At 32.0% G+C, this 72089-nt stretch overlaps 1 protein-coding gene, 1 long non-coding RNA gene and 3 pseudogenes across 6 annotated transcripts in view; 4 read left to right on the top strand and 1 right to left on the bottom strand.

Annotated features, from left to right (window-relative positions):
- LOC117926366 overlaps positions 1–2737 on the top strand; it is a 3130-nt gene extending 393 nt beyond the window's left edge. Inside the window, exons 2-3 of the long non-coding RNA XR_004653119.1 lie at positions 2406–2478; positions 2566–2737. This is a non-coding gene — a long non-coding RNA (uncharacterized LOC117926366). The remainder of the gene's footprint in view (positions 1–2405; positions 2479–2565) is intronic.
- A 19265-nt stretch (positions 2738–22002) lies between these two features.
- LOC117926358 lies at positions 22003–31331 on the top strand (annotated as a pseudogene).
- A 2737-nt stretch (positions 31332–34068) lies between these two features.
- LOC117926361 lies at positions 34069–41313 on the bottom strand (annotated as a pseudogene).
- LOC117926365 (mitogen-activated protein kinase kinase kinase 1-like) lies at positions 41271–48134 on the top strand. 5 transcript variants are annotated; one of them, XR_004653118.1, is made up of 7 exons: positions 41271–41338; positions 41560–41618; positions 41800–41862; positions 45103–45260; positions 46533–46589; positions 46678–46737; positions 47878–48134. XR_004653118.1 is itself a non-coding variant. In XM_034845455.1 (7 exons), exons 4-7 carry the CDS (start codon positions 45633–45635, stop codon positions 48025–48027), a joined length of 360 nt encoding a protein of 119 aa, XP_034701346.1. In that variant the 5' UTR covers positions 41501–41634; positions 41800–41862; positions 45103–45260; positions 45574–45632; the 3' UTR covers positions 48028–48134. The 5 variants fall into 5 exon arrangements, 2 of the variants coding, with proteins under 2 accessions (XP_034701346.1, XP_034701347.1); XM_034845455.1 differs by lacking the exon at positions 41271–41338 and adding an exon at positions 45574–45725 and having other exon boundaries at positions 41501–41634; XR_004653116.1 differs by lacking the exon at positions 41271–41338 and having other exon boundaries at positions 41501–41634.
- Positions 48135–55701: 7567 nt separating this feature from the next.
- LOC117925937 lies at positions 55702–57133 on the top strand (annotated as a pseudogene).
- The last annotated feature ends 14956 nt before the right edge of the window (positions 57134–72089 follow it).

Below are 72089 nucleotides of genomic sequence, written 5' to 3'. Positions count from 1 at the left end.
GGAGAGTGTAGTTGTTTCCATTTGCTAATTAGAGTTATTGATGATTTTATATTTTGTTTTACAGTGTTATGATGCCAGAAATAGGCCAGATTTAGCTGAGAATGGAAAAGGGAACACACACACACACACACACACACACACAGTGGACATATGTTCACCTCTGATGACACATTTATACTTTCTCTGACATGATAATTGTACTTGCCCTCTTTCAGAAAAAAACAAAAGAGGAAAAAAGGAGTTGAGGGCATGGATGTTAATCATCATCATTTTGACATAACTGTAATGAGATCAATTTCTATTCAAAGCCTTTTGAGAATATCTTGAAGTTGTTCTGTGGACTTAACATTTTGAGTGATAATTAAGTATAGAGCATAGTATATCCTAATAAGCTATTCCTCTCCTAAAATATACCGTTTTTTATATTTCAAGTTGTGATTTGGTTTATCCTATAACAACTTCATTTGTGAAATAACTACAAGGAACCCCTTCTCCATCTCTATTTGAGTTGCATCATGCAGTTAGCTGCATTAAACATCAATTTGTATTATGTCAATGTTGGGTCTTGCTTGCATCCACATCTACCTTTTTACTTTCCTAGGTGGCTGCATTTTATTTCCCTTCAATGAGTGAATTATAAGAGGAAGAAGCACTTTCTCTCTCATTTAGTCTATCTGTCCCTCTCTCTGCAAAGAATCTCATCTCCATTTGACTCATTCTCAATCTCCCTTCATAGGAACTTTTGAACCTTGAAATGGAATTGAAAATTGTTTGATATCTCTCTCTCTCTCCCATTCTCCCTGCCCTTATTTCTCACTCTCCCTTGGCCCCTTTCTTTCCCTATTTACTCATTTTCAACCTCCCTTCATAGGAAATTCTGAAATTTGAAATGGAATTCCTTTCCTGCTCTCACTATGCCCTTTGCTTCCCCAATTCACTTATAGATTCATTCTTAATCTCCCTTCATAGGAACTCTTGAAATGTCAAATGGAGTAAAAAAATTTTGGATCTCTCCCTCTATCCTGCATGCTTCCTCAGCCCCCTCCCTCTTCCTTTGCCACTACCTTCTATTGACTCATTCTCAATCCCCCTTCATAGGTGTTTTTGAACCTTGAAATGGAATTGAAATTTTTTGGATCTTTCCCTCCCCTTCTTGCTCCCCCTCTCTTCCTCTTCCCTCATTGACCTGTTCTCAATCTCTTTTCAAGGGAACTTTTGAACCTTGAAATGGAATTAACAAATTTCTTGGCTCTCTTCCTCTCCCCATTCCCTCCGTTTCCTTCCCCAACTAGCTTAATTTTAATCTCCCTTCATGTTTTGAACCATGAAAAGCAACTCCTCTATCTCTTTTTCCCCTTCCCTCCACCCCCTCATTTCCTTATTGATTCATTCCCAATCTTCCCTATAAGGAACTTTTGAACCTTGAAATGGAATTTAAAAATTTTGGATCTCTCCTCCCCTTTGTCCTAACCTTTTTTTCCTCTCTCCCTATTGACTCATTCTCAGTCTTCCTTAATAGGAACTCTGGAAACTTGAAATGAAATTAACAAACTTTTTTCTCTGTCTTCCCCATCATCCTCTCTTCCTTTGATTAGCTCAATTTGATCTATGTTCATGTTTTGAATCATGAAAAGAAGCTTATTCCTCTTCTCCCCCAGCTTTCCTTCTCTTTCTTTTCCCTTTCCTTCCATTCCTGGCTGCTTTGATCATAATCTCACTTCATGAGAAATTTGGAACCATGCCGAGCAATTTCTCTCTGTGCGGCTATGCCTTCCCCCTTTCCACCGCAACTCTCTGTCCATTCCTCCTAGTGCAACTGACTCCACCCAATCTTCTTGTATGGAAACTTTTGAATGATTAAATGTTTCTCTCTCACTCTCTCCTGTCTTATCCTTGCATAATGTAAACATAGTATTACCTCACTTCCTTGCTTCCATCCTGCAGTGATTGACTCAATCTCAATCTTCCTTCATGAGAACTTTTGAACACTTACATCTCTCTCTCTCTCTCTCTCTCTCTCTCTCTCCCTCATGTTGTCCTTGAATAAGTAAACATAGTACTTATGGAGGGAAATACAAGTTCTAAATCTATGTTGTTTCCACCATAGTCGACTACAAATCTCCAATCAAGTTCGCTAAATGACTGTCATACAACCAAAGGAGCAAGTGTTGTGTCAATAGTGTGGCTTAGAATAGCAAATATCTATTGGGTGAGGTGTAACTGCAATGCTTTTGTGCAATAATCACAAGGATAGAACTATGGATTTGTGTGTGTGTGTGTGTATGTATGTTGGGGGGTGGAGAATATGAAAGGAAGATTTGAAAGCACAATTTTCTGAGTATTTTTCTTAATTATAGATATTTTTTTTTTGTTCTAAGAGTAATCTTTTCTCTTTCATTTTCAAGGGATATCAAATGTGCTAATATATTGGTGGATGTACATGGATCTGTGAAAATTACAGATTTTGGATTGGCAAAGGTTGTTTCCTTCAGTAGAGCTACAATCTTCATTGTTTCTAATTGCTGAATGATATAACATAATATTTCTGGTTGTTTATCTTCTTAGGCAACCAAATTGAATGATGTAAAATCTTGTAGAGGGACACCATTCTGGATGGCCCCAGAGGTTTGCTTCCTTCCTTTTGATATCTTCATTTTTATGAACAATTCATGTTCTGAATTGGATTGAGAACTATATTTACTCAACTGTCTTTCAGCATGCTTGTGATGCAGTCCCTAGAACCATCTTTAGTAAGTGATTTATGCAGAAAAAGAAGTGATATAACTCAACTAAATTATGGAGTAGTTCAGTTGTTTCTTGGAAAATCTGTTTCTATCAATTAATTGATTAGTTTTTATTTTTTTTGAACTGTTGCTCGGAGCTAAGGGAGACTTAGCTGATGTCATCTCTTATTTGCATTTTTCTATCAATGCATTTAGATTTGCCATCATGTATGAGGTGTTAATAATTCCACACAACTAGCTACCAATGCACTCGCGTTAGTAGATGTATGGAACTACAGAATTCTCATATTAGTCTGAATTGGTGATTCCTTTTCTGAGAAGTGGAAGCCTTGGCTTCATTATTTGTTATGGGAAAATCAGTCTAATACAAAAAGATTAATAAAAGGATTATGCAGTTAGGTCCTAGTTAATTTACTCCATTGCCATCCTTATAACCAATCTTATTTACAATGTTTTTTTTATTTTTTTATTTTTTAGATTTTAATTTAATATTTTTTTGTTTCTTTTAAAAAAAAAATGTAATTCTTAATTTTTATATTTTGTGATAGATAATATGTTTTTTTCGCTTTTTTCTTTTCCCTTTTTTTTGGGTTCTTATTGGTACTCTGAACCTTGAAGCTCTCACATCCTCCCCATCTAATCCCTTGAGGCCTTGCCACCTGATTAGGCCCCTTAAGATCAACCAATGAGGTAATTGGTCCCACCAAGCCTATAATCAATCTTTTTATTGCTTCCTACATTTTGCAATCTTTTATCAAATTTGTTCTGAAGTTGGAGAGCTATCAGTTTTAGTCATGGAAAACATATATTCATATTAAAGTGTAAAAAATTTACTAACAAGTGAGGCAAGCATTAGGAAAATTATTCATCTCTAAAGGGGGAGGTTAACTCTCATCAAGAGCACTTTATTTAGCATTCCTATTTATTTTATGTCTTTGTTCCATATTCCGAGGATAGTCAGATTGAGGTTGGAGAAAATTGAGAGGGATTTCCTATGGTGAGGATGAGGATTGGAGAAAAAGATACATCTTGGGAAATGGTCCATTATGTGTTTGGAGAAAAGCAAAGGCAGGTTAGGGGCTCAACATCTCTATATTAAATAAGGCGCTTTTGTGCAAATGGAGTTGGTGGTATGCCATTGAAAGAGGTGCCTTTTAGACATGATTGATTAGTGGCAAATATGGAGAGGAAGTGGGTGGGTGGTGTTTTGGTGAAGTTAGAGTTGGGTATGGAGTCGGGCTTTGGAAATCCATTAGGAAGAAATGAAACACTTTCTTAGGTTTTTTTTTCCTTTTGTAGCGGGTAATAGGAGGAGGATGATGTTTTGGATGGATAAGTAGGGATGAACCGTTGTGTGTTTCCTTCCCTTCTTTATATACCTTAGGTGTTGCAAAAGAGGCTTGGGTGGCAAATCTTTGGGTTCAACATGAGGAGAGAGGTCATTGAAACCCTTGTTTCTCATGTTCTTTGAATGATTGGGAAGTGGATGAAGTTGAGGATTTATTTTTCAAGTTGCAAGGAAAAGCAATTGATAGAGAGGGGGAAGATAAGTTGGTGTGAATGAACTTGTACAATAATAAGTTCTCTGTGAGTCATTTATATGTCGATTTGGAATTGGGGGGGTTGTGTTATTTCCAAGGTGGGTAGTTTGGAATTCATGGGTCCCTTCGAAAGTTGACTTTTTTGCATATAAGAAGATTTGGGGAAAAGTTTTGGCTTTAAATCAGCTTCAAAAAAGAGGGTAGTCTTTGGTCAACAGGTGTTTTCTTTGCAAAGAAGAAGAATCCATTGATCACATCCTCCTTTGTTTTTCTCTAGTTAGGATTCTTGGGCAATTGCTGTTTGATCTCTTTTGTATTCATTGGGTGCAAGTTGCTACAGTAAAGGCAACCCTTTTAGGGTGACACGGTTCTTTTGTGGGCAGAAGGAGGAAAAAAGTTTGGAGAGCAACTCCTTTATATCTATTTTGGATGGTTTGAAAGGAAAGAAATCTTAGTCGTTTGAGAATAAGGAGCATTCAACTCAGTTTTTGAAGACAGTTTTTTTTAAGAAATTTGTTTTCTTGGGTAAAGTTGTAAATAGAGATTGATTATACGTCTTTACTTGATTTTATTGAGTAGCTGGGTTCTAGTAAAGGGAAGGGGTTGTTTTTTCATTTCTTTTTTTTTCTTTTATTTTTTTGGGGGTTTTTTCTCATTTTTGTTTTTTCTTTTATTTCTCCTCCACTTTCTTTCTTGCCTTCGTCTTTCTTTTAACTCACTTCCTCTACAACCCAACAAATATGGCAGCAACCATACACAGGAAGAGAAATTTGATGCTTGGAAAAGGAGTTGGTAGTAAGGATGTGCTCAAGTCCCTTGGGTTGGGTCAGCACTTATTCTAAGCTCAAGTTCATTTTCTCAAGTCCAACCTTAAGGGTATGTTCGGTTGTTGGAAAATACAAAGAAAAGGAAAAAAAATATTAAGAAAAATGTTTTATTTTATTTTATTTTATTTTTATATTTGGTTTTCATATGAAAATTATGTAAAAAAAAAAATCAAATATAATTAAAACTAGCTAAAAATTTATGTGTTTTCTAAGTATTTAAGTTTTATATCAATTACTTAAATTAAGTTAAATAAACTTGAAGTAGCAAATAAAAAATAAATTTTAAAAATAAGTTATTGATTTTAAATTTATTTTTTATTTGCTTTCACTTTTTCTTTTTCCTTTTTCTTTTTTTATTTTTCTTCGTATTTTTGCTCAAATTTTTCAAAAACCAAATATGACCTAAGCTGATTCTTGATCCAATGAGTAATATTCAAGCCTTTGTTTTATCTCATGTTTGACTTGCAATAATAAATATAAATTGAGGTTAGTTATATTGATAAGATTAATAATTATTGTATAAAATTAACATTCATTTAATTATATCTTTTACTTTTCAATCCACATTTAACACATGAAAACTATTGAAAAAAACATAGGATATGAATAACAGGATCATGGCTACAAAGAATGAAGGTGATAAGAAGAATATGATAAAAAAAATACAAATATTATAAATGTAATTATAAAGTTTGTGATTAAAATATGAAAAAATGGGATAGAAGTACGAAAAAAGTAATTATGTTACAAAATAGATCATTAGGACAAAAACAATATGACTATGAAAAATATCAATAAGGTATAAAGATTATGAACAAGTATAAAACATGTATGTTGAATACTATAAATGTAGGTAAGATACGAACAAACATGACTAAAATATAAAAAATGTAATCATGCATGAAAAATATGGCAAAATTTATGCACACTGTGATATCAATACACCTATGTTTACATGTTGATCCAACAGTACACATAATACATGCATTATTAATACATATTTAGAAGATGATTTAGTGTGAATTGAATTAAACTTCGAGTAATAGTAAATTATTAAATTATTATTAAACTTAATTTCAACTATAAAAGAAACAAATTCTTAGGAATAAAATTAAATATTATTTTGAATTATTTAAGAGGAATATATAGCATATGCCATATCATATTTTAACTTAATTTTAATTATTATTAGACTACCGTGTTGCTTATTTACACAATTATATTTAATTTTTATTTATTTGTTTAGAATATTTATTTGTTTATATATATATATATAATTTTTGAAAAAAAAAACTTATTATAAAAATAGTTGAAAAACAATTAGAAAGAATTTAGAAATTATTTAGGAGTGAGAAATCTTGAAAATGTGCAATAGAAAAAGAAAAAAAAAGAACTCACTTTGTGATGTTCGAATTTGAAAGTCTAAACAATGAGATGTCTGATATTGGAAGATTGGACACAGTAAAAATGTCTAAAGGTAAAATGATTAGTAGAACAAGAAATAATTTCAAACACCTATAATAGTGTCTAAACGTATAGTTTTAAACACTTTAAGTATGCTCATAAGTTTAGGTTGGACATTTATAAAACATCCCATCATGCAACACAAACAATATTCACAACACCTCTTTATTCCAACTCCAAAAGTACAAAAGGAAATATAAAAGATATCATAAAAAGCATATCTTTGCGCTTTTACCATTATTAGAGATGATTATTTGCTTGTCTAATATTAGTAAGAAACATAACTTTCTTGATAAATTATGTTAGGATTATAGAGAGATTAGAAGAAGAGAAGTGAAGAAAGAAGAAGATGGTGGTTTGAGAATTTCATCAAAGGGTGTTTTTATCCTAAAAATATGTATTATTTGGGTGGATTTAAAGATCAATTTGGTGGATGCAAATATAGATTATGGGATTTTTTTTACAAAAAAAAAAGTATTCATCAATAAAAAGATTGAAATATCCTTGCAAATCAATATGCATCCATATTCTTCCTTTCCTTTATCAATTTCTTTTCTTCCAATCTCCCCACAACCTTAATAAATTAAAATAATTTTTTTTAAATAAATGGTTTAAATTTTTTAAAATTTAAAAATACATAATTTTATTCAAATCCAAAACTTTTAATAAATTAAAAATAAAAATAAACTTTTTAAAAAACAAATTTAAGCTTTTAAATTAACTTCTGATTTGACCTTTCAAGGTCAACACTCCCACATCATTATTTTCTTTAGACTTTTTTTTTTTCCACTTTTTCATATGTTTCTCATGTCTAATTATGTCTAAATTAATTCTAAATATTTTCTAATTATTTAAAAAAAAATTATATAAGTAATAAAATCTAAAATTTTTCATGTAAAACAAACTTAATATTATTGTATGGATTTTATAAAAATATATTGAAATTAACTTTCAACTTATATCAAACAACTTTTTATGATAAAGAAGCTTAGGTTTGGAGAGGATAAAAAAAAAAATGGAAAAGGATAATTCAAAAATAATTAAATGGATTAATAGGATTTATATTTTGAGGTGGATAGGTAAGTATAGTGGATATGTAGATAGTTTTATTAGATGTTTGGTGCCCCTGTTTTTAAGTATTCTGGCCTACAACCCTAAAACCCAAAGTAATTCTCACCACAAAAAAAAAAAAAAAAAAATTGTTTTTTAATCTTCAACTTTACAAACTCTCATTTTGAACATGCACTTTTTAATTAATTAATTTTTTCTACTTTAGAACTCACTCATCTTCCTAAACACAAAAATTCTTTATATTTACACAACAATTTAACTTCAACATCTTTTTTTTAATAATTCTTTTTCATATAATATTCCTTACTAACAAAAACTAATTATAATTAAATGACTCTAATTTGATATATATAAATATTAAGATACAAATTCCTATAAACTTACACTTTAACCACTTGAGTCCAACAAGTGTTTGATTTACAAAATTTATAGTTCGTAAAGATGTTAAACTCCTTTAAAAAGTATCAAATGGTAATAAATAAGAATTAGAGAAAAACCATTCAAACAAAGAGATTTCATCTATAATACAAAGTAAAATCCAAAATAGAAATGTGAAGAAAAAAATTATCATTGACTCTTAACTCTTGCCAAACCAATCCCACTAACATCCAATGCTAAATTGTCTAACAAATGGGAATTTAAAACATAAAAGAGAATCATTGACTCTTGACTCTCTACCATCCAATGCTGAATTGTCTAACAAATGGAAATTGAAAGCATAGAAGAGAATCATTGACTCTTGACTCTTGCCAAATCAATCCTACTACCATCTAACAAATGAGAATTGAAAGCATAGAAGAGAATCATTGACTCTACTTACCCCATTATCTTAAAAGTGTTGCCCCTCCCCTTCTTTCATGAAGTTTCTTAGAAATTTCAAACTTCTTTATCATATAAAGTATAAAAAAGAATCATTCTTATAACCATTCACATGTGTTTCAAGAAAAATGAAGTTATTTTGCCCCCAAGAACTACAGAAATAAAATTTGTTAAGAATTTTAAAATATAAAAATAAATTTTTTAAATAAGAGTATTTTATATAATTTTTTTTTCATATTTTCTAAAATTAAATATCCAAATTTTAATTATATGAAAAGATGGAGATGCTCCAAAAAAGAAAAATAATGTCTTGCAATTAGATAACTACTTGAAAATAATCCGAATACTTCTTAATCCACTTATGGTTAACATTCCATTAAAATTATATAAATTTTATTTAAATCTGCTTGCATTTATTTATTTAAAATTATTCAAAGCATCTCAATACATTATTCATTTTTATTTTGAAAAAAAAAAAATTGTATCACGTTTCTAGAAAAGAATTATTAATATATATTGATTTTCTTATAAATAATTTTTATTAAATTTAAAACTTATTTTTACTTAAACTTTAAATGGATTTGTATGCTCGTGTTTTTTTCTTCTAATTAAATGAGTTCATTTTTATAATATGGGAATGCCTACTTGAACTCGATATTTTATTTACTTCCTTTTTTTAAACTTTATTTTAGTAAATGCATCCTTGATCAACAATTTGATGATTTTCTTAAAATCAAATAGTGAAGATAAAATTTTGATAATTAAAAAAGAAATGACTTGCTACATCACTCATATGAAATATTAATTTATTTTTTGAAGTATTTTGGCATTATATTCAATTTATCATAATAAGATTGTTTTTTACTCAATAATTTATGTAGAATAATAAATAAATCTAGGAGCACTTTATTAAAAATCAGTTTTAATAGAAAAATATAAGTTGGATATCCATTTTAATTAAAATAAAATTATAATTTGATTTAACTGGAAAATTAAATTTTTGCTAGTTAATTTAATTTTAATTTGTAATTCATGTTGAGAAAACAAATACTATGTTTAGTTAAGAAAAACACCCAAAAAGGGGGTGAATTGAGTTTTTAAAATCTTTTCAATCACAACAAAATTAAACAAAATATAAGCAAAGTAAAGAGATAGAGTTTAGAGAATTCAAATTTGGGTTTATAGTAGTTCGGCACTTCCTTGCCTATGTCCACTCTCCTCAACCTCCTAACCGAGTGAAGGTTCCACTAACTTGAAACTTCAACCAAGCTTCCAATCTTCTTACACTTGGATTCCGGCTCCAATGGGCTCTTACACAACCTCTTCAAGATTCAACCCTCTTGAAGGCTTTAACATTCAGATTGTTACAAAATATAATCACTCAACTTAGCTTAAAGATGACTCAAATACAAGACAAAACTAGGATGACAAGAAGAGTGCACTAAAGGATATGCAAGTGGTGATTTAATGCACTTATGAAAGAAATGAGAGCTTTTTGATCAAGAACAGATAGGTGGGCTTTGAATGCAAGTGTTCTCTTGTCAATAAATGAAGTGGAGCTCTCAATTTATAAGTTTCTAAGCTCGGGAGTCAAAATCAGCAAAAGGCAACCTCGTCTAGTCGAGCTAGGGGTCGATCGGTTCACTAGCCGTTGGAACATTTAATGCATGACAGGTTACTGTTGCCTCAACCGGACCTCGACCGGTCCTCGATCAGTAAGGGAATCACCTCGACCGGGAAGAGAAGGCTACTGGGAGAGAGAAAAGGTTTTTGACCTTCCTCAACCGGTTGACCGGTTGGCCATAGCCTCGACCGGTTGAGCCTTTTTGGCCCTGAAAAACCTATTTTTTGATTCATTTCTTTTCTAACACTTAGGCAAGGTCTTTAGGTAAATTATTAAGCCAATTTTGAAACAATTTGCCTAAGGTAAATTAGTTAAAAACTGAGGTTTTAATGAAGTCGATGTTTTAAAGAATAAACTGAGTTTTCTAAGATGCATGAAAACGTATGAAAATCCTAAGTGCACTCATGCATTCATTTTACATTAGTTTCCTATGATCTCAAGTCTTCCAAGCGTCTCGATCTTGTATCCATTTGGTCATTTGATGAATTTTCGAGTTTATACCTAAGATTCTTAAACATTAAACCAATTAGTTACTTAACCATGGTTTGTTATCATCAAAACCCGATTAGGAGAACCCTTGGGCTAACAATCTCCCCATTTTTTATGATGACAAACCTTGGTTATCTAGGAGAGAAAGAAATCTCCCCCTCAAACCAATCATGGATCGATCAAACGATAAGCAATGTAAAACACGAAGAATCAATGGATAAAAATATCATATCATATATATATATATAGAAACCTCACATGTACAATAAGATAAATATGACAATGATAACAATGACATGCATGAGAGTCTCCTAGATCTTATAGATCCTAGATCCTATAAATATCTCCCCATTTGGCAACATAAAAAAGAAACGAAGGGGGATGTCTAGATAGTCTCAAGGCTGAGGGGCTGGAGGAGGAAACACAGAGCGGAGATATGCCATCATCTTCTCATGCTGACTCGCCTGACGGCTCTCAATACGATCCATGCGCTGCTCGAGATGGTCGAAGATAGCCTGCTGCTAATCCATACGCTCCTCTATGTGCTCAAATCGCTGCTGGAAGTGATTAAACCGAGAAGTGACTCCAGTCTGATACTGATCGAGATGCTCCTCCATAGAGTAGAAGCGGGAGTCATGGACTAGGGCAAGCTCCTCCATACGAGTCCCAAGAGAGCTGATCTGCGCGGAGAGATCCATCCAAGGCGCATGATCAGGAACATGAGGTGCCTGAGATGGTAGCTCGGTAAATGATGGCTGAGATGAAGGGCCTGTTGTGAAAGACGAATCAGTCATCATAGGCTCGGAGAAGGTAGCCTCAACATGAATGCCCTCTGACTAATGTGGAGGCAGAATGTCAAGCTCGGGCCCTCTCTGCTCAAAGTCCCTCTGAGGGTCCAACCCATCCTCTATCTCTCTGATCTCGGCCTCCTCCTCTACTCCGGGGTGTATCTGATCATGTCCTCGGCCTGTCGCTAGGCTTTCCTAACCGTCGCTCGGCTTTCCTAACTCAAGAGCCATCGGGTGCCTTCTCGAACTTCATGCGCCCCAAAGACTGCTCATCATTCATGTCATAGCTGGTGGGGGCCTCGAAATCTCTCTCTCTACTCAAGTCGACCCCGACATCCTTGAAAACATGGGTAAGGAAGTGACCGTAGGGGAGTACTCGTGTCGAGCTCTCAACACAGGAGATCATATGCATCATCATAAGGTATCCAACATGAATCCGTCTCTCGGTGAAGATCGAGTCCACAATAAAAGCCTCGAGGTAGGAGACCTCGTCTCGATGTCCTCCACGTGGCAAGAAAATAGAACAGATCATGTGGTGAAGGACTCGGCTAGTCACTGTCAAGCTGTGAGCCGATGGTTTGCCCATCCCCTGGGGATCGGCAAGTTCGCACAACCTCTGAATAGCCTCTCTAGGCTCGAATCCCGGCACAGTGGGCCACGCCTTGGCCTCATAAACACAAAGTCCAACCGAAGGGATGTCGAGAATGCGACAGATGCTCTCGGGACTCAATCGGATCTCAACTCTCTCATAGTAGATAATATGGGTCCTCCAAGCCCGTAAGTCGCCCTAGAATAGAAAGCCCGCACCAGAGTCGAGAAGACCGACTCAGAGATCGTCACTATGAGTAGCCATCCCATCTGTCTGAATAGCCCTTCAAACCCGAAGTGCTGAAGTTGGGAGAAATTGACACTTCTCCCTAGAACGACTTTCCTCTGAGCAAATTTTTACTTGTAGCGCTGATAGTCTTCATTTGAATTGAAGAGTGCCATGTCAAACCTCGCCTTTCGATGAGCCTCCGTCTGCTTGGGCTGAGATGGCTCACCAGGGCGCTTGCCCTGAGCCCTGGAGGTGCCCGTCTCTCTCCTTGGTGCCATCCAATGAAACGAAAGAGGAGAAGAAGGAGTCCAAAGAGAGAATGAAAGCAAAGAGGAAGAAGCAACCACTAACCCGAAACCCTAGACGCCCGAAGATGGAGCTGAATAGCCTTGAGACGCGCGGTACAGAGAGGAAACGCTCTCAAAAGGTGAAACCCTGGGTTTCAAACCAAAACCCTAGCTCAAATCCGTCCCAAAAACGAGTCCAAGCCTTCAATTAAACCAAAAACCAACCCAAAATCGCCTTTGGAAGTAGGGATGTGAAGGGGCGGCAAGCTCTGGAGGAGGAAATGTGAGAAATGAAGCATGCGGGGGGAGTTTTAAATTCTCAGCCCCGACTTACCGGTCGACCGGTCAACGGTCATGGTCAACGGTCAATTTTTCCAATTTTTCTTGCATTTTCTTGTCTCGTGATCCTCCCCTTGCCCTTTTCAGTTGAAATCCCCAATTTTTTATGTCCAATGCCATGGGAATTTTGATTTTTGGTCAAAATTTGACCTCTTTCCTATGATTATTTCTATATGATGCATATGATATGAATTTCACGCAATCATATGGTATATTCAAGAACAATATCAACAAGAATTCATCAAGCAATCATTTGATCATAAAGAAATCACCCCTAGTTGTCTTCTAATATCAACAAATTGCTCTTCATTTAGGGGTTTTGTAAAAATATCGGCAAGTTGATCTTTTGTGCTTACAAATTCAAGTGTAATGTCGCCCTTTTGTGCATGGTCTCTAAGAAAATGATGTCTTATCTCTATATGCTTAGTCCTAGAGTGTTGTACCAGATTTTTTGAAATATTTATGGCACTAGTGTTATCACATTTTATAGGAACATGCTCAAAAATCAAATTGAAATCACTAAGTGTTTGTTTCATCCAAAGGATTTGTGCACAACATAAACCGGCTACTATGTATTCGACTTCTGCCGTAGACAAAGCTACCGAATTTTGCTTCTTACTATGCCATGAAACAAGTGAGTGTCCTAGGAAATGACAAGTGCCACTAGTGTTTTTCCTCTCAACTTTACAACTGGCAAAGTCGGCATCTGAGTATCCAATTAATTCATAGTTATCAACCTTAGGATACCATAGGCCTATGTCCATAGTTCTTTTTAAATATCTAAGAATTCGTTTTACAACACTTAAATGAGATTCCTTAGGACAAGATTGAAATCTAGCACACAAGCATACACTATACATGATGTCGGGTCTACTAGCGGTCAAGTATAGCAAAGAACCTATCATGCCTCTATACATAGTTGAGTTGACGGGCTTACCTTTCTCATCCATGTCAAGCTTGATGGATGAACTCATTGGAGTCTTCATTGTTTTGGCTTCCTCCATATTGAACCTTTTGAGGAGATCCCTTATATACTTGGCTTGATTGATGAAGGTTCCTTCCTTTAGTTGCTTGATTTGAAGTCCAAGAAAGAAGTTGAGTTCTCCCATCATGCTCATTTCGAACTCACTATGCATGCATTTAGAGAATTCTTCACAAAAAGAGACATTAGTAGCTCCAAAAATGATATCATCAACGTATATTTGCACTAAGAGCATGTCATTATCTTTGGTTTTTATGAAAAGAGTTGTGTCAATTTTTCCCATTTTAAAACCCTTTTTCAAAAGAAATTTACTCAATCTTTCATACCATGCTCTAGGTGCTTGTTTCAAACCATAAAGTACCTTTTTAAGTCTAAAAACATGATTAGGAAAGTTAAAACTTTGAAAACCGGGTGGTTGTTCAACATATACCCCTTCATTTATACAGCCATTTAAGAAAGCACTTTTCACATCCGTTTGATATAAAACAAAGTCTTTAAAACATGCAAAGGCAAGTAGCATCCTAATGGCTTCCAATCTAGCCACGGGAGCAAAGGTTTCTTCATAATCTATCCATTCTTCTTGATTAAAACCTTGGGCTACCAATCTTGCTTTATTCCTTGTAATTATGTCATTTTCATCCATTTTGTTTCTAAAGACCCATCTAGTTCCAATAACACTTTGATTTTGAGGTCTTGACACTAATTCCCATACTTCACTTCTTTCAAATTGGTTTAACTCTTCTTGCATGGCAATCATCCAATTTTCATCAACTAGAGCATCTTTTATATTTTTAGGTTCAATTTGAGAGATAAAAGCAAGATAATTGCAAATATTTCTAAGAGATGATCTAGTTCTTACCCCACTAGATGGATTACCTATAATTTGATCTTGTGGGTGGTTGATGACAAACTTCCAATCTTTAGGGAGGTCTTGGCTTGATTCACCTTGCACTTGTTGAGGAGGAGGTAGTGCCAAAGGTGATTCCTCTTTCTTGGGATCCTCTACAACTTCTTCTTGTTGCCTTCTATCTTCAATTTGTAACTTTCCCATGGAGGTCTCCAAGCCTAAATCATCATCAAAGCTCTCTCTTTCTTGGAGAGAATTGTTAGATTCATAAAAAATAACATGGATGGACTCCTTAACAACCATGGTTCTTTTGTTAAAAACTCTAAAGGCTTTACTTGAAGTTGAGTAACCAAGAAAAATTCCAACATCCGATTTTGCATCAAATTTTCCAAGATTGTCTTTGGTGTTTAATATAAAGCATTTGCACCCAAAGACTTTGAAATAGCTAATGTTGGGTTTCTTGTTTTTCCAAAGCTCATAGGGAGTTTTCTTAAGAATAGGCCTTAATAAAATTCTATTTAAAACATAACAAGAAGTATTAACCGATTCAGCCCAAAAGTATTTTGGTAAATTGTTTTCATTTAACATGGTTCTAGCAATTTCTTGAAGAGTTCTATTTTTCCTTTCAACTACCCCATTTTGTTGAGGAGTTCTAGGAGCCGAAAAGTTGTGGTTAATACCATGCTCATTGCAATAGTCTTCAAAATCAATATTTTCAAATTCTCTCCCATGATCACTTCTTATACACGTAATTGTAAAACCTTTTTCATTTTGAACCTTGTTGCAAAACTTTGAAAACTCATAAAAGGCTTCATTCTTTTGACTTAAAAATAAGACCCAAGTGTATCTAGAGAAGTCATCCACAATAACAAAAACATAAGATTTTCCTCCAAGGCTTAGTGTCCTAGAGGGACCAAATAAATCCATATGCAACAATTCAAGAGGCCTAGTGGTTGAAATGAAATTTTTGCTTTTAAAAGAGTTTTTGATTTGCTTTCCCATTTGACAAGCTTCACAAACTTTGTCTTTTTGAAAATTTATTTTGGGAAGGCCTCTAACAAGTTCATCTTTGTTGAGTTGGGAAATGAGGTCCATGTTAGCATGTCCCAATCTCCTATGCCACAACCAACTTTGATCATGCATGCTTGAAAAAGCATCTATCATGGCCATCATATTTTGAAATATTTATTGCATAAACATTATCACATCTATGGCCCATGAAGATGGTTTTATCATTTTGAATATCTTTGATGATGCAATGAGATGCTTCAAAAATCACTTTAAAACCTTTGTCACAAAGTTGACTTATGCTTAAAAGATTATGTTTTAAACCATCAACTAATAAAACACTTTCAATAAGAGAGGATGTGTCATTACTAATGTTGCCTTGACCAATGATCCTTCCTTTTGAATTGTCTCCAAAGGTAACGTATCCTCACTTTCTTTTTGCAAGGAAAGCGAACTTGGATTCATCCTCGGTCATGTGCCTTGAGCATCCACTATCTAAGAACCACTTATCCTTCTTTGATCCCTACAAAATAAAATTCAAGTTGATTTAGGTACCCATATCTTTTTGGGTCATTGAGGGTTAGTGACTTTGGATTTCTCAACACAAACCTTTTTAGCTTTAGCATTATAATTCTTTTGAGTACCATTTCTTAAGGGACATGTACTACTAATGTGCCCTCCTCTTCCACAAAAGTTGCAAGTGGTGGAAGGACTTGCACTTGTGGATTCTTTTACAAAGTAGTTTTTTAAAATACTTTTGATTTTTTGATGATTTGAATCCTAACCTTTGTTTGTCAAAGACACATTTTTAGCTAGCTAAGATCATTTCAAAATATTTTTGTCCACAAGAGAAAATTGAAAGAGAGGAGGTTAACCATTCATTTTTCTTTTTCAAAATCTCATTTTCACTCCTCAAAATCTCATTTTCCTTTTTAAGATGAGTTTTAGATAATTCATCAATTGAAAACTTTTCTTTCATTTCTTCAAGTTCCTTTTCAAAATCTTGAATTTTCTTTTTAAGAGAATTATTTTTCAAACTAAGTTTTTCAAAATCCTCATATAATTCTTCAAAAACATCATGCATATCTTCATCACTAAAGTTAGAGTTTACCTCATCAAGATCATCTATTGCCATGAAGCACATGTTTGCCACTTCCTTCTCATTTTCTTCTTCGGAGGATTCTTCACTTTCACTCCAAGTGGCCATCATTGCCTTCTTCATTCTTTTCTTGGCTTCATTCTTGTAGAGAGGACAATCATATTTGATGTGTCCCGGTTTTTTGCACTTGAAGCATGTCAATTCTCTTTTCTCTTCCCATTTCTCCTTGTCACCATGGGATGAAGATTCCTTTTTAGAAGGATCCCTTCTAGAGGTGAATTTCCTTCCTCTAAACCTTTCACCTCTCATGTATTTATTGAGCTTTCTTGTGATGAGGGCTAGATCATCATCTTCATCACTTGGCTTTTCTTCTTCAACATCTTCTTCTTCCTTGGTTGTAGCTTTAAGGGCTATGCTCTTCTTCTTTTTGTCTTCACCCTCTTGTAGCTTCTTTGTCAAATTAATCTCATATGTCATTAATAACCCTATGAGCTTTTCCATAGGTAGCTTAGTCAAGTCTTTTGCTTCTTGAATTGCGGTGACCTTGGTGTGCCACTTTGATGGGAGAGACCTCAATATCTTCATCACCTTCTCGGATTCCTTGTAGGTTTTTCCCAAAGCTTCAAGACCATTGACAATGTCGGTGAACCTAGTAATCATCTCAACAATAGTATCAGTTTCTTTCATTGAAAACAATTCATAATTATGAATAAGTAAATTGATTTTTGACTCTTTCACTTGATTAGTTCCTTCATGAGTTATTTCAAGCAACCTCCAAATTTCTTTAGCCGATTTGCATTGACATATTCTATTATATTCATTTCTATCCATAGCACATTGCAAAGTAAAAACGACTTTAGCATTTAATTGAAAGTTTCTTCTATCAAGCTCATTCCATTCTTGCTTGGGTTTTGGAACCAAAACTCCATCCACTAGTTTAGTGGGAAAAGTTGGGTCATCTTCAATGACATCTCATACATCTAAATCAGTAGATTGCAAATATCAAGTCATTCTTGTTTTCCAATAGAGATAGTTGGTTCCAGTAAAGAATGGAGCTCTATATTTTGAAAAAATTTCAGCTTGGGATGAGCTTGATGGAATAGCCATTTCCTCTTAGATGATTAAGTCTTGAAAGAAGAGGTCTAACTCTGATACCAATTGAGAAAACAAAGGTTATGTTTAGTTAAGAAAAACACCCAAAAGGGGGAGTGAATTGGGTTTTTAAAATCTTTTCAATCACAATAAAATTAAACAAAATATAAACAAAGTAAAGAGATAGAGTTTAGAGAATTCAAACTCGGGTTTATAGTGGTTCAACACTTCCTAACCGAGTGAAGGTTCTACTAACTTGAAACTTCAACCAAGCTTCCAATCTTCTTACACTTGGATTCCGGCTCCAATGGGCTCTTACACAACCTCTTCAAGATTCAACCCTCTTGAAGGCTTTAACATTCAGATTGTTACAAAATATAATCACTCAACCTAGCTTAAAGATGACTCAAATATAAGACAAAACTAGGATGACAAGAAGAGTGCATTAAAGGATATGCAAGTGGTGATTTAATGCACTTATACAAGAAATGAGAGCTTTTTGATCAAGAACGGGTAGGTGGGCTTTGAATGCAAGTGTTCTCTTGTCAGTAAATGAAGTGAAGCTCTCAATTTATAGGTTTCTAAGCTCGGGAGTCAAAATCAGCAAAAGACAACCTCGTCCGGTCGAGCTAAGGGTTGACCGGTTCACTAGCCGTTGGAGCATTTAATGCATGATAGGTTACCATTGCCTCAACCGGACCTCGACCGGTAAGGGAATCACCTCGACCGGGAAGAGAAGGCTACTGGGAGAGAGAGAAGGTTTTTGACCTTTCTCAACCGGTTGACCGGTTGGCCATAGCCTCGACCAGTTGAGCCTTTTTGGCCCTGAAAAACCTATTTTTTGATTCATTTCTTTTCTAACACTTAGGCAAGGTCTTTAGGTAAATTATTAAGTCAATTTTGAAACATTTTGCCTAAGATAAATTAGTTAAAAACTCGGGTTTTAATGAAGTCGACGTTTTAAAGAATAAACCGAGTTTTCTAAGATGCATGAAAACGTATGAAAATCCTAAGTACACTCATGCATTCATTTTACATTAGTTTCATATGATCTCAAGTCTTCCAAGGGTCTCGATCTTGTATCCATTTGGTCCTTTGATGAATTTTCGAGTTTATACCTGAGATTCTTAAACATTAAACCAATTAGTTACTTAACCATGGTTTGTTATCATCAAAACCCGATTAGGAGAACCCTTGGGCTAACACATGTTAATAGGGAAAAGAAGATAGGTTTCATGTCTTTTTAATTGAAAAAAATGATGATTTGGTTGTAATTTGTGAATTTATTATAATTTTTAAAAAGAAAATAGTATTCTATTAGTTAAATCAGTTTTTTTATGAAAACTTAATTTTTGGAATATAATGATAATTGTTAACCTAATCTTATAGGTGCAAAATTTAAAAATCTTGTAAAAAATAAACAAAAAGATAAGAAAATATGCAAACAAAATTCTATGCATTAGAAATTTCATAGGGTACAATTCTTTGAAGTAATACTCGTTACAAAATAATATTTTCCTTTTATTTGATCACTTTCATCATAATCCAATGGAGAATATGTTTTCACTTGCGTTTGTTTTTATACTAAACTTTTATATAAAGCTTTATGTCATGTGCTCATGCGGACAACTCTTCAAAGGTGTAGAGTCGTTTGCCTTGGAGGATATATAGAAGCTCTCAATGCATACCTTATATTCTCATCTCCACTACCATATATTATATAATATATCCATGCTTTCAAGGCTTAAAGAATGTCAAGAGTTGATGTAGTCGGTCATAGACTCATCTTTCTACTGTTTGGTATTTGTGGACTCCATTATGCTTATCGTTGGTTGGGAAAAATAATTGTCTTCCTACTTCATTTGATCCCAATTGTCAATAGACTCAGGCTCAAGATTCATGTACCAATCAAAAGCACACATTTGGAGGGAATACACAAATTGTTTGACTAAGAGGTCATCCTCATGCTAGCACTGTTGCATGTTTGGATGAATTAGGCATTGCATTGCTTTGGAATTCCTTTCCATCAAATTATTGAAAGTTTAAAGGTTAATAACCCATAAGTATTTCTAAGTTATTAATCCTCATAGTCTAAGGTTTAAAGTACATGAATATACTTCATAATAGTCCATCGTACTATGATTTGATGGTGTTAGGTATCATGTTTTAAATTACTCATTTTAATTGGAAATCTATTAATTTTTCAATGAAAATAATTTTAATTTGGCTTGAAGTTATTTGTCACTTATATATAGATATATGTGCATACACAAGTTTTTTTTTAAATATTTATTATTTGAATTTTATTTTATTCATGATTTCTTTAAAATATTATTTGTTGGAATTAATTGCTACGTTGTTATTCTTCCAAAAATAATTTTTTTGCTTAAAAAATACATTTCTTCTTATATTAAATTCGCTACTTTAAGTTAATAAAATCATTTTCTCATTTTTCTGATTTACTTTTATTTATTTATTTTAAATTATAATATTTATCTATAATAAGATTTGTTTATAAAATATTTTTTAAAAAAAATCATCCTCTCATTGTTTAACTTATTTTTTATTTTTACTTTTTTGTATTTATATTTTAATTTTAGTTTTATGTTTATTTTTAATATTTATTTTTCACTTCTCGGTCAGAAATTTTCTTTTTTATTTACTTTAATTTTTTATTATTATTTCTTGCTCATATCCTCTTATATATATATATATATATAAGATAATAATAAAATAAGACACCATGAATAAAGTGAAGGAAAAAAATAAAATGTAAAATAAAATAAAAATCTTGGTGGGGAAGTAAGGTGCAGGAGCCTAATGTGTAATGATGATGATGGATGACCCACCAAACCAGAAGAAAAGCCGAAGGTGATAATAAAAAAAAAGAAAAGTAAGAAAATAATCAATAAAGAGAAACAACTACCCTTAACTTTCTTCATCACTTTCCCGAAGGCCACCGGAAGCCACCTGCCTTTCCAATTCAAAGAGCCCCTAAGTTCCTAACTTTTCTTGTCACTTTCCGGAAGGTCACGAGAAGCCACTTTGCAAGGAAGCCATCTGCCTTGGAATCGGATGAAATCACTAGATTGCCATCAATATTCTGATCTTCCATTAGATGAAAGGATGCAATGTAGTAAATATATAAAGAAAATAAAATAAAATAATAATAATAACAAAACTTATCGCGTATAATATTAAACAAAATAAATAAAAGATAATAGTAAGATAGGAGAGCATGAATATAGTGAAGAAAAAAAATGTTAAATAAAATAAAAAACTTGATAGTATCCCACTTGAAAATAGAAGAAAAACGAAGGTGATAAGAAAAAAAATAAAAGTGAAAAAAAAATCTCTAACTCAATAGAGAGAGAGAGCTGCCCCTAATTTCCTTGTCGGCCACCTCTCTTCCCAATTTTTTATATTGTAATATCCTTTTTATATTGTAACCTATACATATAGGATGATGTCTTATAAAGTTTTTTCTTTTTTCAATTTATTCATTTTATTTATTGAATTGATTTTCATGTGAAAATTCATTTTATTTAAGAAAAATAATAATTTTACTGATTTTTTTTTTATAAAATTGAACTCTCTTAAATCATTCATAAAATGAATTAATTTTTTAATAAAAGTAATTTTAATTTAGATTTAAATTATTTCTCAATTATATTTAGATATATGCATATAAAAAAAGATTATTTTCTAATATTTAATATTTAAAATTTTATTTTAATAATAATCTCTTTAGAATATTATCACCATTTTTATTAGAATTAATGGTTACATTTTTATTCTTCCCTCTTCCAATATAAATGGATTACTTCAAGTTAATAAAATCATTCCCTTTTATTTTACTTTATTTTTATTTATTTATTATAAATTATAATATTATCAATAATAAGATTTATCTATAAAATAAATATATCAATCCATTCCTCTTTCTTTTAACATATTTTCATTTTCATAGGCGTTTCTGTCTACTTTAACTTTTTATTAATATTTTTTATGTCCTGAAAGAAAAAATAAAATAAAAAACAGAACCGTAATGATACGATTGAATGGCGAGAGAGAGAGTGTGTCGGCCAGCTACTTTAATTCAATATTGAATGACCCGAGAGACAGACACTTTCCTCTCCACTTCCCTCAATTGCTCACCATCTTGAAGAGAAACCAAGCCTAAAAACTGTCTTGTAGTTTTCAGATAGAAACCCACAATGGCTTCCACAAGCTCCTTCAGAGCCTCTTCTTCTTCTTCTACTCCTTCCATCCCTCGAACAAGTACTTATGATGTTTTCTTGAGTTTTAGAGGCGAAGACACCCGCTATAATTTCACTGATCACCTCTACAGTGCTTTGGGTAGGAGAGGGATTCGCACCTTCAGAGACGATAAACTCAGGAGAGGAGAAACGATTGCTCCAGAACTCTTGAAAGCCATCGAAGAATCAAGGTTTTCCGTAATTGTTTTCTCTGAAAACTATGCTCGTTCGAAATGGTGTTTGGATGAGTTGGTAAAGATCATGAAGTGCCACAAAGATCTGGGACATGCTGTTTTCCCAATTTTCTATCATGTCGATCCATCCCATGTACGAAAGCAAGAAGGAAGTTTTGGAGCGGCCTTTGCCGGTTATGAAGAAAACTGGAAGGACAAGATACCAAGGTGGAGGACGGCCTTGACGGAAGCAGCCAATCTTTCTGGATGGCATCTACTAGATGGGTAACTTTAATTTCCTTTCAACTATTTGTAAGTATAGGAATGAGTAGTTTTGCATTTATAGAGTGTTGATGTGGATTGAAATATTTATAAAAATACAAAAGCTCAAATTTTTTATTTGGAGGTCTACTCCTTAAGCACAAATTTCTCCTCAAAAGGCTTTTAGATGAAGTCTTTTATGTGTAAATGTGTTTGATATTCTTTTATAGGGAATGTTCTCAGAACAAGTGTTTTTTAGAAAATCAGCTATCTTTTCCACGAATTTATTTTTTCTTCAAAAACACTTTTAGATTATAAGTACTTTTTAAAAGTATTTTTAGAGTGCTTTTAGCAGGCAATTCTATTTAAATGCTTTTAGTGAAAGTTTTTTCAATAAATATTTTTGGGAGTATATCTCAAAGAATTATTAGAAGTGATTTTTTTTTTTTTTTTTTACTTTTAATAAGTAATTCTAAATTTTTTATCAAACGTCTTAATATTTTTTTTTTATAAAGACACTTTTTATACTGTAACTTGAGGTTGTTAACAAGGGGCATATATTTGTGTGCTCAAAATTAAAAAATAAAATAAAATATTGCTTTTTAGGGCTTTATTTATAAGTTGGGTTTTATTCAAGTGTATCATTTGGGCAGCCGACTGTGTCATGAATAAGGAGAAAATAGGAAATTGGAGTATTGATTTGACCATTGAAGCAGCCAATTTATATGGATGACATCGATATTAATTTAATGAGCATGCAATTTAAGTTTCTTTCACTTTTCATTCATTAGTGGGTTTTGTTTAGGAATTAAATTATTATTATTATTGTTATTTATTACTAATATTATTGTTTTTTGTTGTTAATAGTAGTTGCAATGACATTAGTATAAAAAGAATAGTAGAATAACATTTATATTGAGTTAGAATTCATGATAAATGGTATAATGAACTTATTAAAACCCAATTAATGAGTTTTACTATTTTAGATCAATTTATGAGAATCTATATCTAAAATAATTTAATCAAAATTTATTACTAATTTTTCAATTTTCAAGATTCAATCCGCATTAATGTTACAAAAATTAATCAATTTATTTGAAATTTTGTGTGAATAATTATATAACAAGTAACAATAAAATTAATGACTATTACTATCTAGTAACGAGCTTCAAAAATTTCAATTAACCAACCTCTTGTGTATCAATAGAACAACTTAATCAAATTCTAAAAATAATTTGATTAATTATGTAACAAGTAAGAAGTAACAATAACAAAATAATTTAACCAATTTTATTTGAGAACAAGTTGATCAAGTAGTTTGATTAATTATGTAACAACTACCAATAACAAAATTATGTGACGTAAATTGTTTAGTAGGAATTCAACTTCCCAGAGAGTTTGTGTGTGTGTATATATAAACAATAAAGAACATAGGTTTGGAAGTTAATTCTTTATAGATGATGCTAAAGGAAATCAACTCAAAATAAAATACAAATGAATAACTTGTTTACAAGCCTTTAATTTTTAATTTTTATAATACAGATGAATAATAAGGAGATGATGTTGTGGGATAAATAAGTTTTGAAGCTTGAGGAATTGAACATGGGGTTTTTAATCTAAAACTTCTTATATTAAGAGGTTGAGTACTATATCTACAATGAGGCTTCATGCATTACAAGGTATACAACGAATGTCAAAGAAAAAAATATTTGCTCCTACAAGGTTTCTAATTGCCATGGGCTGTTAAAGAGTTTTTGAAATGTGCATGAATGATAAAGTAATATCTCGATTCATAATCATTGTCCTCCATTATGGTACTAAATTTCCATTTTAACAAAATTCATGTTTTAATTTTTTTTCTCATGCATACTTGATACAAAGAAAAATGTCCTAAAAATGTAAATGAACTAATATCTTTGATATATTCTATTCTACTTTAATTTATTTCTCGTAAAGATGTCAAATTTAATGTGTTTTACTTACAATTGTGGCTCATTGCTTAACATGTTGTTCTTTTATAATTGGCAGGTATGAGGCCAATCAAATTAAAGAAATAACTGATAGCATATTCCGTCAATTGAAATCTAAGAAGCTTGATGTTGGTGCCAATTTAGTTGGTATAGGTTCCCGTGTAAAAGAGATGATTTTGCGGTTGCATATGGAATCAAGTGATGCTCGTATTGTTGGGATATATGGAGTTGGGGGGATAGGTAAGTCTACCATCGCAAAAGTTATATATAATGAACTTTCTTGTGAATTTGAATGTATGAGCTTTCTTGAAAATATTAGGGAGGTTTCCAATACCCAAGGTTTATCTCACTTACAAAATCAACTTCTTGTTGATATCCTAGAGGGAGAGGTGAGTCAAAATATGAATGGTGTTGCCCACAAAGCAAGTATGATAAAGGACATTCTCTCATCTAAAAGAGTTTTAATGGTTCTTGATGATGTAGATCATCCAAGTCAATTAGAATATTTACTTGGACATCGTGAATGGCTTGGAGAAGGAAGTAGAGTCATCATAACTACTAGAAATAAACATGTGTTAGCTGTACAAGAAGTGGATAACTTATATGAGGTTAAGGGATTGAATTTTGAAGAAGCTTGTGAACTTTTCAGTTTGTATGCCTTTAAACAAAATCATCCCAAATCAGGTTTTGTGAACCTCTCATACAGCGCAGTACGTTATTGTCAAGGGCTTCCATTAGCTTTGAAAGTTCTAGGTTCTCTCTTGTTCAGCAAGACAATACTTCAATGGGAAAGTGAATTGCATAAACTGGAAAGAGTACCTGAAGCGGAAATACATAATGTGCTTAAAAGAAGCTATGATGGATTAGAATGTATAGAAAAAAATATATTCCTTGATCTTGCATGTTTTTTAAAAGATGAAGATAGAGGTTCTGTGTTAAGAATATTGGATGGTTGTAATTTTTATGCGGGAATAGGAATACAAAATCTAATTGATAGGTGTCTTATAACTCTCGAACACAATCGAATACATATGCATGATTTGATACAACAGATGGGTTGGGAAATTGCTCGTGAAAATTTTCCTAATGAGCCGGACAAATGGAGCAGATTGTGGGATCCCCATGATATTGAACGTGCGTTTACAATATGTGAGGTAAGAGCCTAATGCATAAATTCACTTAAGCTCTAGTTAAAGATATATCCATATAAGTTGAATTAGTTTGTATTTATGTTTGCCTTATCGTTGTTATTTTTCAGGGAATAAAAGGAGTTGAAACAATTAACTTGGACTTGTCTAAGTTAAAAAGAGTACGCTTCAGTTCAAATGTTTTCTCAAAGATGCCTAGACTTCGATTGCTCAAAGTTCATTCAAATGTCAATCTAGATCATTATTCTTTTTATGAGGACATTGAGGAAGAGAAAGAAGAAGAAGAAGAAGAAGAAGAAGAAGATATAATGGATTGTATGGATTATGAAGTTGAAAGGGCTTATGATTCTGTAATGAAAATTGCTTCTAAAATGCAACTTGGCCTAGATTTTAAAATTCCTTCTTATGAGTTAAGGTATCTTTATTGGGATGGGTATCCTTTAGATTCTTTACCATCAAATTTTGATGGAGAGAACCTTGTTGAACTTCACTTGAAGTGTAGCAACATAAAACAACTATGGCAAGGGAATAAGGTATTATTATCATTTAACAATGACTTCTTTTGCTTTATATTGATTTTAAAATTTCTAATAGTTATTTCTTTTATTGAAACTATTTTCTTTTGGTACAGTATCTTGAAAGTTTAAAGGTCATTGATCTAAGTTACTCAAAGAAGCTCGTTCAAATGCCAGAATTCTCAAGCCTATTAAATTTGGAGAGACTAATTCTTAAAGGTTGTGTAAACTTGATTGATATTCACCCATCTATTGGAGGTCTCAAGAAGCTAACTACCTTAAATTTGAAGCGGTGTCTAAAGATTAAGGGTTTGCCAAGTAGCATTAGCAACTTGGAATCTCTTGAATTTCTTGATCTCTCCAGGTGTTCAAGCTTTTGCAAGTTCTCAGAAATTCATGGAAATATGAGATGTTCGCGGGAGACTGCTACTAAAGATCTTCCAACAAGTACTGGAAACTCTGAGAAATTTCCGGTGATACAACGAAATATGAGAAGTTTATGGTCTCTATTTTTGTGCAAGACTGCTATTAGAGAACTTCCAAGCAGCATTGACTTGGAATCTCTTCGAGATCTTGATCTTTCTAATTGCTCAAAGTTTGAGAAATTTCCGGAGAAGGGAGGGAACATGAAAAGTTTAGTGTACCTTAGTTTAAGAAATACTGCTATTAAGGATCTGCCTGACAGCATTGGAGACTTGGAATCTCTTAAGTTTCTTGATCTCTCTGATTGCTCAAAGTTTGAGAAATTTCCGGAGAAGGGAGGGAACATGAAAAGTTTAGTGTCCCTTCATTTAAGAAATACTGCTATTAAGGATCTGCCTGACAGCATTAGAGACTTGGAATCTCTTTGGCTTCTTCATCTCTCTGACTGCTCAAAGTTTGAGAAATTTCCGGAGAAGGGAGGGAACATGAAAAGTTTAATGGAGCTTTCTTTAAAAAATACTGCTATTAAGGATCTGCCTGATAGCATTGGAGACTTGGAATCTCTTGAGTCTCTTGATCTCTCTGATTGCTCAAAGTTTGAGAAATTTCCGGAGAAGGGAGGGAACATGAAAAGTTTAATGTGGCTTCATTTAAGAAATACTGCTATTAAGGATCTGCCTGATAGCATTGGAGACTTGGAATCTCTTGAGTCTCTTGATCTCTCTGATTGCTCAAAGTTTGAGAAATTTCCGGAGAAGGGAGGGAACATGAAAAGTTTAAAGCAGCTTTGTTTAAGAAATACTGCTATTAAGGATCTTCCCACCAACATTTCTAGGTTGAAAAATCTTGAAACACTTATCCTCGGTGGCTGCTCAGACTTGTGGGAAGGATTAATAAGCAATCAGCTTTGCAATCTGCAAAAACTTAATATCAGTCAATGCAAAATGGCTGGACAAATTCTGGTGCTTCCTTCAAGTCTACAAGAAATAGACGCATGCCAGTGCACAAGCAAGGAAGATTTATCAGGTTTGCTCTGGCTTTGCCACCTCAACTGGTTGAAATCCACAACAGAGGTAATTTAATATATATATATATTTTAATTATGCCACTTAAACCTTTTTTTTTATATATAAAGTCAATATTTACATGATAATTTGTGCAGGAGTTGAAATGCTGGAAACTCAGAGCTGTTATTCCTGAAAGTAGTGGAATTCCAGAGTGGATAAGGTATCAGAACATGGGAAGTGAAGTAATAACAGAGCTTCCAACGAATTGGTATGAAGATCCTGACTTCCTAGGATTTGTTGTATCATGTGTTTATCGGCGCATTCCTAGATGTGATTTTGATTACTGTTATCTTAATTTCGAGTGTGAATTGAATTTACATGGCAATGGATTTGAATTCAAGGATGAATGCTGTCATGGATGCCGGCGTAATTTTAAAGATTTGATAGATCAAGTATGGGTTTGGTGGTATCCTAAGATTGCTATTCCGGAAGAGCATCACCATAAATACACACATATTAATGCTTTATTTAAGGGTACTGTTGAGATAGACATAAAAAAATGTGGCATCAATCTTATATTTGCGGGAGATCAACAAAATCATATGCCCATGTTGGAGCATCCTCAGAATTCTGGTGACAATGGATCAGCATTACAAGATACCGATGGTAATGTTCATGGGGCTAATCAAGATGATGAACACTACCATATTCCCATCTTGTTAGATCTTCTTGGGAATTTTGGTGACATTGGATCAGTAATACTTGAAGGCACTGATGGAAACCGTAAGAGAAGACGTGATGATTCCTTACCCGATGTAGTGGAGGAGCCACATTATAAAAGATTGGGAGCACCCAACACCCATCTCTCGCTTTGAACTCCATCAGTAAGTGCATTATTAACCCTTTTTCATGTATTCTAACTTCTCTCCTTTTTAAATTATTTTTAAAGTTAATAAACCATTTTTGTATATTTCTTTAAACTCATTTCATTTATTTTTCTCCATTATATAAAAATTAAATAATTTAAAAATGTATACATCTCTAATCAATTTTAAATATATTTTATTTTCTTTCATATTTTCTATAGAAAAACCAAGTATAAAAATAATTTTTCTCAATGTTTTTTTATTTCCTAAGTACTCTCTAAGATTCAAACATAGTTTATAGTGATTGATATCATAACTATGCATGTACCACCTTTTATAGAATTTCTTCATTTTCAAAAAATATGAAAAATAACTTCAACTAACTTTGAAAGTCATCATTAGTTTAAAAACATGTATAGTTTTTATTTTTATTTTTTATTTTTTGTACATATATAGCATAGATATGGTAGAGTGAATTGCTTTTTTTTTTTTCATTATTTATTTATTTAATTAGTTAAATAAAAACCTTTACAAAGTGATTATGAAGCTCTAGGGATTCTTCATTACCTTATTAGACATAACATTAATTAATTATTTGTTTAATTAATTTTTTTATACTTGTTTTTAAGATAAAATTTGAATAAGTTATCAAAATTAGTTAGAGAAGATCATGTACACAAATTAGAAGTTAAATTTGAATGTATTATGAGGTAGATATATGTAAAAACTTAGAGTGTATTTGGTAGTAATTCTAGAAAATGTTTTTAGTATTTTTAACACTTGAATGATAAAATTTTTCAAGCGTTAAAAAAGTTAGAAGTGCTTTCTAAAATCACTTTCAAACAAGATCTAACGTACTCTTAATATTTTTAATATTTGAAAAATTTTATCATTCAAGTGTTAGAAATATTATAAATGCTTTCTAGAATCACTCTCAAACACTCTCTTACTTGATGGCAGTAAATAATGAAACTCCCATATATTGATTTTAATAGTTTTAAGAGTCAAATTGTTTATAGTTTTTGTATTTAAGAATTAAATTTCTTTAAGTATGCTAAAATATTTTTAAACATGCATACTTATTGTCTATTTCTTGAGATGGAAGTCTTGGATTAATCTTATATTTACTTATGTGAAATTTGTGATATGCTCGTGAAGTTTACTTAACAAATGATCATACTAATCTTAAGTGAAATTTGTGATAGTACCGATCAGAACGAAATCACATGTGGTAGCTGCAGGTGGACTTCATGTTTTTTCCTAACAACTTATTGGTAAGTCATTTTGTTCATTTATCCTTTTAGTACGTGTAGAAAATTGATTAAAGCCTCTTCAACTTCTTTACTATTTTCTCTTTCCCTTGATCCCTGTTTTGTGCGATTATGTTTGGTTTTTGGAAAACTTGAAGGAAAATATAAGGGAAAGAAAATAGAGAAAAAAAATTAAAAGGAAATAAAAAGTGAAAAAGAATAAAAACAAGATTTAAAGTCAATCAATTATTTTCATATGTTTCTTCAATCTTATTTCAATTATTTTGCTTCATTATATAAAAATCAAATAATTTTAAAATGTATATAGTTCTAACTAATTTTAATTATTTTAATTTTTCCATATTTTTTACAATGAAACCAAACATTTACCATTTTTCTTGACATTTTTTTATTGTTTCCTTGGTACTCACTATGAGTCAAACATAAGTTTAAACCCACTAGAGTGGTCCAATTGGTGAAGGCGAATATTGAGAAGTGTGGTCCCACTAAGTGACACATGGTCCTGAGTTTGAATCCTGCCACTAATGATACTTTGAATTTATCTAGTGCTAGTTATTGTGACGCGATTAACACTTTGAGGTTTGGTTCCCCATAGAGTCCTATAGGCTTAGCCATGGAAGGTTTTTCAATTATTAAAAAATAAAATAAAACATAAGTTTAATGTTTTAGGAGGTAAAAAAAAAAAAGGTGGTAGCGCAATCGACAATTAACTAGGATATTTATTTTTTCTCATGTGCTTGGTATAAGGCACTAAGTATCATTATATTAAATCCTCCATCTACCACATGATAGTTAGTTATAAATTCCTTACTATTATTATAGGTAAACAATAATTTATATATGTCTAAATTAATTCTTCAGTTGATGGTTAATACCTATTAATTATGTTTTTAGTTCCTTTGATGATTATGTTATAATTTGAACATTTTAGGGGTATGATTTTAGCTTCATTAGCATGAAGTGTATCTAATGATATGTGATTCCCTATCACTATGTTTGATTTCAAGAAAGTATAAGGAAAGAAAAATCCTCATGAAAATTATTTTCTCATGAAAAAATCCAAGTACGAAGGAACATGAAAATGAATTTTGGAAATCAGACACAACCTTGTGAAATATACTTGTGTTAATAATTATAGTGTGTTTGTTGTACTATGTTAATGACATTGAAATGTTGTGTTTTATTCTTTAGCTTTAGGTGGAAACAAGGACAATGAGGAGAAGTTAATCTCAAGACGCAAGTGAGATTCCAAATGTTGCTAAGGTGGTCTACTCTTGCATATGATTAGTCTCTTACAATCATGACCATCAAGAAAGATGGTACAATTTGTGTATTGAAAGTGTGAATTAGGAATGTTAAAAAATGAAAACTTGAATTGATATATGTTTTTGCCCATAAGATGTGTGGTTATGGTCAATTCTTGTGGTTATGTAATTGACCTTGATGAAGCATATGAAGCATGTCACCCTCTCTGTATCTTCAAGTTAGTGGTTGGAGCTTCTATAGATGGTGGAAGACAAGTGTCACGGATTTAAGTATTTCTTAAGCTCTCATGTGGCACTTAGACAATTCAAGTCTATTGAAGTTGCTAAGTCTTTCATGTTGTGACAAAGGTTTTTCACATTTCACACATTATAATCATCACATTTTAACTCAAGTTTTTATTTTTAAATACTTTTGCATTAAACTCTTTTTAAAAGTATTAAATTAATACCATTCCCTAATCTTACTCGGCTTGGTTTATCAACTTCGGTGGTTTATTACTTTCTAGAGCCAACTTTCAACTTAATCAATCCAACGTAATTGTTATTGATTCATGGTCAATAATTCTCTAATGTTATGATTGTTTTCTGAAAAATTTGAGGAAAATAAAATAAAGAGAAAAAGTACAAGGAAAGGAAATGTGGAGAAACATAAAAGAATTATATTTAAAATTAATAAATTACTTTTATTTGTTATTTCAAACCCATTTTACACACAAAATTATAATAATATTCAATTTTTTTCCCTATTTTCCATGAGATACCAAATATAAAACAAATATTTTTCTTAACATTTTTTTAATGCTTTTTGGAAACTAAACATAACTTAATACTTGTCTTTGTGTTTCAAGATACCAATAATACTTCTTGATAAAATCATATCTATTAATGTGGCATGTGTACATGTGTGGGATATTCATGGTTCAATACTATCACCATCTTACAATTGTGGATTCTAATTGAATTTTATGAATTAATGATATGATCTTTCTTTAAACAAAATGTTCTTAGTTAAGTTAAAATGGTTGAATTATTTCAATTGGTCAAACCTCAATATTCCAAATATTTCTACTTTGATTAATCAAGGTCTTTGTGAGTTGACTTTAATTTGCTTTTAAATATCATCTATTAAAGTATTTTGGATGCTTCTTTGTTTTGTGTAGTATTGTAATAGATTATGAGATAATTGTAGACCAAATGATATACAAATTATCTCCTTTATAGATGTTTTTTCACTTGCTTTAAAGCTAAGATTTTGTAAACTAGCTTTTATCTTTTCTTAGCTTTAATTTTTTTACTCTAAAACACCCAAATAAAGTCATTTAGTTTTGTATGTGCTATTTTCTTTAAAAGAGAAACTAAAAAGGGATGGATCCTAGTATATAGTTGAAGCAGAGAAGGATTTTATTCTAAAATTAATATAAAAAATATACTTTGATAATATAATTTTAAACCTCTTTTAGATGGTGTTTGGTAAACCAACTTAATAATTTAATATAACATAATAACTTAATTTGTTATTAAATAGATTAACTATTTTTGGTAAAATAATTTAATATTATAATATAAATATAGCATTAAGTCAAAATAGTTAACTTAACGGTATTTGGCAAATCAACTTAATGACTTAATATGATTTAATAATTTAATTTAAGTTATTAAAGAGATTGAACATGTTTGATAAAATAACTTAATATTACAACTTAAAGTTATTTTTAACTTCAAGTAATAAGTCAAAAGGGTTAATTTCATTGAGACCCCTTGAGGTTTGATATAAATATACTCGATTACCGTTGTTTTCAAATTTCATCAATTAGCACCCTTATGAATTTATTTTGTTTAAAAAATTTATTTTTTTAAGAGATTTAAAGTAAAAATATTTTAGATAGGAGTGTTTAATAATTCACTAAAAACTAAATTTTATTTGTTAAAAAATAAAATTTATATACATAATACATTTATAGGGATGTTAATTGATGAAATTGAAATTTGAAACTTATGATGACTTACTGTATTTACACTAAACATGAAGAGTCTCAATAAAATTAACTTTAAGTTAAAATAGTTAACTTATTCTTAATCTCAAATCTTTTTTACCTTATTTGTCTACATTTATTACTTATTTTTTATGATTGTACTTATATCTTTAATACTTTAAATATGAATATTTAACAAATAAATTTATTATTTAGGATTAGTGAAAATATAATTGTTAGTTAAAAATAATAAGGATGAATATGTCAATTTGACAATTTAGAATAAAAGTTTTAAGTTTACAGTTTAAGAACCATTTAACTTAAAATCAATTTAAATCATTAAGTAATAAGTAATAAATAATAAGTAATAAGTTTTACCAAATGCCCACTTAAACATAGCTTTTAAATGAATTATTTAATCAAAAGACAAATATAAAAAAATAAAAATAAAATAATAAAAAATAAAATAAAAAGGAACACACTAAACAGGCATCATAAAGTCTTTCACATGATTTCATTACTTTTTTATTCACCTTCTTAGAAGACGATTTTAATATTTTCTAAGAAAATTATGAAAACACAAAATTGGTGTTTCCAGATTTTCTATTTTTATAAAACTCTATTTTTTGAAATATTGATTTATGTTTTCTTTACAAATGAAAACAATTTAAACAAAAAAGTGATTTATAGTTTCCATTTTTAAAATTGATTTTCACTTCTTTTGACTTAAGGCATTTTCAAGATAAGAAAAAAAAATAGGAATAAAAGCTATTTTTAGAGAATAAAAATAAATGAAAAATGAAAAACATTTTCCAAACCGAAACCCATTGTTAATGTTTTCATCTCATTGTGCCTTTTTCTAATCTCCATCCCGCACTTTGATGGGCTAAACTCGAAAATGGAAAGTTATATCTTGGCACATGCTTTAATTTACATTTGTTAAATTGGTTTTGACATACATTTTTCATAATAAATGCAAAACAATAGCCTGAGTTACAAACATGATTTCCATGGTTTTTTAGGTCTCTAATCACATAAAGTATTGATTCCCAAATTAATGATGCTCTAAATTTAGTGCATAGGGCATTCAGACTCTCAGTTCCATCAACATCCATTTTCATTTTCTCACCTGCCAAAACCTTATTGTACAAATTTCCATTGAACCTTCAGATCCATCCCATGTTCCATTTTCAATCCTAGCCACATTGTTACCATAGGGCAAGTTGCTAGTACCAAATATTTAAGACAAGTATACATACAATACAAATCAGTCCATTACCCTAAAAGAAAAGGAAAAAGAAAAAGAACTTGTGTCACAGAAAGGAATAATCTATTGGGTCGGTGGCTTGTATCCAAAGTGATACCAAACTGTGCTGACAAGGAGCCTTTGTAAGAATCTGATACAGCTCCTGCTGTTTCTGAAAGGTTGCTCTTCATCTCTGAAATTTTTGATACCATGTGCTCTTTGTATTTCAAAACTGAGTCAACCAAAGCATAGAGTTCCCAAGCACATATCTGAATTTCATCCTCATTTTGCTTGATTGCTTCCTGCAACTTCAATTTGGACATCTTCATGACAACATCAAAGTCTAGTCAGAATCCCTTGAATTTTTCAATAATATTCACATTAATCAAGAACAATTATAAAGCCAGGTAGAAATTTTTAGCTCTGAAAAGGGAAACCAACTTATGTTAAAATAAGTTTCTTTCAGGTTTACGAGATCCACCCTGGCAATATTGATATCCTTAACTAACTATTTAAGAGAAGAAAAACAAAATTATACCTCCAGAACATCTGCCACTTCTCTTTCCACAATATCTACATTATGGGTTTCTATCTCAACATCCTCCACCAACTTCTTAGCTTCCATTGCACATCTGGAGGTGTAGTTTTGCGTTTCCTTCTTCAAAAAATTTAATTGAGCTTCCACCTGACAAATTGATCATTCATCCATGGTTAACCTCATACAACAATAGCCTAAAAAGAATTCATTCTGATGCCTTGTCAAAAATCAACCAGAAGATAAATATCCATGAACGAAAAACAATTAGATTAAACAATGTGTAACCCAATAATTTATGTTGCAAAATCAAGTTAAACATCAGATCCATCAGAAACAACGAGATGCATGATACTATTCTTTAATAATGGAATAACCTTACATGGCATAGTTATGCAAGCATTGTTTAAGCTAATGTCAAATATAGTCAAAGCCTTGACAATAATTTCCAATCAGCAAGTTGGAAAATTACTTGCTAAAAAATATACTTGGAAAAGGAATCAAATGTAGTCAATCCTTTCTAGGGACTAATTATCATCCAAAAATAATTTTTCTTAAGTGTTTTATAAGCCATCAAAGCTACTTTGAAAATTTGGGGCCTAACAACCTATGTGCAATAACAATTGACGTCTCCAACAGATTATTATTATTTTTTTAATCCAAAACAAATCATTCATTGATATGAATTTAATTACAAACCAAGGATGAGAAACCCTTTCAAAATATAAAGGATGATTAAAAATTGAGGAAAAATCTAACAAAAGTAGCAAGATAGCTATACTAATCAAGGACGATACAAGAACTTGTACAAAATATAGCGACAATTTACACTTGAAGGGGGTAAAACATACCTTACAAAAGAGTCCATTTGCATGGCTCCACATTTAGCCAATCAATCTGCAACCTGATTCACTAAATGAGGGGACCAATAGAAGGAACAACCCAAGCTACTAGCTAGATCCAGGGTTTTAGGGAGCTACATGTCATACATCCCAAGACATGTGATGGGGGAAAGCCTTTCAAAGTATATTCAAAAAGGAAAGGAAGGCACAAATAAACTTTAAGTGGGATTAGTATTAGTTAGAATAAAATTAGAATTAGTATTTATTGGAATCAAATTAGGAATAGCTAAATAATTTAGAGGAGACTTAGAGTCATAATAGGTTATATTAGAATCCTAGTAGGCTTTGAATTTCTTAGAGAAGCCTATAAATAAAGCTAATTGATGTAAATCAAAGTAATGAATTGATAATTAATAATATAACGTTTTCTTGCATACTTTGCAATTTTGAATGGTAAGACTCTTGATTTTCTTCTAGGTGAGACTCTTAGAAGGCCTTAGTGAGACTCAAAGGTTTCTAGCTCTTCTTCTCCGTATCTTCTTTCTCAATGTTTTTTCATTTTATTTTCTTTACCATAAACTTTATCCTTTATTCCTCACCTTAAACGGTTAAACCCTAAAAAATAAAAACCGTAGCCCACTTATTTGATTGTAGGCAACCATCATAAGGTTGTCCTACGTCAATATGTCCAACAGTTTAATCATCCCTTTTAATCCAATTTGAAAATAGCACCTATTCTTAACTGAATTATACTAAAGCATATTTGGGTCACTTTTCTAAAGCACATGTCTAGTTTCCAAAAGTGGACACAATTCTAGAATTATGCAATTGGAGTATGTGCATCTAGGGCATCCTGAAGATATGTGCATTCTGAAAATGAACACGTATTCCTATTTCTTCTCCCTCTTCCCTATATTTATTATTCATCATATCTTCACATCACCTAGGTACCATATCAAAACCATACAACAAGCTGGCCCTTGATCAGCATCCATCTGACCCTGATCAATGGACTTCAGAAACAATGGCATGCACCCTACATTTAACTTCCAAGTCCTCTGGACCAATTTGACATAACTATGGTAGCACACTTTTTGGGTCACCCTTTGTATTAGTTCAAAGGAACATTACAACCTGAGCTGTCCATTGATGCCAAAAAGCTGTAATGTGGGTAATACATGCTCTGCTCATATACAATAATTGTTTTTAGCAATGGATACAAAATGGATGTCTATCTAGGGCATCCAAAAGCTAAGATTTTATCTACAACCAAAAGAGTACAACCTCTAAAGTTGAATGGATACAAAATGCCCATGATTGTTCCTTAATAATAACCCCCAACCCACAACCGGCTCCGATTTCCCAAAAAGCAACCTTCCCAGGAAGTGTTTCTAGGAGGAATAACAAACTTATCTCTCAACTTATCCCCTTCATCACCCACATAGTTTTAAAAGGTGCAAGGCGCACCTAAGATGCAAAGTTTTCTATAGCTTAAGCGCAAGGCGCAACACAAGGTGTGCGTCTAAGTGAAGTGAAATGTGACCTAGAATACACATCAATTTTGTAAAATATGATTCAAAATCTAATCCGATCAATAAAAATTTTAAAATTCGAAACATTTAAAAGAAGCATTCAATAAAAAAGTAATGAAATTATATACATTTCAGTATATAATTAGAAATTTAAAAAATAAAAGTGTTTACAAAGGAAGAGTAAAGCTGACAAGGCGTACTTTTTCAATAAGGCACATATCTTGGCAAGCAAGCGCTATAACTTGGGAGTGGTGGCGCCTTGAGCCTAGGCGCACTTAAAGCACACCTTTTAAAACTATGATCACCCATTAGACAGATGGTTAGACCAGACAGCTCTTGCTTTTTTTTTTTTGATAGGTAGACCAGGCAGCTCTTGCTATTAAATTTTGAGTGACAACTGCTTGTGTAACTGACACCATTTGCCCTTTGTACCAAATTTTAGATTGACCATCGGGTGGTACTATACTCCTTTCCAATTATTTTCCCTCCCATATTTCATTTGAGTTATTCTGGAATTTAGCAATATTCTATCCAATGGAATTTCTAGGAACAACATTTTTCTGTCAAAATTTGAATACATCTAAATTATCACCTTTTTGAATTCTAATTGTAGTCCAATCAATTTAACCGCAGTAATTGATTTTCCAAGAAATTTTCTTATGTGCATTCAACTACTAACAATTCAAGAAAACATTTTTTTTTTGGATAGGTAAATCACAATTAAAAAAACAAATTAAACGAAGGGGCAAGCAAGATTAAAAAACAATTGTCTTTTAGATTGCAAAGAAAATACCAAAGAAGCTTACGGTTACAACTTTAGTTTTCCTGGAGTGTCATCCATGCAATATAATGACCATGCAATTGTATATGCTACTGCTGGTACTTTAGAAATGGTATTGCTAACAAAGTCAGACCACTAGGTAAAGAAGACCTGCTTTGATTTGTTATATAGATAGATGGATACAAAGAGAGAGAGAGAGAGAGAGAGAGAGAGAGAGAGAGAGAGAGAGAGAGAGCGAGAGAGAGTTTGGCCTTTTCTAAGAGCAGCAAAAAGAGGTTGAGTTAATTTGTACTTCAATTAATTGCATATTCAATAGGGGATCATTGGCTCCAACTATGTGCCCACCCCCTCCATCTGTATCCTTATGTGTCTGAGAATTTTATGGGTCTGTCATTCTTTCCAAAATTTTTATGTGCTGAGGAGTTCTTCTTTCTTGTAACATGATCAATCTTGTTATTTGTACCAAAGATATTCAGGAATGTCTTTGAGAATTTTATGAGTAGAGGATTCATCATCCTCTCCAAAATTTGTCTTCTGGAGTTAATCTGTATCTAACATCACCAATACTTTTACCCTTCTTTAAAATTTTTAGGAAAACAAAGTGAAAATCTGGCTGCTCCTGTTGACACCCTAAAAGCATATAAAAAAGGCATAGTTTTTTATTCTTCGTGAGAGGTATATAAATGCATAGCTGCTGAACAAGAAAAATGAGTTCTAATTCACTTACTTCATCACTACTAGTTTGAAGTGCAGCAAGACGATTTCTTTTTGCTTCAATTTTAGCAGCATTTTCAACTGATTGTTCCTGAAGAGAAATCAACTCTTCCAACTTTAGCATAAAGCATTTTATTTATGTCATCAGCAAAGGAGTCAAGTGCAGGCTTAAGCGTTGATTTGTAATCAATTCCCAAAACCTCAGCAGGCAAAGACCCTTTGGCATTCAAAACATACTGCAAACCATTTCCTAACTTTAACCTGGAAACCATCCAAGAGAAAATACTTCAATCACACAATAGATTGTAGTTTAATAGGTTGAAAGAGTTGCATGAGGTGGCATGCTAATTTTTCAATTCAAAGATGCTCCTAAAAATTAAGTATTTAGTGTTGTCTCTTCATGGCTATTAGTTTACTTCAAAAAGTTAAATAGAACATGGTCCCAAGGGAAACAATAGGCTCCTAAGGCAGGGCTCAGGAGGCAAAGGGTTGGGTGGGTATGGGAAGGTTCCAAGTTGAAATTCATATACCGAGAGAGAGAGAGAGAGAGGAGGGGGGGGGGGAGAGGGGAGGCTACCTCAAAAAAAGAGGTTGCCAAGGGCAACTGTATCACCTATCTCTTTCTAAATAAATTATTAGAAAACTTGTGAGGATGGAAGTGTTAAATGGAGATTTTTTTTTTAAAGCCAAATCGAGAATGAACATTAACTAACCTTAAAAACCTTTTTATTTTTCTTACTTTGACAAAGCTCCAGAATGGTTAGTAGTTTGAGAGTAACACTTAGCTCAAAAGGTTAAAGAAGATGAACAAACATGAAATCATAAACCAATACAAAAGATGTAATGCACCCAAAAGATAAATGCACATAAGGCAAATTACAACTCAGAAACTACCCATTGTTGGTGTTGAATCACAACCCAAGTAAACAAATGAAGTTTGAGTTGGCTACGTGGAAATAATGCATGTGACTCAAGAAGACATAAGCCATTGAATGATTTAGCAACTACATTCACCTGGTCTGAATTTTTGTCTACTAAAATTTTATTTTTTTGTTGGGTAAATTTTTTTGTCCCTATTGGGATTTGAACCTGAAACTTCCACAAACCCTCCCAAACCTTTACCTCTTGAGCCAGGCCTCAAGGGCATGTTCACCGGAATAATTTAAGCAGAGAACAACAGCTGGATCCTTCTTAGGAATCATCAACTAGTCATGCTGTAACTACAGAGCCAGATCCTATGTTCTCACTGAAGTTATACTAAAATGTTGTATATGTTAATGTATTTGCTAAGAACAGGAAAATATTTCATATCACCCATAAATGACAAAAAAAATCTTGTAATCTAATTCATGGAGGTAGATAACCTAATGTTGATAAGAATCACAGTAGACTTCAATGGAATAGAGAAAATTAATTCCAAGCAACACCAAACCTAAGAAAGAACATGATTCTACCATGTTCATTAATTATTAGAAAGCATACTGAAGATTACTAGAAAGACTTTAGAGTATGCAACTTAAGAAATTAAGAAAATCCTAGTGGAGTGGATTATAGAGGTACCAAAGACAAACAAAGAGGATAAGGAAAAGAAAACCTTCTGAGAGCCTGGTTGCATTCAATTGAAAGAGCTTCAAGCTCCTTAAACTTGTGCCCAATTGTCGTGTCAAGATCCCAAGACTTCTCCTCCCAACCATTCCTTGCAACCTTAGCCTCCGTGATATCTCTCTCAACTGCCTGCAACTTCCTCTTCATCCTCTCTGCATCTCTTGCATTAAACGTCTGCAACTCAACCCTTTCTTCAGCTCTTCATTCTCCTCGCAAATTCTATTATTCTCCTCAACCTTCACCCCAACTCCTTTTCCTTCTCTCCAAATCTTCTCCACTGATGCAATCCTTCCTGAAAATTCTGCAATTATTGCATGAAATTTCTTCACATCCTCCTCCAACACCCCCCTCTCCTTCTCCACAACCTCCTTTGCCGAAGGCCCCGACCTCAATTCCTCCAACCTCCCCTCCCTCTCTGCCACTTCTTTCTCCAATGCCTTCACACCTTCCGCCACCGCGTCCCTCTCCTTTCCAACTTCCCCATAAACTCCCTATCCACCGCCTCCATCCCATCATCATCCCCGCGAATATAATGCAAGTAACTATCCAATGCATACACTAAAGTATTGTCAAAACACTCCAAATTTGACACAAGATGGTCATTATACAATGCGATTTGAACCAATCAATGCATTACGCCTAAAAGGGAAGGCCAAGCATGCGGGGTTCCGGGGGCTTTGAGAGCGGACTTGTTGAGCTTGATCGGGCAATTGAGATGCTTGAGGAGGATAGGAAGATCGTCTTCAAGTTTGGTTGTGGGGAAATCGAGTTGGGAGATGAGGAATTTTAGGGTTTCGGAAATGTCTTTGGCGGAGGGGAGAGGGGGTTTGAGGGGGAGAGGAGAGAAATGGGAGGCGAGAAAGGAGTTGATGGTGCGGATGGCGGAGAGTTGGTTGGACGGGTCGGTGAGGGCATCGCCGCGGAGGAGCGGTTGATTCTAAGGGAGGAAGGGCGGCTGCTGGCGAAACTAGCGTCAGAGTTGCGGCTGAATTGGCGGTGGTGGTCGACGGAGGGAGGTGGTGGCGGCGGTGGGCGGATAGAGTCCTTCGGACGGCGGCGGCCGGTGGCTTTCATCCCCGGCTGTGATGGGCGTCCCTCTCTCTTCTGAGTTCTTGTGAATTCTGAATCTCTCTTTCCTGCCTATGGGCTACTGGGAAAATGACACTGCTTTTTAAATTTTATTTTCGAAAACATTTTTTTTGAATGAATTATTTTTAAAAATATTAAGATATTATTTCGTATTTTAATAATATAAAATATTTTCACCGAAAGGAAAAAACAAATCAAATTACCGAAAAAACATTTTTGGCTGATGGACGCTTTTTTGCTGTGAAGGAGGTTTTGTTGACTGATCAAGGACGGGCGGGCAGCAAAGTATTGATCAACTTCAACAGGTTAGAAGGATGAAAGGTGCTGATTGTGTATTAGTTCAATTCTTCTTTAAATCTATTTTCCATACATCTTGATTAACCTCTAAGTAATTGCATACTCAGATTATGCAGTCAAAAGCAATTTCATATTGATCCAGCTTGCATACGTGAGAGTTCTTTCCTAATTTCTTTCGTAATGGTTCAGGAGATCTCTCTTTCGAGTCAGTTCCAACATAAGCACATTGTTCAATATTATGGCACATTCAAGGTATTTTTCAAAATTTTCTTGTTGGATTGGCTTCTTGTTATGTACCACTCTTGGAATTAGGGCTACTGTTTGCAATTTTGCATTTTTTGTGGCAATCTTAGATTTTTTTTTCCCTTTTTTTTTGTGTGTATATTCATGAAATCCTGTCAATTTCATACCTGAATCTTTGGGATATATATATATAAAAAAAAAAAAAACCCTACATAATGCTGCATGCAAGACACAAATTTAGGAACTTGATCTGGGTCTTGTAGAGTTGTTGCATGAGTCCTCTGGCATCTTTGTACCTCGGAGGACTTAACTCGCTGCTAGTGCTGGGTTGGGCCTAATTTATAGGGAAGAAACATTGGTGGAGGCAGTTGATAAAGCCCAGAGTTGACGGCTGTTAACACTGGTGAAAAGGACGGGAAAATTTTTAGCTTTGAAGAGTTACCTCATTCTCTTAACTACATCTGTGCTCAAGTGGCAGATTACTAGTCCTAATATTCCTCAGAATGCTCCTGGCTTTAGGAAGAAGACATGAATTATGGCATCAATTTGGGCATACGTCCCTCCTCTGCAGTAAATCTAGAGTGCCAACTAAAACTTGGGACTGATAATTTGTTGCTCTCACTTGGGAACCCCCATGCAGTAACATTAATTAGGTCTTTTCCTCATAGAATAACCATGAAAGTCTTTGTGCTTATTAGTATAATGGCTACTCTAGTGAAGGCCCAATGTTCAAGAGGACTTAGAAAGGATCTTAATGTTATGGGATTCAAAATCCTTAGAAGGCATGAATCTTTGGTGGTATCTGTCTTAAGTTCAATTAAAATTCGATTGAAACTTATCTGGAAGATCCATAGGTGTTTGAGGTTTTGGACCAAATCAATTGCAGCTTAGGGAGAAGCTGAGTAACTGCTCAGGGTAGCTTTTGACTTGGTGCACTGAGGAGAGTTCAATGTTATTGGGTCTTTAGAGAAAAGCTATTTTGTCTAGAATTCCCAGTAGCGTGAATGACACTGATGAGCTAATCAAAAGTTGTGGCTTAGTTGATTCATCTCTTAGAGTGAGGCTTTCCATGGTCAAACAAGCAAGAAACCCCAGTTTGAAGAGGTTTGGTAGGTTCTTGATCTCAACAGAGTAAAACATCATTCAAGAATCTTACCTAGGCTAGTATTTGATTATGGCTCCATGATATGGAGGTTAACTAATTAGATGATTCTCACCCTCTTTTCTATTGAAAATATGTGGTTGCTGCACCCAAAATTTGGTGATATTATTATGGATGTTGCATGAGATTCAGGTCTCAGTATGGGAATGATAGATTTATTGTGTAGCCTTAAGTCAATCAAAGCTTCTTTGAAATATTGAAGAAAGAAACTTTTGATATTTCTGGCAAGAGGAACACTGTGATAATCACACTTGAAGGAATGGGTCATATGATGGAAGAACTTTGATATCTTAGAATGAAAAGGAAAATAAGGTTGGAGGAATTATGGGAGGGAAGAGCTAGAGACAAGAGTCTAGGTTGAAATGGGTCAGGGAGGGTAATTGCTACTCAAAATTGTTTCACTGGGTGGATAAATTATGGCAGGTAGAAGAAGCTAGAAAGGAATGCCTGGGTATTTGAAGATAGGAAGAGTTAGTCTACTGAATTTCAGGAGAATTACTATGGATATTAGTTACCAAGAATTTATCAGAATTCCCTTCAACATCAGTTACGTTCCCAATTGGAATAGTAGTGAGCTACTTTGACAGTTGGTGTTTTGAAGCTTAACTTTGCTGATGTTCCTTGGAAATTGGGATTGGATGGCTATTGGCAATCTAATATGGGATCACAGGCAAGTTTATTCAAGGTTCTCAAAGAAAGCTGGTTTTGGGCTGACTATTGAAGCAAAAATTTCTTGCTTTAATGGTGGAGGTGGATTAACTAATAGTTTTATCTTGGGTGGCTAGTAGTCGGAGAGTGTTGTGCGAGATACAATCATTGGGTGCTGAGGATCATGCAATTTGATAGTTGTGTTCTCTTTTTTCTGGAAGCCTAGATCCCTTGAATTAGAAAGGCTATTGGTCGGCCAGAAATGGATCCTGTTCTTGGTTGGTTTAACTAGGGATATCATGCCCCGTGTTTTGGTGGTTAATTTCCTTAAGGTTGCGCAGCCAAAGGCTCTCTGGTGTGCGGACTTCTGTATTTGTCTTTTTATAAGCCTGTGCAATTTTTTTGATGGATTTGTTTGCTTGTTCCTTTTTACAAATTCTTTGTATATTTTCTTAATTTCTTCATAACTAAAAATAAACAGTACTAAAGCTCTGTTTAGATTGACTTTTTGGAAGCAAAAAGATCCTTTTTAAGTCTAATAAGATCTTCAATATGTGTTTTTGGCTTCACTGAAGTACTTCTAACCTTAAAAGGAGTTCAACACATACGTATGGGCAAGCTGTTTTTCAGTTTATATGGGAAATTGTTTTATGTTTAGTGAAATCACACCAATGCCAAGATTGCCCCTTTAAAATAATGGTTTTAGCTTTAGCTTCAGTTCCTCACCAAAGTTAAAGGCAAAATAATATCCTCAAACAAGACCTAAATCTGAGGCCACAGCAGCACTGTTGCAATCTTCATGAGGTTGACTGAGTACATGTCTCTGTTAGAGAGTTAATAGGGATTCTGAGTCTATGTTGAGTAACCAAGGTTTTGCTTTTAGAGTTGTTATTATTTTCAATCATATTTTTGGATGTTAATCACAAAATTTTATTTCAAAGGCTATAGAAGGATTGCCCTGACTGGATGACTCTTAAAGCGGCATGTTCTATTTTAGCTGCTTGATGAGAACTAAACCTTAGACTAAAATTCATGAGGGGGTCTCTTGAGCTTCCCCATCTGTTATTTTTCAAGTTCACTTTTTCCTCTAAAGAACCTTTTTTTAATCTCTCATCTACTTATCGTATCAGCTATTTTATCATGGTATTTGGCCTTATTGTTGTTTCAAGCTATGTTCTTGCCTTGTAGGTCTGCTTCTGAATGCATGTTTCTAAACATTCATGCATCATATGCATCTTTTATTTCTCTCGCAGGCTGTCTAATTGACAGTCTAAATACTCAGTAGTTACATTTTTCTGTTCTTTGGGGTGAATTAGTATTTTTCATGTTTTTGTTGTTGTCTGTTCCTTTATGATCTGGTTCTGGTACTGCATCAAGAGGATTGGAGTTCATGTCATATTTTTTTTCTTGCTTACTCACAAAATGTCTTGCCATTCCAGGACAAGACCAAACTTTATATCTTTCTTGAGCTTGCAACTGAAGGTTCACTTTTAAATCTCTATCAAAAGCATAAACTGTCAGACTCCCAAGCCTCTAAATACACAAGGCAGATTGTGAAAGGTTTGAATTATCTACATGAGCATAATGTAGTTCACAGGTGATTCAAATGATCTTACTACTACATTTTTTGGTTATATTGCTTGTGCTTTATTTGTTTATACCTTGCTCTATCCACATGCCATTACTGCTTGAAACATGTGCTGATTATTTCAATTATCTGCCTTTGCTACCAAGAGAATTGCATATGCATGAACTAAACGGCCTTCTTACTCGGGGAAAATTGGTTCACTCTGTTGAGAAAGTTCTTCAGTTTTTATTTTATTAATTTATTTTTGTTTTTATCTTCTTGAAACCTTCAATATTATTTGGATTGCACCAGTTAGCCCACTTACTGAATTCTGTGATTACAGACTGCTTGGTGAAGTGAAAAGTTCAACACTCCCACCTGCCCTCTTCCAGGAAAAGAAAAATGGAAAAACCAAAAACAAAAAGAAGAGTTAGGAGCCTGGATGTTAAACATGGTCATTGTCTGATAACTAAGATGAAACTACCCAAAGCCTTGGTATAGATATAGATATCCCCAATTTTCTGTGTACCTTACATCGTGTCTTCACATGTGGGGTTTACGTTGTTTGTTTTGAGATTATTGTGTATCTTAATAGTTTAATCCTTTCATAAAACTCCATGTCAGTTATAATATGAGGTGTAGTCCACTTCCATTTGACTTCATGCAATTAGCTGTATTATATATCACTTTGTATATTCTGCCTCAGTGCTTGATCTTGCTATAATATCCTCTTTTTTTTTTTCTTTTTTCTTTTTTTCTTTTTTTTCTTTTTTTTTAATTTGTAAGTCAAATTTTTGTTTAAAAGGAACATATAAGAAAAAATACATAATAATGATTCAAACTTTCTCTCTATCTCTCTGATTCACTTGATTTGAGTCTCTTCAGGAGAGTTTTTGGGTCATGATTACAGAATGGAAACTTGAAAATTGAAAGAATCCTAATGCAAAAGCCATTTACAATGCTACAAACTCTCTCTCTCTCTCTCTCTCTCTCTCTCTCTCTCATGTGATTGAGATGGTAAATGGAATAACTAGCAAGGCTAGAACCATGGAGGGATGTGATCATGGGACTCAGAAGTACCACAAGTAGGTCATAAGGGAAATTAGGCTTATTGATTTGGTCATGCGCAACAAAGGCCAATAATTGCATTGTTAAGAAGAAATGGGTGGACATTGGGAATCAATTGAGGTTACTTCAGGAAATTAGACATTTGGAATGACAGTTGAAGCCACAATGTTGTACATTTACTTACACATAAATTGTTTCTGTTGTAAGACTAATTGGTTCTGTATCATCTTCGAGGGATATCTGGTGGATGTAAATGGAACCGTGAAACTTGTGGATTTTGGATTGGCAAAGGTTAGTTTCTTTTTCCTAGAGTTATCTCTCTATTGTTTCAAAATGCTAGACTTCTAAATATTATATTTCTGGTTGTATATCTTTTCAGTTTTGCAAATTGAACGACATAAAATCTTTTAAAGGGACTGCATTCCGGATGGCCCCTGAGGTATCTTCCTCTCTTTCATTCCTTCATTTCTTAAATTAACAAATCATGTTTGGTTTTGAATTGAGAACTATATTTTATGGAACTGTACTCGGTAGAATCTTCTTATACCATGAAGAAGCATGCTTAAAATGTAGGCTCTGAAACCCTTGTCTTTTAGCAGGTGGTTGCATCAGAAAAGGAAATGACATGATTGAATTGGGTTATTGAATAGCTCGATTATTGGACTGGAGCTATCCCAACTAACAAATTGATAAGTTGTTTTCCAAACTGTTTCTCTTTCTAAGATTTTATCCTACAAGGCATTTAGTCAATGCCATGTCTTATTACCAATGCATTTTGATTATGCATCAGTCATTAGTATCTTTCTGTACAACTGCCAATATACTGACACTAATAGATGCATGGAACCACTGAATGCTCAATTGATGAGGATTTTCCATTCAAATCTGAGAATTTAGGCATCAAGCTACCTTTTTCCATTAACTCTCTCTACTTCTAAGGGTGGTTAAACCCTTGCTTCATTATTTGGTAACAAAAATTAGTACATCACCAGAAGATTGGTAGGGGGATCCTACAGTTAGGGATGCAATGAAGTGGATTGGAACTGAGTGACCCATCCTTCTTCCTGAGAACCCGATTTAGTACATTTCATTCCAAAGCTGCTCCATTGGGACAAATTCTTTAACTTTCTGGACTGCAGGTTTGTGAAGAGATGTTAAAGCCCTGGCTAAAAATGAAATAGTGGTGTCTGTTTTATAAAACAAAATATGGTCACCAGCAATCTAAATTTTAGCTCGATATTGCCCTTCTGAAATAAATTTCTGACTCTTTGCCCCTGAGAATGAATTGTGGTTTTGCAACCGCCCAGATCTGTGGATTTGAATCAGTTTTTACTTTGAAATCATGCTCAAACATCCTAGTCTTACAACTGTGTTTATTTATAAATCCTGCACCAGTTGGGAGTAGAACTCTTAAATCCCTGTTCTAAATCATGTCCAAACATGTTATAAGTATTTGTGTTAACCATATTTGAAAGTTTTTTACCAAGGACATTTGTCATTATATTATGTGGCACAGGATGCTCCAAGCATTATAGTTTCTTGTAAGTGTTGATTTTACAAATAATTTGTGCCACTGTAGGTCATTAATGAGGACAAACGAGAGAACGATGGTTATGGGTTTGCAGCTGATATATGGAGCCTCGGCTGCACTGTATTAGAGATGTTAACTTGGCAACATCCATATCCCGAATTGGAGCCGGTATGTATAAGCTTCAATGGAAACAAATAATCATTCCAACATTACATTCTTATATGCATCCAAACATAAGAATTGGAATCACCAAATCTATTTCTATTCAAGAAGATATAGGAGTGAAAACAAAGTTTTTATTCTCATTCCTCATTCCCATATACTAAACATGGCTTGAGGGCAATGGACTGATTTCAATGGTGTGTATACTTGTCTTAAATATTTGGTATTAGCAACTTGCCCAATGGTAAAAGTGTGGTGTGGGTTGAGAATAGTATAAAGATGAGCCTAGGGTTGTCAATGGAGCCTGCAAATAGCTGTTGGATTTGAAGGTTGAATAGGAATTTGCACAATAAGGTTTTGGGAGGTGAGAAAATGAAAATGGATGTTGGTGGAACTGAGAGTATGAATGCCTTATGTACTAATTTGACTCATTCATATTGAGATCATGTATATATGAAATTCATATTATGCAAGAAGACATTGCTTTTACTAATTCAAATGGAAGGTGAACAACGGTGAGAAACAATTGCTAGTACCCCATAGGCATCATTATATCTTCGACAAATTGACATAGGAGTAATAATTTTGACACAATCTGTCATTCATTCATAAATTGTTGTTTGGTAACACTCTTTTAAAATATACAATATAAAATTAAAAAATAAAATTTAATTCAATATCTGTAAAACAGTATTGGGAGACTGCATATTGGACGTTGTTTTCATAATATTGCGTTTGTCCTAAGTCTTAACTCTTAATAGGAAAAACCATGTTTTTGATTGAGTATATTCCATGCAATGACATGCACTTGTCCTTAGCCACCTTTCAAAGTCGAATCAAAAAGCAATGTTAGGAATCAAAATCGAATCAAAAAGAGGGAAGTGAAATTGAAGATACGGGTTCTTGGCGGGTTTAGATATTATTTTGTTCGATACCATCTAACCTCGATTATATATAAAATTAATTTTAAAAAATAATTTTACTGATTTTTTTCTATTACCATTTTTAACACATATAAAATATTAAAAAAAATATTTTTTAAATAAAATAAGCTATAAAACTATAATATTTTACTTATTTATAAAATATATTTATTTTTAATGTAATTTAAAAATTCTAAAATTATTACATTTTGTTAAATAAAGAAAATACGATGAGTATGGTGGCCATGAAAATTACTTTGTATAAACGTGATAGGATTGATATGGGTAACTCATCGTCAACCCAACCGATCATCATCCTTACAGTTAAAAATTTACGTAAAGGAAGGGTACAATTGGTATTTTTATTTATTATAAAGAAAGTAACTGAAATGGCTTTTGAAACCCGATGATATCCAATTGGAGATAAATTCCCAACTTCAAAATTAGTAAAGTTAATTTTTTTTCTTGAACAAATTTAGAAACTTTATGAATGTCACGTTGTCGCAAGTGTTTATACTATAAAAATATTCTTAAATAATTTTATTGGTAAACATTTTTAGGAATAATTAAATTATTTTTAATAAAAATTCTTGAAGTAATAACATAATACATCGAATATTAATTTTTTAAATATATTTATGTAAATTATATATACTTATTTCCATCCATTGAAGAAATTCTAATGTTAGTGGATGGGTGAAAAAAATATGAACGATAAAAAAAGAAAAAAAGTTGATAATAACAATTGCATAACTAAAAAAGTATTTGCAATTTAGAATCAATCATTTGATGGTTGAATTTTTGAAAGATATTAGAAAGATTAGTTTTGAAGATTATTGTGACTCATTTTTCAATTGTATTTATAGGTATTCTACTTTGTAGTCTCCTTTTAAATAATAATAATAATAATAATAATAATAATTTTCTCTTATTTTAATATCTTTGGTACAAAACAATAATTTGATTTTTCTCTTATTTTTATTTCTTTGATACAAAACAATATTATAGTTTATATTTGGACCACCAAAATGCAATATGATATAGAAAAAGGTAAAAAGTTTTTTTTATAAATTAAATTTGTATTATATTTATCAACATTGTAAGTTCTAAATTTGTTATCCTTCAAATATTTTTCTTAAAAATGTAATATATTGATCATAAGAAATCAAGATTAAAAAACCTGAGATTAAAAAACCTGAGAAATCAAATATTTTTCTTAAATATTTGTTGGTGATAAAAAAAAAAAACACAAAAGAAATTTAAAAAAAAATGTGTTTTGTATTATTTTATATGAAATAACTACCATTCATTAGCGCTAGTTCCATTAAATGCTTTATTATCACACACTTAAAAGATGTTTAAAATCACATTATTAAAATATATATTTTATATTAATTTGAGACTAAAATCCATCTTTGTTTCAAGTACCTACAAACTAGGATCCATTTTTTTAAAAATAATTTTTATTTATTTATTTTTATTTTATCTTCTAAAGAAAATGATGTAAACAAAACTAAATGGTCATATCTTGAGGTTATGTTTGATATGTGGGAATGACGAGTGATAATAGATACCTTATTCATTTTCACATTTATTTTTATATTTAGATAACTCAAGTTACTTATAAATGATATTTCAATTTATCCTATGAGGTATTTTGATTCTATAAAACAATTAATTTTAAAGATATTTTTCAAAAATTTAAAAATCTAAACCTTTTATTGATAAGTTGTTTTTAAATATATTTTATTTTGATTTTATAAGAAACGAATTGTAAATTCAAGTTATATAATATAAATTTAATTTAATTTGTGCCTTATTAAAAATAAAAAATAATTTTATTTATAAATAAATTAAAAATAAATATTTTAAATAAAATATTAATAGTAATATTATAATAAAATCATAATTTTTTTAAATATTATAAAAATATGATAACATAATTGATTTATTTTGTTAATAATAATAATAATAATAATAATAATAATAATAATAATAATAATAATAATAATAATAATAATTCAAAATTAATAATTGCTAATACTAATTTATTTTAGATGAATTTAAAATTAAATAAAGTTTAATTTTTTAAGTATAAATGAGTCAAATTTTCATTACATACATACATTTAATACTCAAACATGGTATTCTTAAATTTTTTATTTAATTTATAATTAATAAATCAGTTTTTTGAATTTCAAATTATTATTAAAAATTAAAATATTTATTAAAAAATTCAAAATATTAATTATTTCCATTATTTTTTATAGTCTTTATATATATTTTTTGAGTTTCAAATTTTCTTTAAAAAAAATATTAAACTTATTAATAAATTTAATACAAAGTCTTCCTTAATTTGAATTTCTAGTAAAAAAAAATGGTTTTCTATTTTGCTTTGTTTATAGAGCATGATAATCAAATAGTGGTACAATTTTTTTAAAAACAAATTTGTTTGTAAATCATATGTGCAAATAGTTTTTATTATTTAGCAAAAACACTATAGACCCTCTATTTTGGCCCTAACACACACACACACACACACACACACACACACACACACACACACACACACACACACACACACACACATATATATATATATATATATATATATATATATATATATTTTCTCTCACGCCACTATTTTTTTAGCATGTATTTAGATCCATTTTTGCTCAGTTTTTCATCATCCCGGTCCATGTTTCACATTATTGATTTTTGAGCTATATTTTGGAGACCATTTAAAGGGCTATTTCAGGTCCTAGCATGATTATTGGACGCCCATTACGATTAGTTTTTTTTTAGGGTTTGCTTTTGGAATTTTAGAGCCTTTGAGTAGTTGGGTTGGGATGAGGACACATGTACTCATTCTAGCCTTCCTTTGTCTCTTTTAAAGGCCTTTTTGGCCTTTAGTGAAGGGTTTTTTTTTTTTTTTTTCACTCTTTTGGCTCAAGTTTTCTTGGAGGGGGCTTGCTAGCCACCTTTTAAGGGTAGTGGAGATTCTCTCTATAGCTAAGGAAAAGGGGCAGAGAATTGATTTTTATAGCGAGAGTGAGACAGAGAGCAAAGGGATTGGGGAAGTTTTTGGGAAAAGTAGCAGACGAAGAAAAGTTGTGGGCGAGGCATTATGGTGGTGAGTGGGCTACAGAGTAAGACGTTGCAGGGGAGCACCATCTATTCTAATGGGGAGTCTTAGAAAAGAGGGACATGAGCTACAGGCCATCTTGGGGAGGCATTATTCTTCTTTATTTTGGGTGAGAGTAAGAGAGGATACGTTGGAGAGAGTAAAAGATCTTTCTTTTGGTGGTTTCTGGTTTTGAGTAGAGGAGAAGAATAGCATCAAGAGAAGGGAAGCAGATGGGACCCTTCCAGGAATGGATATTTTGAGTTCCCTATTCATCTTCATTTATCATAATTGTTAGGGTGAATTCATAATATTCCAACAAACACCAGGATTTTTCTACCATTTCTTTGTGTAAAATTAAATAGGTAATAGCAACTAGCAGTAATAAATAAATAAACTCATGCAACGGAAAAATAAATCAGATACCAAAATTTTTATGTGGAAAACCCCTCAATGTGAAGGAAAAAACCACGGGACCTAGGCCAGTTCAAACTCCACTATTAACAATATTGGGTTACACTTGTCTTCTCTAGAATAATCTCTAGAGGCTACCAAATACATCAAGAGCATATATAGCCTTGGATTATATAATCTCTCTTGGTAAAAAAACAAGGAAAAATGGAGAAAGAATACCCAAAAACACGTTGTTACTGTTCATGGGCAATAACACCAGTTCCCGAGCTCAAAATCTGATCTCCACCTTTTAGATTATAGCTACTCGAGTTTTGAACCTCTCCTCCAAATTTCAACTCGATCGAACCATAGATGAAGCGGGATCGGCTCTTTGATGAAATCTGGGCAGTGAAATGTGTTTTTTTTTCTTTCTCTCTTCTTTTCTCTCTATTTTTTCCTCTTTTTTTTTTTTTTTTTTTAATCTCTTATGTTTTTGTTTATTTATTTATTTTATTATAACTGACTTGGGCCCCAAGAATATGGGGCTCACTCCCTCACATACGAGGGAGCCTAACAAATCTCCAATTGGATTCTAATTGATTAATTAACCTAACAGGGTGTACTAATTAATCAATTAGCTTAATCCAAAGACCTTGTTCACTTACCCCTGTGCAACCTTATGTTATTACCAAAATACCCTTATACATAAAAGTGAACCTAAAACCAATCCCACACTCATAACCTATGCCAACAAGGTATATGAGCTCAAACTGGGGATCATAACTCCAGTATTTTATGTAAATAACAACAAGACACTATATACTCGGGTCTGTGACTTGCTATCCATTGTGTTTAGTCTCCCTATGAACTAATGTCCATAGTCTAATAAGGTAAAAATTGTCAATCTTTTAAGACTACCTCTATTATCATTGAGTTACAGATCCTTCTATTATGTGTTCAACTAACATGTCTTAGCTCTCAAAGAGCCTATGTCAAGTTCCACTTAAGGAACTACTATAACCATAGTTTCCATTAACACACCTCCTTAGAACCACCCAACGGGACACATTGTCTCCATCCTATGAGATATCATGGTGCTTCTATTAAGAATACCTATTGCTACCAACTTCCATCAATAGTGACCCAATCCATAAGGAATATATGATCGACTTACAATCTCACCCATAGGTCAAAACCATTGCTAACTTTGGCTTAAGCTTCAATATTCTCTCAAGGTTGAGAAACAACACAATGAAGTAGCTTGGTAAGGTCACAAATACTTGATAGCCTTAAGTCATGACTCACCATAAGTCCTGTCCAATATGTAACCATACACACCACTATACTCACCATGGAAAACTCATCTCGATATTCAAGACTAGTTATCCCTCTAATTAGAAGGTGGTGGTGCACTATAGCCTCTAATAAGTTGTCTAAACCCACAAACCGACTTTGAACAAGTCATCTATTTGCAAGGAACTCATGACTTGGATCTTCCCTATAACTCATAAATGCACTCAAGTCACACACACTACAAAAGATGTCACTACAAGAAAAAAGGTCTTCATTGACAGTTTTCCATCGTCAAGATAAGGTATATCTGTTAAGGTAGATCAGTATTCACATATGTCGTCTATGCCAGTGTCAAGAAATGATAAAAGCTAGCTTGACATATGCATATGTTAAGTAGACCTTATTTCTATCAATGTAGGAATCTTATTAATATGACATATGTTAAAACGTTTCTTCCACTTTAGTCAAGGTTAGGTTAAACATATGTGAAGGTTAACTCATTGTTTTGTCAAGATTATATTCAATATATGTTAAGCTTAAGTATGATATATGTTAATGTTGTTTTATATGCTTTTAAATTTAATTTACACATATGTCAAGGATGTTTTTTGTTATTTTTTTTTTCAAAGTTGAAATTTTAATATGTTAAGGTTCTTTTATTCTTATGTCAAGGAATACAATTTCTTTTATGTCAAGATTTCTTTATTCATATAAAGGAAATTGTTTTATTTCATATCAAGGTTGCATATGGAACATGTCAACAACCTAACCTGTTGCCCAAATAATCTGCATCAAAATTGAACCTGTTGTGTGTGTGTCTATATATATATATATATATAAAGTACATGAATGTATAAAATATACTTTAAAAAAAATATGAACATGTAGGCAAATATATTGACAAAAAAAAAAAAAAAAAAACCTTAATATCCTTGCATAATCTTATATTATCTCACATACATCCAAAAAAAGGCAAATATGTACCCAAAAATCCAATAGTTATACATGATAAATATAATGTAGCCATGATCTTGTGCCTTCAAAAGTGCTGTAATTGCTGCAAATGCCACCAAATCTTCTGCAAGTAAGAAAAAAAAATCAGTATATGTTTATATTTGAAAGATTAATAAAAGGATATAAACATGTATCCAAATATATTCCCAAACAACCTAACAACTATACAAAATCTTGTTATCTTGTCAAATATATATGAAAAAAGAATAGATATTTACCCAAAAATAACCAAATATCAAGTAGTTGTACATGATAACAAAAATTTATGCGTGATCTTCTCCTCTAAAAACTGCAGCACTGCAAATGTCACCTAACCTTTGGCAAGAAAGAAAAAAGTAACATTATTTTATATTTATTTTTTAAAGTTTATTAAAAATTCAATGAAAAAAAATCTACATCCAATGTATATTAAACATGTCACCTAATTTTTTGCAAGTATGAAAAAAAAACAACATTATTTTATATTTGTGTTTGAAAGTTCATTAAAAAGATATAAATATGTATCCTAAATATATCAAAATGTATCCACAAACAACCCAGCAAGTATACATGATCTTATACTATTATCAAATAGTCCAAAACATAGTTCTGAACAAAGATTAGAACACTAGATGTATCCACTCATGACTACTATCTACCACTCATTTTCATCCAATTCCACTCATAGTGAGAAACTCGATTCAATTAGTCCAAAACTGCATGCAGCAGTGACTAAACATGGGTTTGAATCCAATCTTCCTGTCATGAATTCTATACTAGACATGTATTGCAGGTGTAGTTGTTTCTCTGAAGCAAATAGATATTTCTATGAAATGAATCAAAGGGATTTGATCACATGGAACACCTTGATCGCGGGATATGAAAGATCCAATCCAACTGAGACATGTAAATAGTCCTTTATTTGATGGCCAGAGAATATTGGAAGGCTTTCACGTCTCATTCGTCTTGACTTTCATCAGAACAATGAGTGAATCTAGTCTCTACAAGGTTTTTCCAGTACGTATGTAAAGTTTTAAAGGAATTAATAGTGGTTTTTAAGTATACTCTTTTATCTGAACTATTTTCTCTCAACTCTTCTAATGAAACATGTGCATCTGAGTTATGCAGGAATTTCATCAATACCAGCATCAATAAAGGGCTGTTGTTCCCTTGCAGAGTTTTATATGGGTTCATATTCTCATTCCTTGTTGCAAAAAAATTTAGATATTTGGGAGTGTATGGTGTACGTAGATTTTCTTTCATTTTAAATCTTTTTATATTTGATATTCGTCTAGTTGTTGTGGCTTCAAGTTTCAAGAATAACGTGTTGTCTTTGCTAGCAGCAGAGATTGGGGCACTTTCTCTTTTAGGGACATTAGATCTTCACTCAAACCAGGTGGGTAGACATTCTATATTCAGTTTAAGTATAAAATTTATCCGACCAGTGTCAAATTCTTCTGAGATTTCGGATATACCCTCTTTGAGTGATTTATCCTACATGTTATTTCTTCTTATCTTAGTTAGCTTCACATTTACTAGCATTATGGCTACCTGCGTGACCTTAGCATTTTTGAATTGTGGACAACAGATTCATGGGAGGATTATTCGAAGAGGCCTTGATGGGAATTTGGCCTTGTCTAATGCCCTTATAGACATGTATTCCAAATGTGGAAATATTGCTGATTTGCACCAAGTTTTTGGGGGTATGTCTTGTAGAGATTTGGTTTCTTGGACTACCATGATGATTGGGTATGAGACTCATGGGTATGGAGAAGAGGTTGTTAAATTGTTTGACAAGATGGTCAGGTCAGATATTAAGCCTGACTGAGTCTTGTTTATGGGCATTCTTAGTGCTTGCAGTCATGCTGGACTTGTAGATGAAGGCTTGAGATATTTTAAATTAATGGTGGCTGATTATAACATTAGTCCAGACCAGGAGATTTATGGGTGTGAAGTGGATTTGCTAGGACGTGCTAGGAAAGTTGAGGAAGCTTATGAACTCATAGAGAGCATGCCATTCAAGCCTGATGAGTGCGTTTGGGGGCCAATTTCTTGGAGCTTGTAAAGCACACAGGTTTCCCAATTCCAGAAAATTAGCTGCTCACAGGATATTGGATCTGAGGCCTAATATGGCAGGGACTTATGTGATGCTATCAAATATATATACAGATGATGGTAAGTGGGGGAGTTTGTAAGACTGAGAAAGTTGATGAAAAGAATGGGAAATAAGAAGGAGACTGGTAGGAGCTAGGTCGAGGTAGGAAATCATGTCTATAGTTTTGTTGTTGGGGATGAGGTGGGCCCTAAAATAGAGGGGATATATCAAGTTCTGGAAAATTTGATTGGCCATATGAAGGAATCAAGGTATGTTCCTGATTTAGATTGCTTGATATATGACTTAGAAGATGGCACTTGAGAAGCAGTTGAAGTCCAAAAGATGAGAAAACCATATACAAATGGGGGATTGAAGAGAGTCATTTGATTTTTATGAACAACCTCGAAGTGGGTACTAGCAAGAAAGTTTCGAGGTGAATTGACCTTTCCATCTTTGAAAGAGATCCTATTTTATTATAACAGAGAAGCAGAATGATCTGTAGTAATAACATGATGGTGTGCAACAAATAAGACATCTTATCATATCAGCAAAGACCATTGTTTGTATATACAAAATTCATAATGTACTTATCTTATGACCTTAATTTATACTACAACACATTAATAACCAAAGAGAAATGCATTGAAAGATTATTCTTCAACTTACTTGGTTGTGAGTGCCCTTTGTTGTTTGGGATAACTTCTAGGACTGCAGCTTTAGATTTTGATAACATGTTTACAACCTCAAAGCCATGGATGTGAAATGAAAGACAAGATGTGTTGTTTAAAATGCATACCATGTAGGACTAAGACATTCAACTCCTAAACCAAATTTAGGTTGATACGATCTTTGAAAATTTTGAAATCTCAAATTTAATCACTAGCAAGGAGCTAACCTTAACTTGTTATGGCATTGGCAAACCAAAAACTAATTGATGAGAGGAGCTTTCCTTCCATGGTGAACACCATTTCAATGGAGAGGAAGAGTGGCACTTTCCTTTATGTTGGATAACATTTCTATGAACCTGCAAGATTAACAAAAGGCAAGGTTAAACTCATTTTGTAGCATTACTAAGACAGCCAAGTAAAATCTACTTTAGATAGATTATGTATCATTTTTTATTCATAAAATCTACATCCAATGTATATTAAACATGTCACCTAATCTTTTGCAAGTATGAAAAAAACAACATTATTTTATATTTTTGTTTGAAAGTTCATTAAAAAGATATAAATATGTATCCTAAATATATCAAAATGTATCCACAAACAACCTAACAAGTATGCATGATCTTATACTATTATCAAATATATATATATAAGATATTTACTAAAAAAGAACCAAAAATTAAATAATTATGCATGATAACAAGAATTTATACATGATTTTATACTCTAAAAATTGCAAGTGCTACAAATGCCACCCAACCTCTTGCAAGTAAAAAAAAAAAAAAAAAAAAAAAAAAAAAAAGCAACATTACTTTAAGTCTATATTTGAAATTTTACTAAAATGATATTAACATGTACCAAAATTTATGCGAAAAGAATCCAACAAACATACATAATAAAAAAAAAACATGAATTAGTACTTTCATCAAATGTATCTTTTAAAAGATATAGGTATGTACCCAAAAGTATCCAAAACTTCAGCATCTATGCATGACAATAAGATCTTACATATGATCTTGTCATCTCAAAATTGCAACAACTGCAAATGTCACCCGAAACCTTGCAAAGAGAAAAGATGCAACATTAATTGAAATTTATGTCTGAAATTTTATTAAAAAATTATAAATTAACATACCCACTATACTTGGTCTAAGATAAGAGTGCTAAAAAATGAGACCCATTCAGATCTCACTTCATCTAACTCAGCTCGTGAATAGGTTTTTTTTCCTTCAAACTAAAATATATGACAAGAGAAAATATGTTATTGTGAAACATTAAATATATGTATAAGTTCTCATGTACTTATGAAAATACATAGGCAGATAAACCTGAGATGTTAAGAGACTTCTATTTGCAATTATGTCTCGCATGTATCGCATGACAAAATATCCGCACATGACACCATCCAACTGTTTGGGCCCCTATGAGCAAAATTATAGCAACAAAATTTCACAATCAAATATGACATCATATAAATTTGGACAATTTTTTCATCATTCACATTTTAAATTTAAAAAAAGAATGAATGACATAATGTTAGTTTCAAGTAAAATTTGCACCTAAATTATACTCAATACATATATAGCATAATATCTTAAGCTCCCATGTTTACAACTTGGAGGGTTAAATTAGGTAAAATATAAGAATGTACAATAACATGTATATGTGAAATATGGAGAAAAAAAAATGAATAGATAAAGGTAATGATTAATTATATTTATTAAGAATAGTGATTAACTTTAAAAAAATATAATAGTTAACTTTTGTCTATGTGAGAATATCCCTTAGAAAAGATCATGACTTTGAAGACTTCATTAATGTAAATCAATCAAGCTTCAAGAGCAATTATCGATAATATATTTGGAAATATGTAGTATTAGCCTCATTTTACATCTCATAGATTGACATTATAGAAGAGAAATGCAATTAGTAATTATAAGGAATAAATGTTTTACATATGAACAATTTGATTGAAGATGGATAAAAGAGTAAAGAGTTTTGATTAAAGAGAGAAAGAGAGAGAGATAGGTTGTGCCTTACAAGAAACATCTAAACTAAATATAGGATGTATATAAGACATACTAAGGTTAAAAGAAAGATATAAAGAACAACTCACACCTAAGTAACATGATCAAAGCTATCTAAAGGATCCCCATTGCTTCCTTACCCACACACACATCTAAATTGTTCTAAAGGATTGTAAATGCTATGGATATAGTGATCAAAATTTAATAATTGTTCTTCCTATGACCAACATTTCAAATTGACTAATTATGTATATATTAATTTTTTTATGCTTGAATTTTCTAAGGTTTGATCTTCCACATCATAATACAATTGAAAAAAGTCTTCTAGTCATGCATTTTTAACAAAAATTTTGCTATTTTTCTTCTAGTTCCTATTACTATTTCTTGAAATATTAATTGTAGAAGGTAAAAATGGATCATAAATCTTTCAATCACATGAAAAAATGGGTTTGTTCTTTTTAGTACTACTTCATTAATTAATAGTGGAATAATGGACATATGAGTACATTGTATTCATAACATTTTAGATTATATTTTAGTAAGGTAGTGAAACAAACATATATGGTATCCTTCTCAACTCAAGTTAGAAATAGGAAATAATAACAAAAATAATTATAAACTAAGAAAATTCATATATATATATATATATATATATATATAGGTATATATTCATGTGAGAGAAAGCCATATAGAATCTTTACATTTCAAAAATCAAGTAAATTTTCATTCAAGAAAGCAACTTAAATGTAGGTAAGTCTTCAAAAAGTTTAGGAGAAAAAAAAAAATGTAACCTCAACAACCATCCACTTGAGCTCTTTTTTAGATCCTTTCTTCTTTTGAGATACAAAAATTCGAAACCCCCTACAAAAAATAAGATTACATTAGTGTTCGTTTTAAGATATGAAAACTAAAATTATGGTAGGCTTACATGTTCACAATATCTTTTATATCTTGGTATGGTTGTTGCAATTGCGAGTCTAAATAGTAGACTATTTGTGATTTGAGGTCAATTATAGCCAAAACCAAATGAAACCTACAATATATTAACATATAATTTAGATAAATAGCATTTATAAGGCTAAGAAATTAAAAACAATTATGATTAACAACTTACCTTGGGTTATATGGAAGAAAAACCAAGTTTGCCAATTTGGAGTCAATTAGGCGATCAGCAATGAACCTTGCTCTTTTTTCAATTTGTGGGGCTATTGTTCCAGCCTTGGACACCATTCCTGGATGAATAAATATGATTTTCTCCTGTAGTGTCTCATCCAGATGTTCATGCAACCACCTAATGAAATATCACCCAATTTAGAATTACTTAACAAAAAAAAAAAAAACAGCTTCTACTTATTTATATCATGAATGTAACATAAGGATTTACAACAAAATCTCACCAAATATAGAAACATATGCAATTCATAGTCAACTCTTTTGCAGAAATTACATCATTCATTTCACTTGTCAAGAGGAAAGTTTGAAATTTCATCCCAAAAACATTGATTGGAAAGTCAACTTTGGGTGCCGGTTTACCCTCCAACATTGCTGAAACTGTTTTAGAAAACAGTTGTACATCTCTAGGATTCTCATATTTGATTTTCTTTGGGGATGCTTGTATCTTCTTCATTTTATTCTTCCTCTTGCCAACATCCTAAACACATAAATAGATGCATGACATTAAAATGAAAAATAAAGAAACCAAGAGTGTAGGAAAATATAACTCAACTTTGAAAGTTTGGGTATAACGTTATTCACCTCATCATCATCATTTATCACAAATGCAATAGGCCACAAAACCTCATATCCAACACCCTCCCTTATTGTCCTAATGTTTTCAGAAAGTGGGAATGGAAGAAGTGCATTAGGTTGAAGAGGGTAAAGGATGACCACTAATATATCAGCACCATCAATGGAAATCTGTGAATCTCGTAAATAAGTTCCATATGCAACAATGTTATCTTCAGTTTCAAGAGCTAATTTGCATTTATAAACCTGTAAAAACATATTTTGTAATCCTTAGTCTTTCATTATAGTTATTTTATATATTGTTTTTATAAATTTAACTTAGAAAAGGTATATATACCTGAGTTAGTGGAGAAGCTTTTCGAGTCCCTTGTGCTGATAGGTTCTCCACATGAGCACTATCATGAGTCTTCCCTCCTATTTCTTCATGTTGCAACAATTGTTTCCTTATGTTTGTGTTGCTCACTTCAGAGTGGGGTGTGAGGGGTTCTTTTTTTCCAGCTTTCAAAGCAATGATCTCCTCTTCCAAGCTCTTGACTTTCTCCATTAACATCCTTTGACATTCCTCATCTTCAAGAGTTTTTGTGGGTTTTGGTGTGTTGAAGAATTGTTTGGGCTTTTTTTTCCATCTTTTCCTCTAACCTGTCCAGGATGCTCTAATGTACCCAATGCTAAAGTGAGGATATCCTTTGGCCAACACATGTGATCTTCCTTTCCTCAACAGCCTTTGTCAACTCATTCTCCAAAAAAATATAAGATACTTCAAAAGTCATATTAAATAAATAAAAAAAAACAAATGAAATTGACTAAAACTAAGTATAGGTTTGACAACTTACAATCTTTTCCACTACAGGCCTCGTAACTTCATCATATTCACTTTTTTTCAATCTTGCTAGCTTCCACAAGACCCATCTATCAATAGGTTTCCTCGAACCTGTCTTTTGCATCTATCAAAAAACAAAAAAGTGAAGTAATTAAACTTTACAAAAGTAAATGTCCAACAAAATAAAATATACTAATTCAACTTACCAATTCTTCTTGAAGTCCTGCATATCCTTTCCTACTCACTCGATGAATATAAACGTATTTTGCCCTCCTTTCTTTTCCTTTTTTTGATTTAACTTGAAACTCTTTTGACAACCTATTAGCCACTAACTTTCTCCAGTCTTCAATTGGAATGTAATTATATTCAGTTGGTGGCTGCAAAAGATACTCGGGCTTATCCTTATAAGGCAGGATATACTCTTTTGTCAATCTGTGCCTGAATGACCTAAAGCTAGTCCCAATGGATGATATGACGTTGTTTTTGCTATTCTCATCAACCAAGAATGCACCCTAAAATATAAGATCTTGATTATTTACACAAAATAAAGGAAAATAATTTCATTAGATTACTACATACTTTATAAGAAGATATTGATTATTTAATAATCATGTCAGTCTACACAATATATAGAAAAATAATTTCAATAGATTTCTATATACCTTAACACAATCCCATAATTTCTCCTTCAATTCCACAGGCACTACTCTCCAATCAATATGATAAACCGGCACCATGGTTCGTGCTAACACACCCAAGTATGATACAAGCTGTACATATCCCTCACCCACTCCCTCACCATCATCATTATATTGAATGTCAATTTTCACTTCTTCACTTCTCTTTTTAGCAATTTCAGGTTTTACAGTTGGGCCTCTGAACCTTTTTGGTGAAGTAATCTTCTGTTTCCCTTCCTTTTCATCCATTTACATGACAATCAAAAGAATATGATCAATCTCATAATACATATATATATATCTTACGTTCAAAAGTAAAGCATGATATTTTAATAGTTACCTGCTCTTTATCTCTTCTTGGTTGAGACATCCGTAAAGATGCTGCACTTTTCGCCCAAGTTCCCAAATAATTAAGAATTATGCACTAATAAACAACACTTGAAAATGTATCTCAACTAAATCTAAAGAAATTAGTTACAAAATGATTTCATAAGTAGGAATAAATCATTGTTGTACAAACTTTGTAATACATGAAAATTAATCTTAAATCTCAATATATATAAATATGATACTAACTGCATTTATTTAGAATAGCTTAGCAAGTATATAATAGTAAAAATATGTTTGAGAAGAATAAAATAAAAACATAACATTGTTGAGTATCACATTGTATATTAACAATAACTCAAAAAACACATAATACACTTAGTAGTCACAAAGCACACCCCCAAAAAACAAAAAAAAATATTAAGCTTAATGTTCAATCCAAATCCCCTCACAATCATTACGCATACAAATTTCATCATAATCTTCAACTTCATCAAAAGACGTAATATTAGACATCTCATTCGCAAATGGGTGATGCTCCATATAATTGTCGGCTATGTTATCATCACCTTCTATGTCAAACAACTCCATTTTTGGCCTTGATAATACAATAGATCATCTTGGATCAACTTGATCTTCTACATAAAATACTTGTTGGGCTTGTGTTGCCAATATGAAAGGATCTGATTTATGTCTTATCTTGCTCAAATCAACTAATGTAAAACCTAGGTCATCAACTTTGACACCATTTTTACTATCAACCCAATCACACTTAAAAACACAAATGTTAAACATGTTATAATCAAGGTCCCATATCTCTCTGACAATCCCATAAAAACACATGTCACCAAGCACAGGATTCTTATCTTTGGAACTTGCAATTTGCATGGTCGATGCCACAATACTGACACCACTATTTTGGTTGACTCGTGCCTCATCACGCTCCTTGATATGGTAACGACAACCATTAATGATATATCCAGGGTAAGTAAGAACTTGTTGTCTTGGTCCTTGCGCAAGCAACTTAAGTTCATTTTCAGTAAGTTCTTTCTTACTTATGTCATTTGAAACCTATAAGGTTCATTAATGATATGTAGGTTAATGTAAGTTAAAATTTTGAAAGCATTAAATTTTAAGGGGAGTATGAATATTGAGTTTCATACCTTTTTTCTAAGCTAATAACTAAATGTGCGCACATGTTCATCCTCTAGCCACTTCACTCTCTTTGATTGACGAGGATATTTTGTCTTCAAATATTTCATATGTTCACTATCAAGCAAAAATAGGCATGTCATGGTTTGCATAAACATTAGCTATAGTTTGAAACTCATATATTCACATATATGACACATCCACCACTTTTGCACAAAGTGCATTAAAGAAAAAACACAATCTTGTAATGGCATATCTGACATGCTTAGGCAACACAGATCTTATTGCTACTGGTAGTAGTTGTTGCATAAGTGCATGATAATCATGGGACTTAAGACCATTAAGCTTTAGCTCTTCCATGGACACAAGGTTTCTAAAGTTTGAACAATAACCTTCAGGAACCTTTAAATCAACCAAAGTCTGCAATACTATTTTTTTTCCTTTCTACTTAGAGTATAGCATGCAGGGGGAAGATAAGTTCGCTTCAACCCAAACGTTGGTGCTAAGCCAGGCCTTAAGCCCATTTCGAGAAGATCAAGTCGAGACTTTACTCCATCCTTTGTTTTACCTGGAATGTTAAGCACGGTTCCGATGATGCTCTCGCAAACATTCTTCTCTATATGCATGACATCCAAGTTGTGTCGGATATAAAAATATTTCCAGTATTAAAGTTAAAAAAATATAGACTTCTTTTTCCAGCAACTTGTAGGATTAGCAAAGGATTCGCATTGTTTAACCTTCTTTTTCTTTCCCTATGAGTTATGAATCATATCAACCTTTGTAAATATTTCCTCTCCAGTAAGTTCTTTTGGAGGTAACCTAAACTCTTGTTCACCATTAAATGCCTTTTTTTGCTTTCTAAATGGATGGTTGCATGGAAGAAACCTTCTATGGCCGGTATATGAGTTCTTATTCCATGTTTTAGCCAATGTGAATTTGTTTCTTCACCACATATTGGACAAGCATGATATCCCTTAATAGTGCAACCAGACAAGTTCCCATATGCAGGGAAATCATTAATCGTCCATAACAAAATAGCCTTTAATGTGAAGAACTCTTGTTGATGTGCATCATAGGCTTTCACCCCTACCTCCCACAATGCTTTCAAATCATCGACTAATGGTGCCAAATAAACATCAATATCCTTACCAGGCTGTCATGGTCCTGATATTAGCAAAGATAACATCATGAATTTCCTCTTCATACATAATCAAGGGGGAAGGTTGTAAGTTATTGTGAGAACAGGCTAACAACTATGCCTACTGGTCATGGAGCTATGAGGATTGATACCATCTGCTGAAATAGCAAGTCTAAGGTTCCTACAATCTGAAGCAAATTCAGGCCACATTTGGTTCACTAGTTGCCATGTTGGGGAATCCACTGGGTGTCGAAGCTTACCATCGTTTTCTCTACCTTTTGCATGCCATTTTAGGTCTTTGGCTATTTTGGGAGACTGAAACATCCTTTTAAACCTAGGGATGGGAGGGAAATACCACAACACTTTTGCAGGAATCCTCTTAGTGTTTCTTGCCCCAACTTTGTTTACCTTCCACCTTGACGTTCCACAAGTAGGACATGAAGATGCATCATTTAACTCATTCCTGTATAGTATGCAATCATTTAGGCATGCATGTATCTTTTTGTATTCCATCCCTAATGCATTCAATGTTTTCTTTGCCTCATACATGGATAAGGGCATCTCATTGTTGACCGGTAGCATATCCCCTAATATTTGGAGTAAATCTGAAAAACTTTTATCTGACCACCCATACCGTGCCTTCACATTGTACAATTTAACTAATGCAGAAAGCTTTGTGAACTTTATACAACCAGGATACAAAGGTTTTTCAGCATCTTCAAGCAATTTTTTAAATGACATTGGGTCTATCATGAACTCATCATTTATAACATGAACCATTTGTACTGTACTAGCAACGTCACCACAATCCATTGTGTCATAACATTGTGCCATTTCAGTTAGTTGTCTACTAGTAGGACTTGCTTCTCCATGCCAATACCATGTATGATAACTTTGGTCAATACCATTGAAAAACATATGTTCCCGAATCTTGTTAGGTGTATGATGTATTAAGTTTCCACATCGCATACAAGGACAACGAATTCCACTTTGATTTGGACAATGTTCTAATGCAAAATTAATGAAGTACTCAACTCCTTCCTCATACTCCCGTGACATTCTATCTTTAGACATCCAACTTCGATCCATTCTATGATTGAAATACACAATGAATTAATCATGAGGAATTTTAACATTAATGTTGTGTCATATATCAAAAGGATTCATCATGTAATATAGCCATGTTGTCTACAAGTATATCAAAGTGAGATAGTTAATTATAAAAATTGTCATATTCAATTCATGTCATTGTAGGTAATGCCACAAATTATCCATTTAAAATTCCTATTAGTTCATGATATTTCATCTTATTAAATACATTTAATTTCATTAGCTATTGAACCAAAGTAAAAAATGTGGTTCTCTTATAGAATTATGATCCTATCTAGTTTATGCACTACCATACAAATGAGAAATAAATATATGTTACACTTTTTCAAGTCTTTATTCAATAGCGAATCGTCGAATATCATTTATTATGCATATTTCTGTAAAATTAAAATAAATTTATATATCAAAATATTAAACCAAGAAACATAATTAACTCTCATGATTCTATCTTGTTAAACTAAAATCAACTTAAACTACATGTCTTATGCATTCTAACATCTCCAACTTCCTAGTTTAGGTGGTGGTTCCTATCCTATATAGGAAAACATAATCCCTACATGTCAACTACTATTCTGTTTCATTTCATTTTAGAAAAATTTCAACAGCATTTCCCTATAGTTCTCCAAGTACACAAAATGGAGAAGGCATATTATTCAGCCTTGTCCAAATATGCACCCAGAGAACAAAAGGAACGAATGTCGAAATTTCTAAAAAATGAATGAAGCATAAGAGCGTAACTTCAAAGATATTATGTTTTCCTTATATTGTCCAATTGGACAATTCAAGCATCATTTGTAGAAAAAAAGTCTCATTCACATGTTAGACTAAGTTAGAAGTTGTCAACTTCAAACTAGTTCATCAATGAACCATTTGCATTCTTTGACAACTTAAATGTCCTTAGCATGTAATAAGAGAAATTTTTGTCATACAAGGATGCTAGAACGGGAAGTCTAATGTTTCATGCATGAACTTATTTAAATTCTATCTAAGTATCCTTAACTCATTAAAATGAAATACATTTAATTCCTTTAACATATTTGTTATTTGCCTAGTAGCGGAAAAAAGAAATATATTTACTTGAAAACTCATGAGTAGAGAAATTTAATTACACTTGGCCACAAACAAACAAAAGTTAATACTCAAAATATAAAGTCATCAACGTCACATTCAATGGAATCAAATTAAATCAAAAGTAAACCCACCCACTAGCCCAAATCTACTAACCATCAAATAACTCAACTACAAGTTTGATTATATATGTTCAATTTCCTTTTAAAAAAAATGAAGTATTGACAAGTTAGAGTTTCATGGGAAAGTAAAGAGAGAGTAAAGAATTACCTTAACAAGACTTGTCCCTTGAAATTGTCCTCTAGTGATTGAGAAATTAAAAAACTAACCCATGATTAGGACCTGCATTTTTGGTACAAGGATATGAACTTTTAAACAACAAATAGAACATCAATATCCATTAAAACTCTTAGTTCTTTTTCCCTTTGTTTGTTTCCTTTTTTATCATCCAGGTTTCATGTTTCTTGTTCTACTTTTTGGATAAAAAGATAGGATCATCATTACGTACCCATGCAGTTTGAGAAAGCTTTACTTATTTCTACAATGGGTTGGTAATTGTGGACCATTATTACATAGCAATAAAATATTTTATAATGAATTTTGTAATAAATAAATTAGAATTATAAAATATCCATTTTAATTTATTTATGATATTTATTTTATAATATTTTTCTTTCAATAATTTTAGAATTTTCATATTTAATGTTTATCTTTTTCATATAAACAATTTTTTATTAATAAATAATTTTACCATAAAATTTGTCATGTTTTTTAATAAATTGTTTATCATTGCTTTCATAATAATTATAAATAAAATACTATTTCGGAGAGAAATATCATTGATCAGCCGACTCCAACACAAAATTCGTAACCAATTATTGGTCCACAGAAATTTTGGTAAATTTTCCAAAATCTATCTGATATTTCGATATTAATCGGTATTTTACCGATTTTCGAAAATTTACCGATATTTCCTACTAGTCCAAGCCACGCACAAGATACAAAATTTGTCCGCTTTTTTTTTTTTTAAAAAAAAAAAAGACATAACATGCTATTCAATAATATGACAATGATTTGCAGGTAAAGGTTGAGTTTTTCAGCCTGCCTCAAAAATCGTGGAGTTAGGGTTCATAATATTTAAATCCAATGGCACAAAAGCTAAGAGACCCTTACAACACATCCAGAAACCACACAGAGCAAAGAAAAAAGCATTTTTTTTTAATGGTTTTCCATGGGGGTTTTGCATGGATTGTCTCCGAAATCAACAGAGGAAGAATCTTCCTGGAAATGGAATGGGTGATGGATTTTCATGGGAATCAAATGGGGTTGCAATAATAATAATAGTAATAATAAACTTATTAGATTAGTACCTGCGTTGAATGAGAGTGGCAGAGGAAACAATGGCCTTTTTGGGGATTCTCTCTTGTGGAAGGCAACTTCAATGAGAGTGGCAGAGGAAACAATGGCCTTTTTAGGGATTCTCTCTTGTGGAAGGCAACTTCAAAAATGGCTTCTTCATGCCGAGTCAAAGGAAGTGGGTGGCTTTTTTATTTTTAGATTTAGTACAAAAAAAAAAAAAAAAAAAAACAATGAAACAAATTATGAGAAATTTCGCTTGATGAAATCAGCAATTTTGCTTTCTAAAGGCCATATTTTAGAAATTAAAATTAATTTCATAAGATAATTTATTAATAATTTTAATAAATCTCAAATAAAATATTTGATATAAATTAATTTCATTTTTCATTTAAAATGTAATAAAACATGTTATGATAAAAGTATTTTAAAAATTTGAAAATAAATATTGTCTTCAACAAAATAGGCTCCCTTCATCTAACAATATGATAGAACCATATCGATCTTCATTTTGATACTAAGTCTTATTGCAATGTCACATGTATAAATTATTTTTATTCAATAAAAACAAATATTTTTTAACTCTATTCTAACTTTATACATTTCCAAAATGCATATTTATTATTCTTAAAATTGAAATATTGAATCTACCGATATATGTTTGTTTATCTATGTTTTTTTCTTTTTATCACATCTATGTCAATTATACTTACAAAATAATTTCAAAATGTGTATTCTTGCTTATTTGATCATTTTTACAGTTTTTTCGAGCATTCCTATGAATGTTAAATAATTTTTGCTCCACCCATATTTGTGAAAAAATATTCATTGATATTTTTATGATATTTTTGATATATCCCTAAAATCGAAGTACCAATATATTCGTAATTATTGGTACTTTTATCCTTGATTCTAATTATATATATCAAAAACGTTTAAATATATAACAACAACTTTTTATGGATTTTTTTTCCCGCTTTTTATTTATTTTTTTCTCCACCGATTGGGTGGTAATGTTCAATATTTTGACAAGCTATAAGTAGCTAACAATTTAGGGATGATGATTGGAGAGATGACATTTTCTCCACTATCCTATAGCCTATAAGTAGTCCTCCACTTCCCATCTAGCATGCAGCATTTAAGCACTTGATAGTTAGGATGCTGATGACGTGACTCCACTACCTCCAAGGCTCTACTCTAAACTTTTCCAACATTGCCTTTACACTTGCAGGATGCTAGGATAACATGTCCAATATATTTTTCAATAGCCTCTTTGTCATGCTTCTTGCAATTTTGGAATTGAGTAAATGTATACTCATTTAGTATCTCACTACCAAGACCACCAGTTGGAATAATGGGATATTTAAAAAATAATAATATTTTTTAATATAACATATATTATAATCTAGATTACATAACATATCAGAAAAGGACTTATGAAGTTTTAATATAACATTTTTTTTTCAAATTTCACCTTCATCCATTTTCTCTCCCCTAATTTTCTTAATACATTCTCTCCTCTAATTTTCTTAATAGAATCTTTTATTCGAGAAATTCAAGATGGAAATGAAATTTTAAAGCTTATTGTATTAATATATATATTTTTTAAATGGCTAATGAGAAAGATCACTGTACTTTGAAGAATTGAAATAATATATATATAATGGTATTACAACTTGACCAATAATCCAAAATTAAAATTGAAATAGGGAGGTGCATTCATCCATCTCTTATAATTATTATAATAAATATAAAGACAAACACATATTATGCTTAGAGAATCATAAAACAAAAAGAAAGCTTAGAAGGAGAGAAAATAAGAAAAAAATAAAATAAAGTAATCTCAAAACAGACATTTTGTAGTTGGAGAGAGAACCTTTTGTTTTATGAGGTAAGAAAACTTAGTCAATCATAACAATACTTTGTAATAGTTCCACCGTACCATTCAAAATATTATTTTTAGAAATTAACAACATTATCAGATAATTGTTTTTTCATTAACAATATAGGGAGCTTCTTAAGAGCAATTTTTTTGCCTTTTTTTTAAAAAAAAAAAACATGAAAAGATTAAATAACTTAAAAATTATAAAATACAAATAAAGGAAAACACAATACTTTAAAATTATATTTTGCTTCATCTAGTTTTCATTTGATAGTTAGTTAAACAAGATTTATATTTGTTTTCCAATGAATTCTTATTTATAATTTAATATGGCATCCAAATACAATAATATATAAGAAACATAATGAATTTCTACATCTTATTTAATTTCTATATCAACATTTCAATTATAATCCTAATGAAAACATTTTTACAAATGATTATGTATATGGTAATGTGTTTTTTTTTTCTTAGAATATTACAAACCTGTATTTTGTTCTCTTGACGCATTCCATATAGGATTGTCCTCCTACATCCTTTGATGCTTTAGTGTGCAATTGTGGTCATTTTTTAAGTTGTGTTTAGCTCTTATTAATTGATGGTCCACTAAGACTATATTGATCACTAGTTTTGGATTTTCAATTAGATATTTTGGAGAGACTAAGTGGATCCCTATTTTGTGTGTAGTGACCCTTAATTATTAGTTTAGGACTTTGTTTTTATTATTATTATTATTATTATTATTGATTTACAGCATATTTAGGTTTGTTTAGAATTCTAAAACCTTAATTCTTACAAATAAATTCATGTTTTAAAATAATATAATAATTGATATCATATTCTTTAAAAATATAAAATACAATAAGGTTTTGATAATGAATTGGAATGAGTTTTTTTTCTTTTTTTTTCTTTTTTAAGAATGATTTAATAACATTCAAGTTTTTTTGTTAACTTTATCTTATAAATTATAGAAATTGAGGTATTAATCAATATATTGAATGATTAAATTGAGAAATAATATGTTAAGGTTATTAAATATATATTCAAAGCTTTATTTTGTGATAAAATAATTTAATTTTTTAACATCACAGGAATCCTAAATCAAAATAAAGATTTTAGTTTATTAATATATCAAAGCAATTCTCTTTTTAATACTTTATGAACCAAAAACAAAATTAAAATTTGAGTTTATTATGGTTATCTAATTCATGTCTTAAAATATAAAACAAAATGTGTTATTTTTTTTTTATAATAAACATGCCAAAATAGTTATTATTTTTAGATATCATGAATCATAAGTAAAGTT

Source organism: Vitis riparia, chromosome 12 (genome assembly GCF_004353265.1).
Source record: "Vitis riparia cultivar Riparia Gloire de Montpellier isolate 1030 chromosome 12, EGFV_Vit.rip_1.0, whole genome shotgun sequence".
NCBI classification, from domain to species: domain Eukaryota; kingdom Viridiplantae; phylum Streptophyta; class Magnoliopsida; order Vitales; family Vitaceae; genus Vitis; species Vitis riparia.
This window is presented reverse-complemented; position numbering and strand designations above follow the sequence as displayed.

What these genes read in the sequence shown, in the direction of transcription:
- LOC117926365 (XM_034845455.1), top strand. Translation starts at nt 45,633, where the DNA reads ATGGAAAAACCAAAAACAAAAAGAAGAGTTAGGAGCCTGGATGTTAAA. An exon ending in TGAAACTACCCAAAGCCTTG is followed by an intron (nt 45,726 to 46,532) that starts GTATAGATATAG and finishes ATCATCTTCGAG; the next exon opens with GGATATCTGGTGGATGTAAA. An exon ending in TGGATTTTGGATTGGCAAAG is followed by an intron (nt 46,590 to 46,677) that starts GTTAGTTTCTTT and finishes ATATCTTTTCAG; the next exon opens with TTTTGCAAATTGAACGACAT.